The sequence below is a fragment of the Lytechinus variegatus genome, chromosome 2, assembly GCF_018143015.1.
Source record: "Lytechinus variegatus isolate NC3 chromosome 2, Lvar_3.0, whole genome shotgun sequence".
NCBI classification, from domain to species: domain Eukaryota; kingdom Metazoa; phylum Echinodermata; class Echinoidea; order Temnopleuroida; family Toxopneustidae; genus Lytechinus; species Lytechinus variegatus.
In genome coordinates, this window is record NC_054741.1 from 29,332,075 (window position 1) to 29,390,151 (window position 58,077).

A 58,077-nucleotide genomic window follows, 5' to 3' on the forward strand; every position below is an offset into this window, starting at 1 on the left:
TTCCTTTTAGATTCTTTTCCAGCGAAACATTTATAAATAGTATATAAAGCATAATTCAATTGATACCAGTATCAAAAGCTACCAAAATACAAAAACAACAAAAGAAGAACAAAATATGTAATCTGAATATGTAGGAATTGCCAAAGAAGCCAAGGACGCTTATCGAGAGCAATCCCAGAGTAAGAGTTAAAAAATACATTTACATCATGAAAAACAGGGAGTGCGAGACAGACGGGCAGAAATTTAAGAGAGGGGGATTGGAAGAAAAGGGAGAAAGATAGGGAAAATATGAGAAGAGAATTGATGTGTTCACGAATCAAGGGCGCCGGAAGCGGGGGGGGGGGGGGGGGCACTTGCCCCCCAAAAAAAAAAAAAATTTGGGGGAACAAACGGTTACATAAAATTATTAAAATGTTCCATTCTTTATGTAGAAATGTCAATTTTTTTCAGCTCGCGCTTTGCGCACGCGTTATTTGATTGTTGAAATATGTAACGTCTTCATGGCTAAGTGCAAGCAGTCCTTAACAGGTACCTTTTCGGTTAGTTCAAAGCGTATGTAAAATTTTTCTGCTCGCGTTTTGCGCTCGCATTATTAATGTAAGGAAGATCCCCAATTACTCATCCTTTTCATGGTTTACATAACATGAATAGAGTGTCTCGTTCAGTAGGTCTAAATCTCGAAATTTTCCGCTTGCACTTAGTGCTCGCATCAATTGTTTAGTTGTATACCTATTGTGCTTGAATTAAAAAAATGCTTAGAATTTCCATTCTATCGGTAAAAGTGTCCAAAAACTTCAGCTCGTACTTCGCGCTCGCATTATTTGAATTTTTTTTAAAAAAATATGTAACGTCTTCATTGCTAACTGCATGCAGTCTTTAACATGTACCTTTTCCATCAATTCATTCCTGCTCGCGCAACGCGTTCGTTGTAATTATTAAGTTGCATACACGTCTTTTTCAGGATAACAAACATTGCCCAGAATGTTCAAATTTTAGGAAAAATACATAAGATTTCAAAAAATTTAGCCTCGCGCTTCGCGCTCGCATCATATAATTATATATACATATGTAGATATTATATATTTACGTTAAAATAAAGCTAAGAAGTGACTATTAGGACTACCCCTTCAAAGAAACCAAAAATCATCTTCGAGCAGCCTATCGGGGAAAATATGGCTGAAAAAAAATCCCCCTCCCTATTGGCGAAGGCTGGATTCGCCCCTGCATTAAGGCCGAGGCTCGAGCTCGGCGGAAACAACCAGAAACTTTGGACCAATCACCGCCAATCACACACACACACCCTCGATCTCGATCAACAACGATCGATCGAAATTTCACGTCAAAATCGATAATGCATGCTATATCGTGAATCAAATTACCGGATCAAGATTTTGTCAATTGGTGTTTTGGACCACAACAACTAACACTAACATTTGGTTTGAAAGTACTGCAGATAGTGTGCAAACACATATCTTGGCCTGGAAAACGACATTGCTCATCATTTCGTAGTGCGTTGTGGAGTGTTCTACTGCCATGTGGAATGTTGCTTTCTTCATTTTGCTCATCGTTAAGGTGGACGTCAACACCGCTGGCGCAGGTACCGGTACCGTAAGTCCAATCCAAAGGCCAGGGTCCACTCCAATCCCACGGCATGCACTGTGCCGCGGGGCTGGGGTTTGTTTTCAGGCTCAGGCTGTTGCCCAGGAAACCCAGGCCAGGGGCTTACCGTGTATTTGACCATATAGACAAGGGACTAGGGTAATTTATGGTCAAAATATTTATCAAACTGAATTGTGAAAACAGAAATTGTGCACTTAGGCCTAGGCCCTACCACGATTAGAACGTGTTGCAGTAGGCCTAATGTATCTTGACATCGAGGCACAGACGTTTTTTGAGGTTCCACTTCCAGTCGACTGGATTCTGGAACCTCTGTCAAAAAAGCGAAAAATCTAGACTTTTTCTACAAAGTCTCGATCTGTCATTTGTGTTATTTGTAATAGATTTGAAAGAATTTAGAGATCGCGTATCGCGAAGAACTTTTTTACCTGAACCAGAGCTACCAAGTCTCACGCATTATGCGTGAGACTCGAGCATTTTGGACTCTTGTTCATCCCCTCAAATCTCTGTCTCACGCTACTATCACAGCCTATCCCCATATACATTGTACACAATGTCTGTGATCTCACTCAGATTCACAGAAAAATCTCACGCATAGCTGGTCTTTGAACTTGGCATCTCTGCTTAACAGTTAGTTTTGTGTCTATGGCTAAATACACGGTAAGCCCTGGCCTGGGCTCCCTTGGTTAATGGTTAACCTCAGGCTCAGGCAAGAGTTCGGAATAGGCTCCACTACCTCCGCTCGACCTAACTAGTTAGATAGGTGGAGCAGAGTTTAGCGGTAGTGAAGTGTAGTGCCGAACCTTCGCCAGAGGTAGGGTCTGCTAAGCCTTAGAGTTAGACACCTGGCAGCCGTTTTTTTTTCGTGGAGTTTTTCAACATTTTTGAATTTTTTTTTCAATTTCTCCTCGTACACAGCTCGCGATCTTGCAGCCGCCATTATAGGGGCTTAACAATGCAAAATCCCATGACAGGGCTCTTTAATTTTTTCTTTATATAAAAATATATAAAAAGAACTGGTCCAACATAAAGTTTTGGCCTGATATGCACCAAAACGGGAAAATTAAACTAAGAAGGAAAAAAAGAGTGACTTACTTCGGCTGTCGCTCAACTCCCACTTTCCTGGTTTATCCAAACTTAATACGTAAACATAAGGCCATTATTGAGTCCCTGTACAGATTGAGTTATAACTCTGGTCTCTGTAATTGGTGAGTGGAGCCAACAGAGTTCAGTGGAACAAACAATATAACAGAGAGTGAAGCTTTTGGTTTACATTAGATCTAGACCTGAGGAAAAGTGTTTGCTGCCTCACCCTCTTCGATATCTCGTAAAATCTCACTTTCAATAGGAGAAACAAACTTTAGATCTAACGTTAGAAGAGCCAGAAAAAAAAATTAAGAATACCCTCATTAGTCTACCAGTTTTTTAAAGTAGATCTAGATATAGGGGTTCTAGTCTAGACCTACATCGTAGATCTAGGCTAGTCTACAAATGTAGACCCACATCTGCAGTGTGTGTGTACCACAGCTGATTCAAGGAGTCTGCATAGCAGACTAGATCTAGGCCTAGATCTACATGTAAAATCCAAAAAAATTTAAGAGCAGACGTCGGGTTCGTCAATCATTTGTCTTCATGTTTCTAATCTAAAATCAGAGGCATAAACCTAGGATGGATCTAACATTAAGTTAGACTCTAAATAAATCTAGATCTATATGAAGTTTGTTAAAATTTTAACGTCATCAGGATCTAGACTAAATTTTTTTGGAGACCTAGGGGGTGTTGCAAGAAAATATTTGCAATCAATTGCAAATATTCTGCTGCAATTTTAAATTTGTTGATCACTTTTAATTATAGCAAATCAGATTACTCTCCTTGTTTCATGTAGCAGATTAGCAATCAAAATTGCAAATTTGCAATTAATTGCATGGCATATGCTTGATTTCGGGAACAAAACTAGACAAGTTTGCAATTGATTGCAAGTTTCTTGCGATGCCCCTTTAGACATGTACGGAACACAAAGGTGATTTCAAGTATGGTGTTGGTCTTGAGAACCTGAAAAAAAGACTGCTGAACCGAGCTTGCTTGATTCAGAAGGACATTTGAAATCATGATAGCTCATATCTCACTCTTTTGAATTGTGTCACATTTCACATGAGAAAGTCTTGATTCTGAAGTGAAATTGGGAAGATACTGCAATGAAATCTCAAATACAGAATGCAGAGTGTAAAATCACTGAGACTTGCTGCCCATTAAAATAGGTCTGAATTGAAGACAGAAATTTTTCTTCAATTATAATGTATCTTTTCTTGTACTTCTCTAAGTACTCTTCACTTATAATACGTTTTGCTCTCTTCAAATCTAAGAGCGTTGAATATTTAGTCAAAATGGAAAAGACTCTGTATAAATCCTATGTATCATTATTATTATTATTAATAAAAAGCTTTGATCACTTGCACTCATCTTTACCTGAAAAAGCTAATATCATAGTAATTTTTTCATACTATTTTTTTTAGATTGAGAATGCAGCCAAACTTGAAATATGATTTTTTTCCCCCAATGGCGAATGGGCTTGGCCATGGAAATTTGTTGTGCATTGATACGCAGGATCTATCTGCTAATCTCCGAAGCAAGAGAGGTAGAAGAACAAGAAGCAAAAGAAGATATGTGCCCTCTAGAAAAGTGGCTTTGCCCTATAAATAAATCTAAGGCTTGTTTGCGATTGTTTTGTTTTTGTTAAATACAGAGACTGAGATTATTTGTGAGAACCAAGATGGAGTAATAGACTGTGGTGAAAATCTTATCAGTATCTCATCCTCTGTCTATGGGCGAACTGATGCATCCACTTGTGGCTTGAGCTACACAACTGATTGTGTCTTGGATGTGGCCCCTGCATTGGTTTTCTGCAATGATCAGTCACAATGCACAGTGGAAGCTGGAAATAATCTTTTCGGGGATCCATGCCCAGGAACTCAGAAGTATCTAAATATCACCTACACATGTGAAGGTACCTCTAAACCTAATGAGTCTTTTCTAGTTTGTTATTCAGGGATAAAGATAAAATCTGGGGCTACTTTTTTTGCTCACCAGCCCAATTTAGTTAATTGTAATAGACCCTATTGGATATTGGCACACATATTGTATTGGGGTAAAGATGTGCAAGACACATTGTTTGTATGTTTCGGAAATTGTTTCACCATGGTAACAGTATATTATGGCCAAAATAAGGTAAAATACTTGCAGTTAGAACTACTTCCTCAGTTTTTAACCAACTCTCATGAAATTTGGCTCATGCATCGGTTTGAAATAAAGATGTCCAAGATATGTATTTTGTGTGTGTCGGAAATTGAGTTGCCGTTGTAAAGGCCCCCTTACACCTAACCATATTGCCTGAAATCTGCCTTGCGATGGCTGGTGAAAGGCATTTTTTAAATCGTTTTCAATAGTAACCGTCTGATAGTGAATCATATTTACCCTTCGTGTTTGGGTTCATACACCTTCTGAATTAAATTGTTGTTCATCAGTTTGAAATCACATCTCTTATTTAGTCTGCGGTAATCGTTTGTTATTGTTTGTGTGTTATTGTCGCGCAGAGTCTCTCATCGCGCTTTTGCCAAAGTAGACCAATCTCGAAAGAACCCTTAACGAAGCAACTCGATGACAAAATATGAGTTGCGCATGTAAACGAAGATACTATGACAAACAGATTTTAGTTTGCCATCTTCTATGCGAAGGGAAACCAATACAAACTTTTACTAAATTTTAATAGCGATACATACACAAAGACACGGCTAAGAGATACTAAGACAAACTATGGTTTGCGAATGTGAGCGCATGACCAGACGAATAATTTGGCGAGTTCTGAGCTGTTGCTGACTTCTTAGGCGTTCGTGCTGGTCTCTCCTCGTCCTCTTCCTCATCTGCAGTAGAACTTTAAATGGTACTTGAGGAGGAGAACCTGTACCTCCCTCTTGAAGACCTTGTACCGGCCCTTTCATTCATTTATTCATTCATTCACTCATTCATATGCATTTATTTCATTCATATATTAAAAATAACATTTACAAACGTATTGGAATAAACAAGAAATAGAAATAATTTATGGAATGAGGAGACAGCTTAGAAGGCAGAGAAGCCTTATTGGTGCTGCTACCAATAGTTCTAACAAAATACAAATTATAAAAAAAAAACTTACAATATACAACACCTAAAAAAACAAAATATGTAACATAAGCAAAGTAACGATAAAGCCTGTAATATAGAAAATGAATCAAGTAGTGTAGTTAAAAATAAATTTGATTTTAGTCTCCTATTGAAAACAGAAAGGAAGGTTTATAAACGAAGGTTATCCCAAATGAGTAGACCTTTGAAAAAAATGAATTTTTTAGCAACATTAGTTCTCGTCAATGGTAAGTGAAAATGAGGGGAAATGCGTGTATTATATGAATAGAAATCGTTGTTAAAGAAAATTTATCAGAAAGACATCATCTGCATCTCACTGATGAGGTACATGTAGATACCAAAGTTGCCGATGGAGTTCATTGGCTTTGGCTCTGTAGCTTTGGCGATGGATTCCTTGATTGCAGCCAAAGTGGTGGCGCTTTCAGCAGCAACCTGTTGCAGGGCTTCCAGGTCTAGTTCCTCCGGGTCCTTGTTCTGCTTCTTTGCCTTGGACTTGCCCTGCTTCTTGGCAGCTTCTTTTCCCTGTTTTGCAGCCTCTCTCTCTCTCACTGCAGGGGCTAGATCCCCAGCATTGGCATCTATGATCTCCTTTATCTGAAAAGATTAATGGCAAATGAAGCAGAAATATATGAAATATGAAAACTATTTATAAACAATTATTCAACATAACATAATAAATTCATGTATATAGTTTAGATATAACTCTATATGTAAAATTAGGTGGACATTTGGCATCTTATTTCTTTGTTTTGGTGATCAGCTAATGTAGGGTTTGCTATTATGACAGAATAAACCACATTGTTGGATGTCCACGAAATGTTATCTGTAGCATTATAATACTTACACTTTTCACAGGATCCAGGTTTGTGGTGGGTCTCTCCCACAGGAATGCGAACTTGGTGAGAATCTAGTTTTGCTTATAGGGCAGATCCTCCAGAGCATCACCAGACTTGGTCTTTGCCAGCTTGGTGAACATATCCCTCATCCTCTTCCACCAGCCCTCGATATCAGTGACTGGAATATACAAAAATATTGTATTATATTTATATCATATGGGTTATTCAGTGTTGCATTGAAATAAACTACTCACAAAAAGTTAAGGATCACAAGTAAATTCTGTTCTGTAACTTCTTGTTACCATGTATGTGTAACCACATTTTATTGAAGACCTAATGATAACTGTTCAGCAAAGTTTGTTGTATTGCATGTGTCTCATCGCTTACTTTACACAATCTTCTGTCAGATGCATTGGGTCAAACATTCATAAAAGGGAGTAATTTGAACATCCATGGACAAGTTGAATGGGATGCAAACTCAAAAAATTATACTCAGCATGTAAAATCAATGTTTTATAAACATATTCAGAGACTTATGGCTCTCTTTTTTTTGCCTGGAATTAATAACAGCTTAACATTTCATCAACTTATCATAAATGACAGATGATTCTTAACTTTTTGTGACTATTATGGTATGATATATTTACCTGAGACCTGGACAGACTGGGATTATTGCTGCAACAAAGACTGGTGACGTCCCGGTTTACTTAGTCTTTGTTGCGAATGTCCCACAGGGACCAATGGTCTTGGAGGAACTCAACCATCCCCTCCTCATTTCCTGAATGAATATCCTTTCTATAATTTGACCTCCCATTGCTGTCCCTCCTCTTTCTGCCACCTGTTTCTTCTTGCCACCACACTGACTGTAAAAGACATGTCGAAAATTATTGATTATTGAAAGCTTGTGGATGTAATATGATATGATAAATTATTGTAATAGATACATCACAAGCTTTCAATAATTGTTTAGCAAATTATAATATTACCTTGTGCTGGTGCCTAGTCGGTGCCTCGTCATCACCACTGACATTACTGGCGGTATCCTCTTGATGTTGGTGTAGAGGCGGTGTTGGAGACCGTGTGGACGTAGGAGACCATGACCGTGGCTGTGACTGTAGACCGGTAGATCGTGAGTCTGTGGGACTGTCAGGAGGAGGCGGCACTTCAGACTGTGGTTGTGAGCATCCCGAGGTTGTGGATTTTTTCCCGGTAGGCGGTAGATGCAGTCTTTTGTACCTCCCTCTGCCTTTGCCTTGTCCTTTCACTGTAGGCATGTTACGTGGATGACTTCTCTGGCCATACTGAAATCCAGATGAATCTGGTTGCTTTTTTACACCCAAGGAGTGCACACGTATAAGAATGTCCTTGTCTTCGTTTCTAATCGCACGCCATATCAAACCATTGCTCACTGTTCGTTCGTCTGATTGGGTTATATCAACCCTTCGCTCGCCTTCGACTGCAATTTACTCAAAGAGGTGAGCAAAAAAAATTGTTATCCTTTGCTTACCGTTCGTTGATAAAATTCGACAATGGTTACTGATCGCATGATTTGATGGAAATTTTATTTGAGTTTGATGAATTTGCGTGCATTTTGTGCATTTGTCCCATTGGTCACCCTTCGTCTGCCTTCATTTGGTCAGATGTGAGGGGGCTTTAACAACATATGCACTCCAAATTAGGTAAAAATTTTGCGGTTCATACTTCATCAGTTTTCAACTAATTCCCATGAAATTTGGCTCACCCATTAGTCTTGAGTTATCTATAGATGTGCATGGCATATTTTCCCTTGTGTTGGAAATCTTATTGCCATGGTAGCAACCAGGGGCGTCGATCCATTTTTCAGATTGGGGGGGCAAAATCATGAATAAATTTTCCAAAGGTGCTCGATCAGACAACAAACTCACACACACACATATGCCGTATACGGTATATGTGTGTACATATATACATGTATATATAATATATATATACTTATATATATATACATATACATACCGGTATACATATCTCACCAGCAGATTAATGCGAGCGCGAAGCGCGAGCTGAAAATTTTGATATTTCGATCTGAAAAAAAAGTTGAGTTTAATAGACGTTTTTAATAAAGAACAAGATATATATCTCCAACAAAAGATTATTGCAAATCAAAGTGGGAGTTCTTTTGAGGTTTAGAACTGAAAACGGGACCATATTCACCTATTTAATCATGGAAAGTATGGGTTTTTGTTACAGAAATGATGCAAGCGCGAGCTGAAATTTTTGATATTTCAATCTGAAGAGTGGACATTTTGACCACGATTTTAGACGAAGAAAGAGTTGTATCTCAATCTCGCTTGCTGATTTCTGTGTAACATTACAATCTTATTTTATTTTAGCACATGCGGAATTATTGGGGGGGGGCAAAACGATATGTTTGCCCCCCCAAATATTTTCATTGGTGGGGCGATCGCCCCCCCTGCCCCCCCATAATCGCCTCTGGTAGCAACATATTATATGTCAAAAGATCAGGCAAAAATCTTGCAGTTCGAACTACTTCACAAGTTTTTAACTTCTCTCATGATATTTGGCTCACACAGTGGTCTTGGGGTAATACTAGGCAAGACATATTTTCTCCATGTGTTTGAAACTGTTGCCATGGTAATGGCATACTGTGGGGGTATTAATCACCTTCAGTGATAGTTCTAGTTTTTCCAGGGCTCTCTGGTCTTTTCAGGGCAAATTCTCCCAAAGCCCTAAGTATTTTTCCCCTGCTATTCAATGGTTACTTTTCACAGCCTCTTACAATTGTTAGTGAAAATTTTGCATAGGATCAGATGGCACCATCATATTTCAAATTTATGTATATATCTGAGAAAAAGTTTTTTTTTTTTTATATATGCATCTCCAGGAATTTTTTATTCTGATAAGACGTCCTCTTATGACAGGGGAAAACCAAAATCATTTGAAGATCATCAAAGGTAAAAAGACTGAGGAACAGGCATTTTGTCAAAAGCTTTCTTTGTTAGATTTGTGTTAAGGTGCAGAATTCTGAAGGCTTATTAGTGTTTGATGTCCTTTGTTGAGGAAGACTCGGCTCTGTCAACCACTCTCAATTTGAAGGAAGGATCATTAACTTTCACCATTCTTAGCACTTTTTCCATACTATTTTTCGTAATAACTTTACTGAACAATCCAATGGGAAATATAGTTTCTTTCCCATATTTAAAAAAAAGCCCTATTTTCCAGTTGAATGGATTGGGAGGTCTGAAAACTGAGTAGGGAGTTATCAAAATCAAAACAAGTAGACATGAGGGAATGGACAAGTTGATCAGTATTATTTTGTGTTAAAACTTGTTTCTAACAAAGCAAAGATTAAGTTAGAACAATACATACATGCATGCATACACACACACACATACACACATACATACATACATACATCTTCCTCTCATCTACTCAGGTCTCTCTCAAATTCAAGCCAGCCTCTCATCTCTCCTACTTTGCAAGCTTTCTAATCTTTTTGGTTTACAGTTCTTTTTAGAACTACACTCAATTCCAAATAGATACTTTACTTTTTAGCCTCCACTTTGTCTTCTCTCCATTTCACTTCTACTTTTATTCACTTTCTCTTTGTCCTTTCTGGACTCTACACATGTTGTAGCTTAAACCATTTCTGCGATTGTTTATACCACCATGCAAACCTTCAACCATCAGCTAACCCTTTTATGATTGAACAGTTCACTGTATCCTCAATTATTTGTGTCCTTATTTAATGTATAATGAAATTGATTGTCGTAATAATATTTTATCTTTGTCATTTTTATGGAAAAATTGTCAAGTAATACATATCAACCCTATTCCCCAATCTCTTTTTCCTCAGATTCTCTCTGTGAAACTGACTGGGTTTATAATGACAGAAACTGTTATCTTTTCGAGGAAAGTTGGAAATCTTGGGAGTCAGCAAGAGAATATTGTTCTGGATTTGGTGCTGACTTAGCCAGCATACATAGTGAAGAGGAGAATTCGTTTATACTTGGTAAGAATTATAAGTGAAGAGAAAGGGATACAGAGAGAGAGAGAGCAAGCATAGAGATGGAGTATTATGAAAATATGCCTGTCACTATTTAAGAGATTAGAATGAAACTTCATGAAAGCAATACAATTTTTGGAATACCCAGACACAACACCCAAATGACAAATGATATACCAATCAAAAGCTTGTAAACCACTAAACACAGCAAATGCAGCCTTCATGCATTTTCACTGCTTACCAGCTGAGTATTTGCTTACCAATAGCTCCAATTATCTGCTTCAAAAATATGATTTCTTGTGATTTCCACAGGCCTCAAGACCTTGATGTCATGTTAGAAGCATTGTGATACCATAGTTTTGTATATAGGAAAACCAGGTGATTTTTTTCTGCTTTCAGATTACACATTTTGTTTTCTTTGCTTCTATCACATAGAGATATAAATATATTTTCCTGCAAGGTTGATTGATAAAATCTGCAGCTTAAGACTAGTTTTTGCCATATTTTATTGCCTTTGCTTTTGATGCAGCTTTCCGGTTCTATCTGCATTCAGATTATGTATAAGAATGTTTCCTGACCAAGTAATATAGCAATTTAGACCCAATACAAGCCAAACAAAAAAATCACAAAGACTAGTGAAGAGTTGTAGGTTGCCATCTATCTGAGAGCTGAATAATTGTCTCTGCCATTTTCTTCTGTAAATGAATGAAAAAATCAAATTCGTAATAAAAAAAGGAGAAAAGTTTTTCTGTGTACAAACCTATAGGCCCGAATTCACAAAGGTGGTTTCTGCAGAAACCATGGTTTTAACCGTGGGTTTTGCTGATTTTGGTATTCACAAAGGTGGTTTCAAATGAAACCATGGTTTCAACCGTGGGTTTTCGGCATGATTTTGAGTCAACTGTTTTAGGTGGTTTCAATTAAACCGTGGGTTTTAGGAAAACCATGGTTTTTAGGCACATTGACCAATCACAGATCAGTATTTCGGTACATTGCTGAGCAAGTGCATAGACGACGATAAATCAGCTTTGCACGAAATGAAGAGGAGCGAAGCACTTAATATCGGTATTTGCCGAGCTGTGAGAACATCGTAAGTAATTAACCATTTTATAGTGACAATGAATATTTTTTCTACGTCTGCATGTATTTGTTTGTAAAGAAATATTATAATTAATGCTGTAAATGCATGCAAAGTTAAGAGCGGAACGGTTTTCTTGGGATGGAAAAAGCATTATCGCACGCAAGTTATTTTCCAGTCCAACGCGTGAAGTTTTGTGTCCTGTCAAAATATAACGAAGAGCTGTCCCGCCGACTCGCTCAGGCATCAGGAGAAGGCATTGTCATTGTGATAATCTTACTGCAGAGCGGTAACATGATAAAGCCGCCAACGTAGTCAGACTTTCAACCACACACAATTGTGCGAAATTCAAGAAAATTTTGTTCTTAATCAATTTGTACCTTAGTAGTCTAGTGATCACAAAAATAATTTTTCAACATTCACTTATTCAGATCCAACTTGAGAAATGTAGTAGATCTAGCCTCGCGCCTCGCACCCCTCGAGGACTCTGATATTTATTATAATTTTTTTATCATGAAGCCGTAGCCAAGTTATACATGCTAGTCTATGCCTGGGCCTGGGGTGAACCCAGGGAACTCTCGCCTGCGTAGCGGGTGGGAGCCCAGGAGCATACCGTGTAATTGACCATACTCACGGGACAAGGGTAGATTATGGTCAAAATATCTAGCAAGATAAATTATGAAAACAGAAATTATGCACTTACCACGATTATATGGATGATGGTCTAACGAGTGGCAGTTTTTCTGACATCTGGGCACAGACTGGAACCTCAAAAAATGAAAAGTTTTCTCCTACCCCCGTCTCGATCGGCCATTTTTGTTATGAATTGTAACAAAATGGCCGATCGAAATGGGGGTAGGAGAGAAGTTTTAGTTTTTTGAGGTTCCATGCTGTGCCCAGATGTCAGGAAAACTGCCGATCGTTAGACCTTCATCCATATAATCATGGTAAGTGCATAATTTCTGTTTTCATAATTTATCTTGCTAGATATTTTGACCATAATCTAGCCTTGTCCCGCGATCCCGTGAGTATGGGTCAATACATGAATTACATGAGCTCCTGGGCGCCGGACCGCTACGCGGGCCGGCGCTCCCTGGGTTAGCCTTGGGTAGGCCCTAGCCTAGGGCTATGTCAGTGTGTGTTGAAGCTGGTAAACAATTGATGGAATCCCCTTCAATATCCACATCACTGCAAATTGGTTAAATACACTAAATTTAAGTTTTATACCTTTTTTACACCTTATATCATAAAAGGAATAAATATTCTTATAGGGCCTAAATAATCAGATCGATCTGGTGGCCATTTTTTTTGCAAAATCTTCCCATCCCTTCAGTGGCGTAACTACGGGGGGGCATGGGGGGGCACGTGCCCCCCAATCGGCTGGCCAAAAAAAAAAAAAAAAAAACGGGGAAAGGGAGAAAAAGAGGGAAAAGGGAGGAGAAACGTAGTGGGGAAAGAAGAGATTATTGTTCATTATAATGTTATATTATATTATGTTGTATGTTATATTACATAAGAAGCATTTTTTCATTACTTTATGAAACATTATTTGTTTCATTGTTCCTGGTGTTTTACGAGATATATAATCCTGCTGTACTAAAACCTCCCGTTTTCAAATCAATATACACAAATATATTTCCTCGCAATTCGAGTTATTATTGCTTTATGTAGTGACATATTCTTATTTTTCATGACTACTTAAAGTGATTGCCCTATTTTAAGGTCTTAATATAAAACATTTCCTGTCCGTGCTAACGTTCGCATTAGTGAATTGGTGAGATTTCTGCTCTTCATGAACTCCTTAAATCAGTCCTTAAAATGTCAATTTTTCTGATCTGAATATCAAAAATTTTCAGCTCGCGTTTCGCGCTCGCACCATTCGGCTAGTGAAATACGTAGGGTCTTAGGGAATTCCTACAAACAAGCCTTAAAATGCCCCTCTTCAGGTCGGAATATACTAAATTTTCAGCTCGCGCTTTGCACTCGCAGTATTTGATTAGTGAGATGCGTATGATACTCATGATTACAATGATGACTTCAAAAAGTACTTCATGTGTTTAGATGTAATTGTAACAAAATCGGCAAGTGCTTGGCACTGGCAATAGATGACTATGGTGAGATACACTGTTAGAAAAAATAAAAGAAGTTCCTGCAGCAGAGTCTCGAGAACACCTGTAATCTTACCGAATTGCGTAATAATCATTCTGTAAATTCATAAAACAAGAATTTTTCTGCAATTTAACAGAACAGGTCTGTTTAAAAAAGGGGAAAAGGGTGTTTTATTCAAGGAAATTTGTAAGATTCCATACATCAAATACCAATTTCCTGTAAGATTACGCAATTCGGTAAGATTACAGGTGTTCTCGAGACTCTGCTGCAGGAACTTCTTCTATTTTTTCTAACAGTGTAGGTATACTCTTAATGGATTCACAAAAAGCATTGTCCTTAAAATATCCATGTTTGGGGTCAATAAATAAAAAAATTCAGCTCGCGCTTCGCGCTCGCATCATTTGGTTAGTGAAATACATTCGGTCTTAGGGAATACATACAAACAAGCCTTAGAATGCCCCTCTTCAGGTCTAAATTTCCTAAATTTTTATCCCGCTCTTCGCGCTTGCAGTATTTGATTAGTTAAATGCGTATGATAATCATGATTACAGTGACTACAAAAGGTGTTTCATGACTGTGTTTAGATGTAATTCTAACAAAATCAGCAAAGGATGGCACTAGCATTAGATGACTGTGGTGAGATATTTATACTCTTAATGTATTTTGAAATAGTCCTAAAAATTTCTCTAATTAGGTTCAATATATAAAAAAAATTAGCTCGCGCTTCGCGCTCGCATTGTTTGTTTAGCGATACAGTTACATATCATGATTACAAAAAATTGCTTATAATGTCCCTTTTTAGCTCTAAATGTAAAAAATTTTCAGCTCGCTCTTCGCGCTCGCATTATTTAATCAGTGAAATACATATCCTGCATGTCCTTAAAATATCTCTGTTAAGTCAGAATACCTGACAACTGAGCGCGCTTCGCGCGCTCCCTAAGTGATTCGAAATTTTTGCTGGTGCCCCCCCAATGCTGTGACCCACGGTACGCCACTGCATCCCTTGCTGCGCACTGCGTAATACAATAGGCTTGACTCGCTTTGTTTACATTCTTGATGTAGCTACAATACGATTAACACAGGGAACTCCCGCCCGCTAAGGGCGGGAGTTCCCTGGGTTACAATACGATGAGCTACGTTGTGAAGCACCGTTCTGTAGAACAATTAATTGAATGGATTATTTTAACAAATCACCCCAAATGATAATAAGAATTTACATTTTGGTTGGAAATCTGGCAGGTTTGAAGAGATGTTGAATTATGTTTCATGTCCATTTGATTTAAAGCTTAATTTAATGTAGATCTATCTGTACTTTGTTTATTTCCGCAGTAAATTTTTGAATGGGTGAAAACATCTTACAAGTTAACATGCACAGGCTGTCCTGAGAGACTATTAAAGGAGGATTGTAAGAGAGGTATGTTCATTTTTGTTGTCGTTTCTATGTGGACTTTTGTCTATTTCCTAAATTTTTTCTTTGTCACCGTCTAAAACTTTTTTATCTAATTTGTTGTCATGATAAAGAACCACTTATTTTGATCAATTTCAATCTTGGTTGATGTACACATCTGACAGTGACTGAATTGATCTAAATTCCGTGTCACATGGTCATAGAGTATAATGCCTAAATGTCAAATATTTGTAGATCCAGTTGATCAATTTAAATTTAACTTTATGAGAATGGCAATCTGATTAGGTTGTGGGCAAAAAAAAGTCATTTGACCAAATATATGCAGATTTAAAAGGTAGGCCTATTAATTTTGACAGTACGCAGTAAAGGTAGTTAAGAATACATATTTTTTTCAATGTTTAAATATTTTCTTTTGCTTCTCACTCTAACTCAATAGGAATATGCCAACAAGAACTGCAATGAGGAGTCGTTGACAGGAGGAAACTTTTTAAAAGAGACCACACACTACCTCATCAACATGCTTGAAGATGATCTGAGCCTGAAGAGGGACAAAGGGCCTAGTGATAAGACTACCTTTCTGCAAGTATTGACAATTCTGCTTTTGTATGGTGTAAGTATTTTTTTTAATGAGAAAGTTATATGACAATGACATCTCAAGACAAGCCTAGTGTATGCAAGTATTAGTGATATTCTTGTAAGAAGGAAGACTCAATGTAAAAAGTGAAAATAAATTTTGGCAACTGCCTGTTTTTAATTTACAATGAACTGTGCATATGATAATACAATCAGAAATGTAAATTAGAACTATATGTTTTGTCATCCATTGTGGACAGATTCTTCCAAAATCCCTAATTTACATTAAAGAAAAAAATATGAGAGGTTGCATCATGATCTTGGTTATTTGAAAAAAGTATTGCATCGGCTATGCTCAATGTATGTTTGTCACACAAATGTTTATGGGATACGGATAGGTTTAGCCTTTAGACCAGTAAAGTAATTTTTAAAGGATTCCATATGGGAACCAGTCTTTTTTTTCAAATCTTACAATGTAAAGACAATAGAATAGTTACATTTTGTTTTCTCTTTGTCATCTTAAAAAAATTTAAAAAAAACGCAGAGTAAGATGCAACTTCTGGCAATATATCTTCATTTACAGGATAATTTCAGGGAATACGTGGTGATGAGGCATCAGTGTTGCAATTATCTGTGAGTGATCAAAGATGTTTCACAAGCCATAGCAAGAAAAAAGAGGTTTTGTGAGAACTTCAACAACCAGAGATGAGATTGAGACTACCCAACAACAACTGTGTGAGTGATCGATTGGACCCATGTCTATACAAGAATTCCTGGAGGGAAACAAGCCTTGTACTTTCCTGAAGGGCAAGTCCACCCCAACAAAAAGTTTCTTTGATATAATACAGAAAATTCCAATGAGCATAACACTAAACATTTCATCAAAATTTGATGTAAAATGAGAAAGTGTTGACATTTTGAAGTTTTGCTTATTTTCACAAAACAGACATCCTGGTCAGTATGCAAATGAGTGACAAAGTGACGTTCTCCACTCAGTGTTTCTTTTTGTAATATACTAGTATCATGATTTTTTTCCCTCATAATGTGTATAAAGTACAGGTGAGATATGGTTTGATTTCTCCCTGAAACTTTTGTAAAAAGCCATTGTGGCAACCTATACTCAATTCGATGAAGAGTTTTCTCATAATTGTGAATTCTGTAAAAAAAATCAAGCATTATGATATATTTCTACAGAAGAAAGAGTGAGTGTGTGATACTGATATAGACTTGCTTGCATATCACCTGTTTTACCACTTTATTAATTAATTTCTTATTTTACATCCTATTTTGACGTTTTCAGTGTCATGCATGTTTTATTTATCTCTATTCCAGTCACATTAACTTTTTTTTGTACAGTGGACTTGCTCTAGAACAGGTATTTTTTGTAATGTACAAGTAAGAATTTCATTATTTGTGTCTTTTTTAACACTTTTTTTTCAGGGGTGGGGGGGTTGAATCGGCCTCTCTTGAGATCTCTGCCAATGATCACATTAACGCCTTGAAAATTGGTATGATAATAGTGGGGGATGTCCTGTGCAATGCTGTTTGGTTAATTTTTCCGAAATCGTCAGATCTTTTACATTAATTAATTATGCTAATTTCTGCATAAATCATACTTTTATACCATTGCTAACAATCAAAATGAAAAAAAAAATCCTAGATTGAAAATGAATTTCTTATGTATTTTATTTTATGAATTTCTTATGTATATCTTTGTTTTTCAAACTTGTTTTTTGCCAAAATTATAGCAGAACATTTTTTTAAAGCATAATTATGCTGGAATCAAGTAATTTCACCTGTGAAAGTAAAAATAATCATGTCCATATGAAGAAGATGAGAAAATTCAACATTGACTTTGTACACAAAATCACGTTTTGGAGCAATTTTGGGTCAGACATGCACTTATGTAAAGTTGAGTAATTTTCCAACAGCATGCCCATGCATCGTAAATTTGATCTCAAAAGATGTGCATGACTTCAAAGTAAAAAGTCGGCGAGTAGAATGGTCGTAAAATTTCGCACAGCGGAATGGTTGTGGAATATGTTGAGGGAGGGGGTTCATTCACCCTACCCCACCATAGTTCCATGCCCCCCGGGTTTTACATGTAGGGTTAAAAGAGCACATTATTACTAAGAATTTCACATGAATACAAGTATTTGAAATGAACTTTTATCAGATTTAGTTTCTTTCAGACTACATGTATCTTCAATTATTTTTTCATTAAAAAAAACGCTATTTAATCAGGACGCATCAAATGCAAATTCCTCATTTACTTTTTCATTTGAAATATTCTCACATAATTTAAGTTGTCTATTTCAAATGCTTAAGATTAAAACTTTGATAGCTCACAGAAAGTTTATTGCATGCCCCAAAATATGCGTATGTGTCCATGAGGGTCATCGATTCTCATTGCTCTTTCTTTGTTTTTGCATCAGTTGTGTTTACACTTTGTACAGATAACCATTGGGGATTAAATATCATATGCATGTCCAAGAGGATAAGGTCAAAAGATCATATAGCATACACTTTATATTGATTGTGATATCAGGCAAGACTGGTGGTTCACCTTGTTTTTTGTTGAAATGTATTCTTTTAAAGTGTCCCCAGGGCAACAGCCTAGCTAGGGCAACCAGGTAGCCTTATGAGTAGAGCTCAACTCTGGCAAACAGGAAAACACTAGCTTGGCCTGGCACATGCACATTTAGGGAGCATGAATGAAACAAATTAAAAGGGCAATTAATGCATTTTCTTGGAAAAAAAAAAAATTCAATTGACCCCAAAGGATAACCTGATGGCCTAGTTTGGGAAACCAGGTAGCCTAACAAGTAGAGCTCGACTCGGGCAACCAGAAAAATACCAGTTAATAATTAACAATAATAATTATTCATTTGGGCCATTATTGTATTGTAATACAAGAATGATGTGGCAATATATCAAAACTTAGACCTTATTATTTCACAAATGTTTGTAATTTTGCAATGTTTTTAAAATGCCAATTGATTATTAGATTTTCAGTGTGTTATATTTTATGTAATTTCCTGGTGTGATTTTCCAAGGTGCAAGATGGTTTCATGCAAATTTAATAAAGATATACAGAAAAATGATAAAAGAAGAGTAGTCTTTTGCCTTTTTTTCTGATTTGGACGAAATAATCATGAAGATGATCAAGATGAATTTGGTGGTGATGAGGATGATGGTGTTGGTGCTGCTGATGGTGACAAGTGTGGTGGTGGTTATACATGTAATGGTGGTGACGATGTTGGTGGTGATGATAATGAGGTTGATGAAAATAAAGATGATGGCAATGGTGATGTTAGTGTTGATGATGGTAATGTTGATGACGATAGTAATGATCATCCCCTTTCATCTTCATCACTCTTATTTATATGTATCCCTCTCATCTACATCTCTCCTCTAATCATCTCCCTTATCATCTGAGTTCATCTCCATCCCTCGTCTCACCATCTCCATCACTCTATCCTTTCATCTCTCATCTCCATCCTCAGTTTCCCTCCATCCCTCATCTCCATCACCCTCATCACCTTCATTCCTCCCATTATCTCCATCACCCTTATCAACTCTATTCCTCTCATTTCCATCCCTCTCAACATCTCCATTTTCTCATATCTCCATTCATCTCAGGAAAATGCATATACACAAGATAGAATTCAGCAGTAAAAATACTTGTTTTGAAATATAATATCCCTCTGTGAAGTGGGTTTTATTACTTGCCATATGAAGTTGAATAATTACATAGTAAACACTATACTTAACCAAATTTGCATTTTTGAAAGAGAAACTGAAAGTTTCATGCACATTTTCAGTGGATATAAAAGTTTTCAGTAAAATTACATTTTTTAAATAAATTCCAGGGGGGGGGCAACTGCTGCATAGAGCCATGCTTTTGAACCTTTTAGGGGCCGGGATTATATCGTCCCAAGCAGGCCCCATGTATATTTTCCTTTAATACATTTTTGGGGCCGTGGCAAAAAACGCCCGACCCCCCCCCTGCAGCGCCTGTGCATGTGTACTATACATGCAATTTTAGCCTGAATGATGAATCGAACATCTACAAGTCAAGAAATTGAAGCCTATTACCACTTAAAACCAAGCTACACACCATGGAAAATAAATATATTTATTTTAAAAAAGTAGAAGGGCAGATCCTACGATGTAAAGCTTCATCTAATTTTGTCTGAAGGAGAGCAGCAATAGACATTCTTTGATCGATGAATTAACAGGCTTAGTCCTACAAGTCGTTGGAGTAAACTCAGCCAAGCTCGGCTCTTTGTCTTTGACTGTGCATGCACACTTCCATTGGGGATATCTTCGGGTCTGAAGCGCCCCGGCAGCTACGGGGGCCGAGCTACTAGATTGCGATGAAAAGCACCCGAATCTTTAATCCGTTTTTCGCTACTCACGATCAGAGATAAAGTTGACAAACCTCAACAAATCAGGCATCTACACTAAGTTTTACTCTTTCTATGAAGAAATTGAGTTGAGGGAATACAAGAGAGTCTATCTTCTGCGACAAAAGTGAAGAAAATAAATTATGATCACAAAATTAAGTCAGTTGTTGAGCGGGGTCCCGGGGCCGAGTCGATCACCAAATACAGTACAGCAGCTAATACATCTGTACCTGGAAATCGCAAGATAATAGTAGCTAGAAGCGCATAAAATTACACCTTTTTCATTTTTTTTATATTTAAACGAAAGAAAGTTGTAGTAATTGAAGAATCAGACCGTATTGCCACTTATGCCAGTGCTAGCTGTACTAATGTAAGTTTTCAATGAAACTGAGCATGCTCAGTACGCGCTAAAAAGGGGAAATCCCTGGTTTTGAGGTAAAACCTGTGGTTTAAACCATGGTTTCATTTGAGTCCACTGTTGAAACCATGGTTTCATTTGAGACCACTGTTGAAACCGTGGGTTTTAGAAACCATCGTTTGTGAATACCAAATCTTAGAAACCATGGTTTTTCAAAAACCATGGTTTCTAAAACCCACGGTTTCTAAAAACCATGGTTTCAAACGAAACCACCTTTGTGAATTCGGGCCATAGAATCTCAATGCTTCTAACCATGGGCGGAAATCCCAGGGGGACACAATATCAAATGTCCCTCCTACTCATATGTTTGTATACATTATTTTCTTTTGTATCATTATCATGTCATGTAAATGTGTTGTACTCTCATACCCCAGAAGGGGGTCGTAAGAGTCAATAAATTCTATTCTATTCTATTCTACTATTTGTGGTCTTTTATGATGGTAAGAAAAAAATCATTCAAAATAAAACATGTATTTCAGGACGAGATGACCTCACTTTTTGGATGATAACCTTTTTTTTTTTTTGCTTGTCAAATTTATTTTCGTCGAAATCACCTTAAATTTGGGGGGATAACTTTTTTTTTTGCTTGTCAAATTTTCTAGCCTCTTGTCCCCCCTACCTTTTGGGAGAGATATCTGCCCCTGCTTCTAACACAGCATGACATCATGGTCTTGAGGCTGGTTGAAAAGCACACGAAAGCCTAAAACCTGTTAATTTTTCTTGAGCAATATATATACATATATATATATTATATAAGAAATATTTTTTTCATAATTTTATGGAACATAATGTGCTTAGGGCCTGTGTGTTCATCATTTCTGGTGCTTGCATTTTCTGTTTAATGAAATATGCCTGTATAATCCTTTTGTACTAGAACATCCATTTTGAAGTCAATATACACCACATCCTTGAACTTATATGTTTTATTTAGTGACACATGCTTCTTTTTCATGGCTACTTAAAGTCATTGTCCCCTTTTACGGTCTGAATATACAATATTTCCAGTCCACTGTGAATATACATAAAACTTATATTATTATGTTACCATTTGTCAATTTCACTTTTAACTCTGGACTTGACTTTTAAGTAGATTCTGCAACATTCTAGTCCCCAATTTCAAAGCTTTACTTCAAACATGATGGATCTACATGTATGTTTATGTTGAGTTTTATTATAGAATCAGTAAAAAATGAAAAAAATCAATATCGTTTTACATTGAATGTATTCCTTTTTTTTCTTTCATTCAAAACAAATAAACTTAAATTTCAATTGTTTATTTTTAAAGAAAAATTGACCCTGTATGTAGCATGAAGTTTGTTTGAATAAAAAGCAGAAAACCATCAGAAACTTATCATTGCTGGTTTGAGGAAGCCCTTTTGGCATATCCACATATAAATTTATATTCTCTATATTGCTGTATTGTTTTTACAACCATATGTGTAAATATAAATAAATGTGTTCTTTAAAGTTTAAGAAAAAATCTATACTCCAGGTTAACCAAATTTCACTATCAAATATGATTTTTTCCATTTTATTTCAGGATCCATTGAAAGTCATTCATGGATAGGAATAACTGATGTGGAAAGTGAAGGAGTATATACTACTTTTTCAGATGGAACCCCCATTGACTTTGAAAATTTTGCTGGTAATCATTTGAATTAATGGAAATGCTGTGACTCATCTTTTTTCTTAGCTTGGGATACAAATATAGTAATCCAAAACTTGTTGGCCAGTAAGTGAAGCATACTTGTAAAGTTGCTACTGTACATGATTTGCTTTAAAGTATTGATTACTTTTTTCTTATAAAAAAAATCTTTCACTCTTCCAAGTCATATTGGTAAATTTCATTCAGAGAAATCAACTTTGTACAGGAATTATTTCTTATCAAATAATTTGTTGTCATTTTCTTTTCCTATTGCTCTCAGAATTACTATAGAATACTAGTATATCATTTTTTTCCATAGCTAACAGCCATCAAGATGAAAGTCGTGATTGTGTTAAAATTAAAAGTCCACACGGAGAATGGACTTGGAAGGGGTGCTTGAGTTCACATCATTCTGTGTGCAAAAAAGCCCATGCTGTAAACAGTACTGTTCATCCTGTGACAAGTCAACATGCCACTACCACTCATCGTGCATCTACCGCAGTTCCTCCCACCTCTACATCTGCTACCACTGCTGTCCATGAAACTTCTACTATTCATGCAAGGACTACAACGGCAAGCACTACCGGAAAAGCAACAACCCAACCTTCTACAACAATTTCTGCTTCTTCAGAGTCAGCTCATGTGGTGCCGACTATTGAACCTACTTTCATTATTGTGGAGCTGATTATGTACTCCAACTATGGTAAGAGTTCGAGCTGTGATGAGCATTATGATATTAATAATAATAAACAGTTCTTGTGTAGCGCACATCACATTATGAATATAACATCTCTATGTGCTTCCAAAGGACTTAAATATTATTACCTCCGCTTTTGCTTGGTGACCATAATTACTTACAGTGCATTAATGTAGTTAATGTACTTTCAAGGTCAACTTTATCCCAACAACACCATTAATAGTTGCTGATGTTCACAAACCAAATATGATTACCGAATATGATTACCGGTAGTTACTTTATTTATCAAATTGTCTCTATCGAATAGAATTTTACAAGAATTCCACATTATTCAAAACTTGTATACGCTGCATAATTATGGTCATCACACATAGTCTGAATCTAAGGCTGCTGTAATAATATTTTTGTCTTTTTTTTTACTTGATATTCACAGAATCCAGCCTTGATAACATCTTCCAGGTCAATGACACAATCCTTGTTATTGCATCTATCTTTGGCCCCTTTCAACCGATTTCAGCTCAGATCATTTGGTCTATCACAGACCATCTATCAGGTGAATCAATTGAACATACAGTCTACTCTCAAGATGCAGTGCTCGTCACATTCCCAGTATCTTCACTTTTTGCCATTAATGCAATTGCTGTCGGGACCACCCACAACCTCACATCTACTGTGAATGCAACAGTACTTCCCACAATAAACATTCTCTGCCCTGCTCATATTTATGCTGGCAGAGAAGTTTGGTGTGCTCTTCTCACAGATGACATTGTTGAGTATTCCAACTATACCTTCTGTTTTGATGGTAGTGCTTGCTCGACTGCAAACCCAACTTATTGGTCTTTAGCTGACATCCCAGATCCCTTGATAGACCGCACTTCTTCTATGGAGGGACTTTTTGCCAGCTTTCAAAATCATCTGTATTCAGATGTTGGATCTTATACGGTAACAGCGGAGATATTTCAAATTTTGGCCTTTTCAGTTCAAGTAAGTATTCATCTTTATACATCCAAACCATTGTAAGACAGATTATTTTGACACTTGCATTTCCATTTGCTTGTAATTTTTCTAGTTAAACTTCAGCTTTAATCCTGTTTATGTTTTGATTGAATGCAATTTTACAAACTGAACTGTTTAATTATAATTTTTATTGCAAGAATAGTATATTTGGGAAAGTAATGAATAAATAGTCTATATTGGAAAGGAATGATGGAGATGGAGGGTTAGGGGTAAATATCAGTTGAAAGATGTGACAATATGACAGTCTAAAACTGATTAGTATCCGTCCTAGGATTAATCTTCGGAGCGTTTCATCTTTTTTTTTGTCTAACAAGTTGGATCTTACAACTTTCCTTGATTCTGATTGGCCGAGAAGCACTCTTACTATGGTAACTGTCGGATAAAATGGGACTTGTCGGATAAAATGTTCACAAGTCCTTTCATGAAACGCTCCCCAGGTCTGATAACTGTACTTGATTTTGATTGGCTGACAAGTCCTTTAATGAAACACTTCCAGATATGGAGGCGCGATAGCTCAGTCGGTAGAGTGGGGGATTTGTATTCCGGTGACCCGGGTTTGATTCCCACTTGGTGCACTAGGGCCCTTTGGTAAGGCATTAATCCTCATTACCAGGTCCTTCAGAGAGGACTTTAAGCCATCGGTCCTCTGGTTGCTTGCTTACAAGCATTCATGCTTTCTTAGCATTCAGGTAAAAAAATACCCACCAATCTAATCTATACGATATGCTTTCTGTAGGCTTGACTGAGGTAAGTCTTGTGCTCTCTCCTGCATATCTTCTTTGTCAGGGATAGTCCAACTTAGTGTAAGGCATAAGAACAAAATGTCATTGTACATCATATGCAGGTAGATGTGATTGAGAAACCTGAGTGTATAAGGAAACTTGGATTTGTGAATGGGAATGGCAACAGCACACATCCAGCTGGGTTCCTCAGAGCATCTGACATTGGCATCTCAGCCAACATGGAACTTGATGAAGAATGCAATGACCCTATGATCTCTGACTTCAAGTGGTGGATATTCACATCTGACGAAAATGATGTTGCAGTGATCGCCTTCGAAAAGATCACACATGTAAATATATCATTGATATATATGGGTGCATGCACGATTAACTTGACAATATGGTTGAAATTGATTACTTGGTATAAAGTATGTGATATGAAAATAAATGTAAATGAAGCATGTTTTATAAATACAAACTAAAATGTATATATACACCTAAATATTCTTTTAATGCAATCTCAAATAAATATCATAAATCAAAATTGCATTCTTCTAGAATTTGGCCTAAATGAATACAATATATTCTGCTGTAGGATCTGAAGAAAAATATTGTTGAGAGGTCAAACATTATGGATGCTTTTATAATGAGTCCATTACAAACATTTATTCAGTAGATCTTGTAAGACAATCTTTTACATGTTTTTGTACATGTTAACTAAATAATTCAAAAGCTATTACAAACCCTGTAATTGTAATTTCTTCAATGCTTTTACCAGATCCCTCAAGTGACAATTCCACAAGGAACACTCCCTTATGGAATTCATAGCTTGAATCTCAAAGTGGAGATGAATCATAGAACGTCAGGAGAGGTCACTGGTGAAGAACAGATCATTACCTGGCTTGAAATCCTGCCATCTCCATTGGTAGCAGTGATCAAAGGTGGAGCTTCTCGATCTCACGGTAATTCCATCAGAAATTCTTGACTTTTATCCCCTCCCCTAGAAATCAATTCAATACAAGTAAAACAAGTTAAAAGCTCTCAGCTCCAATCGGTAAATAATGGCAGGAATCATACAGGACTACCCTACCCTCCACTGTCTAAGTTAATGTCACACTACTTGGCTAAATATTTCTTACATTTGTTTGCAACCTGAAGTATTCCTTCATGAACACTTGCCTTTTAAACTTGTTTGTACCATCTGTTGTTTGTGTGTATATATTTGACTGGAAGTCACTGTAATTTGTGAATGTCTGAATTTCTCATTTATCTGTAGGTATATCTTCCAGTTTGATAGTAGATGGATCAACTTCATATGACCCCGATGGGTCATCCGGTGACCTGACCTTCGTGTGGTACTGTGTAATGGTTGATGGTGAAACCATGTACTTGTCTATGGATGAAGCTATGCAAAATACAGGTACAAGAAAACAATCTGTATTTTTCTCTTATTCATTTGCAGTTTTTGAGAAAGAGAGAGAGGGGGGTGAAATATGGCATACCATGCAAATGAGCTGTATTACACTTTATCTATAAATTAGGTGCATTAACTACAGTATATTCTTTATCATAAGATTTTAGTCCGCTGAGCAATAGTTGTGTCCCACCATCTCTTGGGTTTCACAGTAGATAATCCGAGGCAGCCACCAATGGCTTGACTTTTTTTTAGACAATGAATGAATTATTTGCTTTAATGTCAAGATGGTATCTTCTGATATCACTGTTTAATGTAACCTACTGATGAAAAGAAGAATATAATGTTTACATATTTGCATTATCAAAAATAAGATTGACAAGGATCAATTCAGAGAAAATAAACTTGAATATTTCCTATCATTTTTTCTTCTCTTTTCATAGATGATGCCTGTTTTGAAGATGAAGAAATCTTGGAAAACTCACACTCTTCCAAGGTTGAAATTATGTCTAGCATCCTGAAAGCCAATGTAACTCTGAATTTCTGGCTCATTGTTTCCAAAGAAGGAAGAGCATCCGGTTCAACTCAACAAAGCATCCTGTTGACTCCAGGGCTTTTGCCAGAAATAGAAATAGAGTAAGTCACTGAAAACATCAAATCATTTAAAAACTTTATCTTACATGATTGTTAGAATTTAGATATGAATGCATAATTTCGTATTTGATATTAAGTTTATGGAATTTTTGTCTCACCTGCGAAGCAGAGTGAGACTATAGGCGCCGCTTTTCCGACGGCGGCAGCGGCGTCAACATCAAATCTTAACCTGAGGTTAAGTTTTTGAAATGACATCATAACTTAGAAAGTATATGGACCTAGTTCATGAAACTTGGCCATAAGGTTAATCAAGTATTACTGAACATCCTATCAAAGTTTCATGTCACATGACCAAGGTCAAAGGTCATTTAGGGTCAATGAACTTAGACCATGTTGGAGGAATCAACATCGAAATCTTAACCTGAGGTTAAGTTTTTGAAATGTCATCATAACTTAGAAAATATATGGACCTAGTTCATGAAACTTGGACATAAGGTCAATCAAGTATCACTGAACATCCTGCATGAGTTTCACGTCACATGACCAAGGTCAAAGGTCATTTAGGGTCAATGAACTTTGGCCGAATTGGGGATATCTGTTGAATTCCCATCATAACTTTGAAAGTTTATGGATCTGATTCATGAAACTTGGACATAATAGTAATCAAGCATCACTGAACATTTTGTGCAAGTTTCAGGTCTCATGATTAAGGTCAAAGGTCATTTAGGGTCAATGAACTTTGGCCGAATTGGGGGTTTCTGTTGAATTACCATCATAACTTTGAAAGTTTATTAGTCTACTTCATTAAACTTGGACATATGAGTAATCAAATATCACTGAACATCCTGTGCACGTTTCAGGTCACATGACCAAGGTCAAAGGTCAATGAACTTTGGCCGAATTGGGTGTATCAGTTGAATTACCATCAAAACTTTGAAAGTTTATGGATCTGTTTCATGAAACTTGGACATATGAGTAATCAAATATCACTGAACATCCTGTGCGAGTTTCAGGTCACATGATCAAGGTCAAAGGTCATGTAAGGTCAATGAACTTTGGCCATGTTGGGGTTTTTTGTTGAATAACCATCATATCTCTGTAAGTTTATTGGTCTAGTTCATAAAAAGTGGACATAAGAGTAACCATGTATCACTGAACATCTTGTGCGAGTTAGAGTAGTATTCAAAGTCAGCACTGCTGCTATATTGAACTGCGTGATGCAGGTGAGACGGCCAGAGGCATTCCACTTGTTTATGTTTAAGAGCTGCTTGAAATCATTACTCAGCTTCTTTTGAAGTATTCCATTTGTTGCATGCAGGCTGTATTCCCTAAAGGAAACATTAAAAAAGATATTTATCATTGATTCCACTAACTGTGATCAAGTAATGACATCTGACTGGAAAAAAAATATTGGTCTATCAGTGAAAAGGTGTTTAATGAAGTAGTGTGCTGTCTTCTGAAGATGTGAATGTATAGATAGAAATTATTACGATTTTGTAACTGGTAATAATATAGTACTGCTATCATTGTATCTAATCGATTGAGATGAAATTTGCTAGCAAAAATCACTGACCACATGCTATATGAAAATATCTGTTGTTGATATCTATAGAAGATATGAACACATTTTTGTCTCACCTGCGAAGCAGAGTGAGACTATAGGCGCCGCTTTTCCGACAGCGGTGGCGGGGCGACGTCAACATCAAATCTTAACCTGAGGTTAAGTTTTTGAAATGACATCATAACTTAGAAAGTATATGGACCTAGTTAATAAAAATTGGCCATAAGGTTAATCAAGTATTACTGAACATCCTATTAGAGTTTCATGTCACATGACCAAGGTCAAAGGTCATTTAGGGTCAATGAACTTAGACCATGTTGGAGGGATCAACATCGAAATCTTAACCTGAGGTTAAGTTTTTGAAATGTCATCATAACTTAGAAAATATATGGACCTAGTTCATGAAACTTGGACATAAGGTTAATCAAGTATCACTGAACATCCTGCATGAGTTTCACGTCACATGACCAAGGTCAAAGGTCATTTAGGGTCAATGAACTTTGGCCGAATTGCGGATATCTGTTGAATTCCCATCATAACTTTGAAAGTTTATGGATCTGATTCATGAAACTTGGATATTATAGTAATCAAGTATCTTTGAACATCCTGTGCGCGTTTCAGGTCACATGACCAAGGTCAAAGGTCAATGAACTTTGGCCGAACTGGGTGTATCTGTTGAATTACCATCATAACTTTGAAAGTTTATGGATCTGATTCATGAAACTTGTACATAAGAGTAATCAAGTATCACTGAACATCCTGTGCGAGTTTCAGGTCACATGATCAAGGTCACAGGTCATGTAAGGTCAATGAACTTTGGCCATGTTGGGGTTTTTTGTTGAATAACCATCATATCTCTGTAAGTCTATTGGTCTAGTTCATAAAAAGTGGACATAAGAGTAACCATGTATCACTGAACATCTTGTGCGAGTTAGAGTAGTATTCAAAGTCAGCACTGCTGCTATATTGAACCGCGTAGTGCAGGTGAGACGGCCAGAGGCATTCCACTTGTTCATTTTTGGGCCGTCTTTATTGGGCCGTCATTGTAAAGTTTTGTGGAGAGCTAAGAAACATGAATATATGAATATGTCATCTGACCAGCTGAGAAAATTTGTATTGGACTCACAATTGACAAGATATCTCAAGCAGTTTGCTGTCTTCTGGAGATATGAATATACATGTAGCAAATACATATATTGAAATTTCATGATAATGTATCAAATATAGTATTATCATTGTATCAAATTAGTTGAGAAAAAAATGCTTGTGAAAATCACTGACCAAATGCTTTATGAAGATATTACCTGTCTTTGATATCTATACAAGAAATCATATGAACACATTTTTATCTTTGATGACTTTATGTTTAGCTCTGAAGATTTGAACCAACAAATATAAATATATAATCTCACTTAGAAAATTAGTATTAGACTCACAACGACAAGATGTCTCAAGAAGCAGTTTGCTGTCTTCTTGAGATGTGAATATGGGAAATACATTTATTATAATTTCATTTTACTGTAGTAATAAATATAGTGTTATCATTGTATCCAATTAGTTGAGAAAAAAAGTGTTTGTAGTGAAAAATCACTGACCAAATGCTTAATGAAGATATCTGTCTTTGATATCTATACAGGGTATCATCTGAACACATTTTTATTTGTGTTGACTTTAAGCTATGTGAAGATTTGAACCGACAACTATAAATATATACATGTAATCTGACTAGCTGAGAAAATTTGTATTGGACTAACAATCACAAGATTTTTCATAAAGCAGTTTGCTGTCTTCTGTAGATGTGAATATATAGATAGAAATTATTAAGATTTTGTATTACTGTGGTAATAAGATAGTACTGTTATCATTGTATCCAATTAGTTGAGAAAAAAATTGATTGTGAAAATCACTGACCAAATGCTTTATGAATATATCTGTCATTGATATCTATACAAGATATGAACACACTTTTATCTTTATTGATTCTTTGTAAAGTTATGTGAATATTTGAACCAACAAACATTAATATATAATCTGACTAGCTGAGAAAATTTGTTTTTGACTAGCAATGACAAGATGACTCAAAAAGCAGTTGCTGTCTTCTGGAGATATGAATCTAGCAATTTATTTATTAAACTTTTATATTACTGTGGTAACAATACAGCACTATTATCATTGTATCTAAGTGGTTGAGATAAAACTTGCTAATTAACATTGCTGACCAAAACAATCAATGAAACTTGCCTTTGGTTTCTAAAGAAGATATGAACCCATTTATTACATTTTTAATTTATTACATGATGTGGAGCTATGTGAATATTTGAATCAACAAACATAAATATATTATGAAAAGTGTTCTTTAAAAAAACCCAGAATATTGTTTCATTTTCTCATTCTCTAGATGTAGATTATTTGTGTTATGGATGCATCGTGGTCTGATGCAGGCAGGCATGGACCCAACGGGGTTAGACACAATACCATTGCAGGGGCCATTTTGTTTTTTAACAATACCCGGCCTCCCAAAACTATTGCATCTAACCGGCTGGATCCACACCTGGGCCCCGTCTTACAAAGAGTTAGATTGATCCAATCAATTATAACTCTATGGAAATCCATCATTTTTCTACAGGAAATGTGCAAAATGTCCTTTGTAAACTAAAGAGAACACACCAAGCTGTCAAAAAATCAATGAATTTATGGATTGACTTTGCTTGCTTTCCATAGTTTCAATTGATGGGATCAATCGTAACTCTTTGTAAGATGGGCCCCTGGTCTGATGAGTGTACATCTCATAGATATGCTTATCTTAGATAGTGCAGCTTATCTAGCTATCAGTTCATTTTTGTATAGGGGTAGTCTTTCATTGCTCTATGTTTTTTATTTCATGGTATTGACAAGGGTTTAAATGACATCTGAAATTAAAAAAAATAATGTAACAATTTTCTTATCCTTATTTACAGTTGCATCAGTAACTGCAACACATACTTATTAACAGCCGAGCGTCTTGTCCTGCATGCCTCATGCAGCAACTGTGACAGTGGAGATGTGTCTTTCCAATGGAGTCTTCAATCAGATGATAGCTCAATTATAAGTGATATATCTACCCAGACTACGACAGGTCTTGACCAATCCTACCTGGTCATCAAACCTCATACCTTTGATTCCTTTTCTGAAAGCACTGGCATTGCTTTACGAGTTACAGGTAAGTAGTGGTAGGGTAGGTAGCAATTGTGATTTAGAAGAAGGGGAATGAGTCAGAAATTGCAATTGTTTGATTCTAAATGTTGTGCACCATTTTCAATTCTATTTGCTGAATTTGAAGTACTTTGATGATAATATGCAATATTTATATAGCGCTTAATACAAATGTTTCTTAGTGCTGCGTACTGTTACCCCAGCTTTAGCACGGCTACCCTAGTCATGCGCATCGAGCATTCAAGGAATTCCTTCCTACTGGGTACCCATTTACTACACCTTGGTAATGAGTGGCAAATGTAGATAAACGCCCTGCCAAAGGACGCAAGTGCTGTGGTGGGATTTGAACCCTGGACCTTGTGGTTTAAAGTTCTGGGACTTATCCACTGATCCACAACACCTCACAAATGGACTTATGATATAATGAAAGCTGTACATAGATCATATTGTAATAGATTTATCACAGTCAAATCCTCATTTCAAGTACCAGTAACTTAAACATTGATAACAAATGTGTTATTTGCTTTTAAAAAATGTACATATCATTTCATGTATAGCTTGGCTAAACCATGTGTATGTTCTAAAATGAACAAATACTTAACGGCAAACAACACAGATAGAAAGTTAGAACCAGAGACAAATATGTACTTTTTATGTTGCTTTGAAAATTTGCTGAGGTCAAGATGTGTCTAAAAACTGAATTCCTTGACTTTTAATTGCTTTCAATTTCAGGTTACCTGTCCAATTCCACTTCAGGCGGCTATTCTGAATTCAGTGTCCAACTCAATGCTCCACCCACATTAGGCAACTGTTCTGTTACACCCATAGAAGGTTATGCCTTACAAACTGACTTCACTGTGACATGTCAAGGATTTACTGATGTGGATAACCCCCTAACTTATGAGATTATGTCGTACAGTGATGTCAAAGTTGTGGATGGAGACTTCATTGGTGTTGGAGAAGGTATCATTAAATTTACAGTGATCACTAAAATTATCACAGTATATTATTAGTATATAAAAAGTATATAATTAGTGTAAATATCTATTAAATAAATTTTGCAAACAGCTTTAGATTAAAAGAAATAAAGATATAATTGTAAGAAAAAAAAAACTGCCAAAGTAATGACATGCCATTGCAAATTGTTGAATTAATCTTCAATAAAATGACTGTAATCTACATGTTCCAAGTGTAATATTTTCAAGGAATACATATATTTGACAAAGTGGATGTTGCACAAATGTTTGAAATGGGTAGAGCAAAAATGAAAATATTTGTAAAATATCTTAAGAGATATTTGTGTTAAACAAGAATTAAATTGATGGATCATGTGGATGATGTTCAGATTTTTATCTACATTTAAACTATTCATTTGGTTTGGAGAGATTAATTTCCCAATTCCAATCTATTTGATTTTAAGAATTTAATTTTTGCAATGACCTACTACATTAGGATTATTATGTATAAGACACTGTTTGTTTAAAATTTGGGTAGGTCAAAATTGTAGAATCATATATAAACCATTACTGATTACTATGTTGAACATACACAGGTTTTCAACTATATGAAGGCAGTGAGTCATCACAGGATGGTTTCAATCTCCCTGTTGGAGATGGTGCACATGATTATACTATCCTGTTTCAGGTTAATGTGAAAGACAACTTCATGGCTAGTACATCAGTGTTCTTTACATGTATGGTGAGTGCAGAATGTTTTCATTTATTTATTTATTCACGTCCATTAAAATACATTGAGCATACAAAAAACATCAAAAATACATTAAAGAAAAACAAAAAAAAACAAGGAAACAAAGACACATAGCAAGATGCAAGTAAAATTTAAGAAAAGGGCTAAGATTGAATAAGGATAATTACAGTACATGTATAAAAAAATGAACATGAAATGGGAAGCTGCAAAAGAACAAAACAAATGTTCTGTCGAGGCAGTCCCTATAGACAGTAACATATAAAATTCAAGACTTGTACTGATAAAATAAGCATATAATAATTAGGAATGTTACATAACTTGCTTTTCTCTGTTCTAACTTTTGTCATTCTTTTCCCAATAGAATGTTTTTAATCACACACCTATAACTGAGGCTATCAGCCTTGCTTTTTCTTTTTATTCTTTTTTTTGTTAATTCTGTTTTGTGTTTATTTTAGTGTTTAATGGTAAGGCATGATTGCTTTCTTGTAAACATGGACTTCTTTCGGTTTATCAAAACCTACAACCTCTGAATTTTAGGAAACAATATCCCAAATGGGATTAATATGTAACTTTTGATTTATTCCTTTTTTACTGCAATCCAGTCTCATATTTTACATACATTGTCTAGAATCAATTCATATTTTGAATGCAAAATAATCAATGGAATGTAATAGTTTAGAGTAAATTCATAGTAATTGTGGACTTTTCAATTACTTCCTCTTAATTTTGAATAACATGAGTTTTTCCGCCAATATCAGTTGCCGGGTGTAGCATGACTGCTAATGATAACTATGTTAAACATTATCTGATGATTTCAGTGTGAACATGTAATTAGCAAAATAAGATTTGGGATATCAAGTTTTCTCCAGTTATAAATATAGCAAGTAATTAAACAAAGTTAGGTCAAGTTTAGGCATATTATCTGAGGCAATACTAATCATATTCTCTTTTTTTTATATCAGGTCCGCCCTCCTACCATAGATACTGGAGGGGCAAACATGACTCAGGAACTGCTGAACATGACATCGTCTGTTGAATCCAGTGTGAATACGTTATTAGCAGTGGGAGATACAGGACAAGCTACGCAGTTGATCAGTGCCCTTGGTTCAATCCTGAATTCCATTGGAGATGGGGATGATGATGCTGCTGCTGATGATGAAGGGAGGGATACCAGATCAGAGGTGGAATATATATATAAATTTTATTTCGTTCGTCTCGAGAGGAGACTAATTGAGATCCCGCCTCGCACATGCGCACTCATTATCGCTTCATCGCAAAAATAGCAGGTTCAAACACCTGCCGCACACAGAAAAAAGGATTTCTTTTCGGAAATACGATGCATTTTTACTCAAAAGACTATTCATATCTATTTTCAAAAGTTATTCAAGGCAAGGTGATAATTTCTTACACTTCAGAATCGTATTTTTACGCTTTCTATCATGAGTTCGAGCAACGCTCGCGATCAGGATTCGGCGGATTTCAGTCCGTCTCCGACTGGGCCGAGAGCCTCCTCGGCCCCCGAAACTCCGGCGGCGATGCTCCACCATGGGTCTAAGCACCCCGCGAGCACATCCACCTACAAAAGCATCACAAGTCATGAGCCCAAGAGCTCCGTGAGCGGGAAGAAGATCGATAAACGGTCTGTTAAGAAACCAGAGAAAGATACAAAGAAGCAAAGCAATGTTAAAGACGGCAATAGCGGACCCCCAGCTTCAGTTTCATCTTCAAAAAAGGAGCAGTCGTCCCACTCACGGGATGAAAATAAAAACTTGGCTGATGTTGACAGTCGTTTAACAAAACTGGAATCCATGCTTAACCGTGTCATTGGTGCTCTCCCATTGCCACCGGAGGAAGATTATGACCAACATTATGCTGAACATGCTCATAATGAAGACTCAGCTGATGATCATGATGACATCAATCCGTACCAATCATGCCAAAGGCTGTACACGCAACCAGTTGATGTTGATTACGATGACATCACATGTACTTCCCAAGAGGAATCCACATTGCCAAAAATGATTCCCACATTCGCAGCTAAGATTGCTGCCCAATCTGATGAGGGGCCTCCTCTTGAAGAAGAAATAGCTCGCTCAACAATGTTCATGATGAACAATAAATTGGAGGAGAAAGTCCTCGAAGAGACTGGAATAAAATATTTGCCACCAAGCAACTGCCCCTACTTGGATGTTCCCAAAGTGAACCCTGTTATTTGGGAGAATCTGTCTCCTTCAACAAGAAGCAGAGACCTCAAGCTAGCTAGGGTACAGAAGTCCCTCACTAGGGGCTTGACTGCCTTCACTCGCTCAATCTCGTCAGGCAATCTTTCTCCATCTCAACAAGACGCATTGGCCTTGCTGTCTAATGCAAATTATGAAATGAATGCTCTACGCAAGGAACAAATAAAGCCTGACATGAATGCTGCATACAGCCACCTATGCAAACCAACTATTCCGGTCACAAAGTTCCTTTTTGGGGACGATTTGGGAAAGCGAGTTAAGGACATGACCGAAGAGCAGAAAGCTACTGGACGAGTTGTAAAAACTTCAGAGCCAGGCCGTGGCCGTTATCGAGCTCACGCCAATTACCACCCTTACAGAGCTAGAGATTACTCCCGCCAAGGTTACAGAGCTGCAGGGTGGTCTACTCCTAACCATCGACAACAATCAGGTGCTCCTTACAGGCCTTTAATGGACAGAAAGGCCCCTATCAGGGGCCACAGACAGCCACAAGCCCCCATGGTGAAAAAAACACCAGCATCTCAGGGCAGATACCGAGAGAATCCCCAGCGGAAGTAGCTACCAGTCTACCCCAAGAGGTAGGTAGCAATAATTCTTTGTTTTATACAAACGATCATGAAATTGCATTCACAAATAATTCTGACCAAGCATCCCCTGTTGGAGGTCGACTGCAACAATATTATAATAATTGGAAGAAAATCACATCCGATCATACAATACTGGAAGCTGTCAGCGGTTTTAAGATAGAATTTGATACTAGTTTACAACATCCAGAAAGGTTGATATGTCATCAATTTAAACGTAACAGATCAGAAACAGATAAGATATCAGCTGAACTGAGAAATCTTGAAGGAAAGAATGTAATAGAAAGAAGTTCACCCTTTATCAAGGGTGGTTATTTTTCCAACATATTTACAAGGCCAAAGAAAAATGGCAGTCTAAGATTGATCTTGGATCTATCAGACCTAAATGAATTTGTGGTTAAACAACACTTTAAGATGGATAATGGATCTATCAGACCTCTGTGATTTGCCTCTTGGCAGAAAATTTTTACATGGCTTCAGTAGACCTCCAAGATGCATACTACTCCATTCCGATTCATTCTGAATTCCGGAAATACTTGCAATTTAATTCACAAGGACAACAGTGGCAATACAAGGCAGTGCCAAATGGGTTAACCACTGCACCCAGATTATTCACTAAGATGTTGAAACCAGTATTCTCTTCACTACGTGAAAAGGGTCATATTGTACTTGGTTATCTTGATGATACAATTCTTATTGGGGACACAAAAGAAAAAGTTGAGTGCAATTAATGCCACTTTGCAGGCATTTTCAGAATTAGGGTTTAAAGTTCACCCAGAAAAATCAGTACTAAAACCAGTACAGGAGCTCCAGTTATTGGGCTTTACCCTCAATACAGTAGACATGACCATTAAACTCCCAGTAGAGAGAGCTCAGAATGTCAGGGAAGAATGTGAAAAGTTACTCATGCAACCAAAACCCACAATTCGACATGTCGCACATGTTATCGGAAAGATAATCTCCACCTTCCCTGCTGTCCAGCATGGACCATTGTTTTATAGGAATATGGAGAAAGAAAAAATAGAAGCCTTGAAAAAGAATAAAGGGCATTATGACAGAATTATGGAGCTATCATGCGAGTCGAAGCAGGAACTAGAATGGTGGATAAGTCATGCAGATAGTGCATTTGCTCCTATCAAAAGGGAAAACCCTAAATTTGAAATCCGCACGGATGCTAGTGGCTATGGATGGGGTGCCACAAATATGCAAGTTCATACAGGGGGAAGGTGGAATCAGTCTGAAAATGAAAAGGCACAAAATAATGAAATTAATTATCTAGAAATCTTGGCCATCGATCTAGGGCTGAGATCCTTTCATGGTAGTACATCCAATGCTCATATCTTAATTAGATCTGATAACACAACAGCAGTGTGCTATGTAAATAACATGGGAGGCATTAAATCCCCAAGTTGTAACAAGCTTTCCATAAAAATTTGGAAATGGTGCATGGAACGAAATATCTGGCTTAGTGCTGCACACCTTCCAGGCAGCCAGAATATTGAAGCAGATTATGAATCACGCAATTTCAATGATAGAACTGAATGGATGCTCAGCAAAAGAGCATACAGAAAAGTCATCCAAAGATTTGGCAGCCCAAAAATTGATATTTTTGCCTCCAGGTTGAATGCACAAACACAAAGATATGTTTCATGGTTACCAGATCCAAATGCAGAATCAGTTGATGCATTCACACTAGACTGGGGAAAGCTAGATTTTTATGCATTCCCTCCCTTCTGCTTATTGGCTAAATGCATTCAAAAGATCAAGTCTGATAGGGCATCGGGCATTTTGGTCGTTCCAAACTGGCCAACACAATCATGGTTCCCATGCCTTAATAGCATCCTTGTGGAGGAACCGTTGCTCCTTAGGAGAGACATTAACCTCCTTAGACAACCTGTAACAAACTTACCTCACCCACTTTATGATCGCCTTGATCTTTTGTGTTGCAGGGTAACAGGGGACCCTTCGAGAATATAGGCTTAGATGAAGGGATCACCGACGTGTTGACAGCATCATTGAGGAAGTCTACTCAACGTCAGTACCAAGTATATTGGACAAAATGGACAAAATTTTGTGAAAGCAGGAAGAAAAGTCCTCTTCGTTCTTCAGTTAACTTTGTGTTAGAATTTTTAGCAGAACTGTTTCATATTGCGAGTTATAGTACAATGAATGCAGCAAGAAGTGCATTATCCTTGTATGTAACGCTGGAGAATAGTGTTCATTCTGTGGGGACACAACCTCTTATCTGTAGGTTTCTTAAAGGGACCTTTAACCTCAGACCTCCGCAAGCACGCTATCAAGACACTTGGGATGTCAGCGTAGCATTGAAATTTCTACGTAGGCTTTCGCCAGTTAAGACGTTAAGTTTAAAGCAGCTTACAGATAAACTTTGCTTATTGTTAGCCTTAGTCTCTGCACAAAGGGTGCAGACGTTACATTTGTTAAACTTAGATAAGATGGAACTGAAACAAAGTTTAGTGAGTTTTCATGTTGATGAACTGCTCAAGCACAGCAGACCAGGTCACCATGGTTTCACTCTGAAGTTGAAGGCATATCCGTCAGATAGGAGGTTGTGTATTGTTAAATATTTACGAGCATATATGGAAAGGACTAATCAGAGGACTAGAGCGACGCTTGTTCATTAGCTATACCAAGCCATATGGCAAAGTTTCATCACAGACCATATCAAGATGGATCAAAGTGACATTAGCAGGCGCCGGGATTGATACTTCAGTGTATAAATCACATTCTACAAGATCGGCTGCAACATCGGCAGCAATCAGAGCAAGTGTGCCTATTTCTAGCATCATGAATCAAGCTGGATGGTCAAGAGAAAAAAACCTTCCAGCAATATTACAATAAACCTCTTGCTGATAGTGAAGAAACTGAATTTTCGCAAGCAATTCTACAACAGTAGTAAAGTTGAAATAAGGTATATACAAATTTGCTTTGTACATGTTCCATACTGTATATCCTTTGTATCTGCACAAACATGTCTTTTTGCAGACAGTGCAACTCAAAATGTGTTCGCTGAGCTACAAAATCTCAATTAGTCTCCTCTCGAGACGAACGAAATAAAATTGAAAGCTCAAACGATAACTTACCAGTTTGAAGTTTGAGCAGAATTTTATGAGGGAGTTGAGTGAGGAGATTAATTGCCCTCCTCTCCCTCCCTCTTGAGAGAAATTAATTTTAATAGTCTGTGGTGACTTTAAGCTAATGTTCGTTCGTATCAGCTGAATTAGGAAGCTGATATTTTAAACAGCGATCACATTTTGATGCTCCGAAGAATGAGTGCGCATGTGCGAGGCGGGATCTCAATTAATCTCCTCACTCAACTCCCTCATAAAATTCTGCTCAAACTTCAAACTGGTAAGTTATCGTTTGAGCTTTCAATTATTCTTATCATTATTATATATTTATATTAAATTTATCAATATAAATGTTCTAGTAGAGAAAGGTGTTCAAATCTACTACATTTTATTTTTATCATCATTTCTCAAGATGTTCCACCATGGTGTATTTCAAAATAATTGAGATGTTTTTTGGTGTTCCTTCCCTACAATAAATGCCATAATTTTATTTCTACATTGTTTATTCATTATTTATAGGTGCATGGATAAAAGGTACCATGTACATCAAAGTACAGTTTGAGGGACAAACATTATCATAATTAATGATATATTTATTTTCTTTTTTTATACTGTGTATATAGATCCGCTCTACTCTTGTTGACTCTATTGCTGCTATACCAGTAGAGTCCATGACATCCCTGAAACAAAGTTCTGCTGCCCTCGCTGTCATTACTCAAAACAAGCAAGAAATTTCTACTGACGTACAGGTGAATGCAATGAAGTATTTGAACTCAATGATAAATGCAAAGGGGGAGGTTCACATAGAGTTAGTCTGACTATAAGTCATGCTAAAGTGTGTACATGTACCTGATATATTTCATACCTAAATCTCGTTGATGATTAAAGGGGAACAAAACCCTAAGAATCAGTCGGCTTGTGTTGAAAGAGAAAAATCAAAGAATAAGATCAAAGAAAGTTTGAGAAAAATCTGACAAATAATAAGAAAGTTATGAGCATTTGAATATTGCAATCACAAACGCTATGGAGATCCTCCCTTTGGCAATGCAACAGATATGTGTGATGTTACATGTGAACAGCTTTTCCTTTGATGGACTATAAAGATACCCCCTAAATGTCTCTTTTTGCTCTTTCTTATGGTGAAACAAACTCTTCATCCATAATATATTATTTGAAAATCTGTATTATAAGCCCTCCTATAGAAAGAATTAATGAGCTACTAATAATGTCATAAAGGAGGCATTTTAAGTGAAATATATACAAAAGCAGTGGGAAAGTTGTTCACATGTGATATCATGCAACTTTTGGCGCATTGGCAATGGGAGGATCTACATTACAATAATGATCTAAACTTCAAATGCTCGTAACTTTCTTATTATTCATTCAATTCTTCTCAAACTTTTGTTGATCTTTTTTTTTTTTTCTGTTTTCACACAAGCTATCTTGTTCCAAAGGTTTCATTTTCCTTTTAGTGATAGCGCAAGGTCCAATGAAAATTATCTAATGTGGTTATGTGTCATATACTTACCAATATGGACCTGGTGTTCTGATATGGATTTTTAAAAATGAATCAATGTAATCTAGTAATTAACCTGCTTTTATGTTTTAGGTCAGATGATGTGATTTATTGTCAGATATTTTTTATCAAGATTTCCTGAATTTACAGGTAAAAGCCGCAAATGCACTGTCTGAAATGACATCCTTTCTGAAAGCTGAATCTGGGTCTCATACTCAAGGTCAAAGTACTATAGAGTCTGCTGGTACCGTTCTGGTTGAGGGGTTGTCGAATATCTTCAGTGCTGCCAAGGAAACTCAAACTCACATTTCTAACAAAACTTCTCCAGTTGAAGCTGAAGATGAGGCAACACCCAATAAGGTGTGTCATTGTCATTTTATTCTTGTTTATTACTATTAATATTATCGTGTTTTTACTATTTGTGTTACTTTTATCATTCATAATATATGCACTGGACTTGATATATTACTATTGCTATCTGGTAATTTGTGTACATTCTATCTCTAATGCTGACCAGGGATGGCATCTCAAAGTGCTTTGTATCTTCTGGAAAAGGCTCTGTAGATATATGAACAATTATCATTAATTATAATTTGATTGTCATTACTATTAAAAGCTTATTATAATCTTGATTGATAAGATCTGGCTGATGGTATTGTAGTAGTATATAGAGGCAGTACATATTGTAGTGATGATATTGGCAGACGTAATGTATGTATTATTAGTTTTATTGTCTCACCTGCAAAGCAAAGTGAGACTAGGCTCCGCTTTTTTGCCGGCGGCCTCAACACCAAATCTTAAGCGAAGGTCATGACCTAGGTCAAAGGTCATTTAGGGTCAATGATCTTCTGCCAAATTGGGGGTAATTGTTGAATTACCATCATCACTTTAAAAGTTTATGGATCTGATTCATGAAACTTGAAACATGAATCAAGTACCACTACACATCCTGTGCAAATTTCATATCGCATGATCAAGGTCAAAGGTCATGTAAGGTCAATTAACTTGCCAAGTTGGGGGTATTTGTTGAATTATCATCATAACTTTGAAAGTTCATTGGTCTAGTTCATAAAACATGGATATAAGAGCAATCAAGTATCACTGAACATCCTGTGCGAGTTTCAGGTCACATGACCTTTAAAGGTGTATAGATATAGTGTATAAAATGTGGATATAGGGGTAATCAAGTACATGTATTGCAAGTTTTAGGTCACATGATCAAGGTCAAATGTCAAAGAATGTAGTATTGTATCATTATATATAAATGGTGTTTTTTTGTGAATAATTATTTAAAGTAGTTTTCAAAGTCAGCACTGCTGCTACATTGAATTGTGTGATGCAGATGGGACCGCCAGAGGCATTCCACTTGTTTAATTCGATTGTCAATAGAATAAAGCTTTATAAATGGTCATGAGGCAAACATGTGTACTAATTCATTACCAACATGCCCTTTGGATGTTACTTATCTGCATTCTCATGATTGAATTTCATGTACATGAGTTGGACTCAATTTTGTTTCTTTTTCAAAATTAAAACTTCCAGAACCTGACCGAAGTTGCCCTATCAGCAATCAATGACATCCAAGATGCAATAGTTGCAGGCAAGATTCCCAGTGAAGAAGCGACCATCATAACATCTCCTACACTTAGCTTAGCAGTGGGGAGTATCAGCAAGGAAAAGCTGGCTGAGACAACCTTTGGAGGTTCAGATGATGATGATGGTATTGGTAGATTTGAAATGCCATCTCAAGAAGGTGTGTTGGATGATACTCTAAGCAACGTTAATGGGACAGTGGTTAGCTTGCAGGTGAGTAGTTAAATCAGCCATGCTAAATGCTCATATCCATCTTTCTGTATTTTTCTTGTGATTGAAAAGAATGAAAATATTGCATTTGGGAGACCTTCAATTTCACTCCTTAGTAATTTTCCTGGCATCGTATCGCAATTTGCTCCACATTTTTTATTACTGCTACAGAAAAATGTCTTTTTTACATAGAATTGTACAAAAATTCTCGGACACAATCATGTTGAGTGTGGATAGAAAAAAAATTGTTATTTTGAATGTATTCTCTCACAATTGCAAAAGAAATGAAGAATATAATGTATATTTCTTCTCTTACCCCTTCAGTCAAAATCCTGTTTGGTTTTCCTTTGTGCTGTCTTCATTAGATATGAAGCCATTGAAAATTCAGAAAGGCTTAAAGGATGATAAAATAATAAAAATAATGATTATATAAAAGCAATTTCTATGAAGCAGAGTATGTAAGGACACCAATTATTGTCATCATTATCCCATTCGTAATGATACATTTTAAATTTGTTAAAAACTTGAGGGAAACTTCTCTCTCATTTTCATGTCCAGTTATATTTTTCGTATACCCTGGGTGTATATAACTAAAATAATGGCACAATATAGATCTAGATATTACTGATTGTTATAAATGAAGCATTTTGGCCAAGCGGATTAGTCTTCTGACTTTGAAACAGAGGGTCGTGGGTTCGATTCCCAGCCATGGCGTAATTTCCTTCAGCTAGAAATTTATCCATATTGTGCTGCACTCAACCCAGGTGAGGTGATTGGGTACCCAGCAGGATTAACTCTGAAGGCAGCTCAAGCTAAAGCCAGGGGAATAATAATAACGTCATGCCTCGGAATAGAATATTTCTAGATAACTATATAAATGCCTATTTAACAGCACGTAAAGGGATGACAATATATGCACGGAATGCATACCAAACGGATCTTGTCCCTATATGAAATTATTGTATGAGATAATTGATTTTTCAAAGGTTTTTAACTTTGCATCATACAATATGCAATCCAGCAACCTGAAAATTCTCTTCCTTTGATAAATGTACAAAGATAATAAAGATTACCCCAACATATACTCTCAAGAATGTTGCTAATTTGCAAATAAAACCACACATCATCATGTTCATGAAATCATTGGTAAACAAATTATAATTTCCTCCTATTCAAGCCACTTCATTTATTATCTATTGCCCATGTCGGATGGCATTTGCATTAATGAGTCAGAAAGAAAAGAATCAAGGGTATTTGTATTCCAGTTCATTGTGACTTAGCCGTGAACCAGAATAGCCTGGTGGTTGAGTCGCTGCCCGGCAAGCAGTAGATGGCAAGTTTGAATCCCACTGGTTACAATTTTTTCTGACTTATGATTTTCATTACAGATCGAGCATGCAATCTTTAACACATAGGAGTAATGTCGGAAAATTTTTGTTTACAAATTATTGGTAAACTACTATGAAATTGCGTTTGAATGCACATATTGCATCATCTTTGCTCCATTGCAGACATCAGCTCTGAGATGGAACCCTTTCAGTTGGGGAGCTGGTGGTGATTCCCTGAACTCTAGTATCATTGGAATACAGTTGAAAGTGGATAACAATGCATTACAAGGTAAAAAAAATAATTGCAAATTAGCTCTCATTATCTGATGATAAAGGCTAGAATTATTTGCTATGGATAATCTTCTGGTGAGTGTTTTATAAAGCGGTTTCTTAGTTACAAATGACTTTACATTCTATTGATGATCCTTTCTTTGGAGACAATAAACAATATTGATAATTTGGGGTTTATGATATATACTAATGGAAAGGGTCACCAGTCATGCGTAACTTACAAACAATAGTTTAAAAGAGTCTCCAGGTACTCTCCTATCTCTAAATATTACTGTTAGATATAGAATGTATATTTCATTGATTGAACCAATTGGCTTGCTCTATTTTTAACAAAGGCAGAATTAACTAACTAGAGGAGAAATTATGACAACACTGGCATTCTTTGTTATAGAAACTGTGTATAATTCAAATGGTAGGTCTTTAATTCTGATATGTTAGAATATATGTTATTTTTTGCTAAATTGTTTTGTATTTTGAATATTCATACCTATCATAAAGATCAACAACAACGAACAAAAAATTATATATTTTTAATGAGGCCCCTTTTTACAAAGATAGTTTCAATTCTACCATGGTACAAAACCGTGGACTATGCAGATTTCTTGTGCCTAACAATCATTTTCTTTTTTTGATTTGGTTAGTACCATTTCGTGGTACAGCATATACATGTATAGTCATATTTTGTTAACCTACAGTCAAAGACCTGTCTGATGACATCAGTGTGTACCTACCAGTAGAAGAACCCTTTATAGGTGACCCAATGGTTGTCCATATCACCAAGGAGTTCTCCGCATCTATCTCTGTCAACCAATCATCGCTCCCAGAGGACGGGGCCTTACACCTTAGAGTCTTAGCTGAGAATGAACCCTTAGTAGTCCTTACAGTCTGCATTACCAATATTACTATCAATGAGACCAGCTGTGTTGGTAATGCTACTGTGGTACGTGCCACCAATGAGGATAGTGTTGTGAATTTTACATGGAGCATCTCTGTAGCTGACCTAAAAGGTGAGTTCTTAGACTGAACCAATCAATTAAAAAATGTTCTTAACAGTTGTTCCATGTCATTATACCGGATTCAAGGCAGAATCTTCAAATATTGTTTACAGAAAATTACGGTCTCTAGAATCCTTAAATAAATTGACAATTACTCCTTGACATCATCCAGACAGTCTTTATATATTTCATTTTGGGATCAATACTGTGAATTCTCAACTTGAATTAATGTTAGACCTTAATAAATCAAGCAACCTAACTAATTTGTGAAACAATGCCATGCGTGATCTTTAAATATTATGTTGTAGCCAGAGTTTGAAATCATAGGTAATTGAATTGATCTGTAAAGATCTAACTCATTTGTATGCATATTACATTGGTCTATACTTGTCCACTATGTACATTGTAGCCTTTTTTTCCCCTTTTTTTGTGGATCTTCAGTTGCAGATGGTATAATGATAAGTCTGTATGATGGTATAGATGAACCTCTCTATGTACATGACAACATCACACTCTCTGTTTTCATGCATACATCACAATGTACTTTTTGGAATGAAGATGAAGAGTCATGGGACAGCACAGGGTGTAAGGTATGGTACTGAAATAAATTTTTGTGGAAAATTGTGGAAATCTTCTGAGATTTTTACAAATTTGTTCAATCTGTCTCACTTAGAAGTTTTATGTGATTCACATTTCAAACAATGCAAACAATTGCACATATTTTCAGTTTTGTAATTTCTAATTTAATTTCTTATTACAATGTGGAAAATTCATCCAAATAGTAGAGAACCATTTTTTGTCTCACCTGCGAAGCAAAGTGAGACTATAGGCGCCGCTTTTCCGACGGCGACGGCGGCGGCGTCAACATCAAATCTTAACCTGAGGTTAAGTTTTTGAAATGACATCATAACTTAGAAAGTATATGGACCTAGTTAATAAAACTTGGCCATAAGGTTAATCAAGTATTACTGAACATCCTATTAGAGTTTCATGTCACATGACCAAGGTCAAAGGTCATTTAGGGTCAATGAACTTAGACCATGTTGGAGGAATCAACATTGAAATCTTAACCTGAGGTTAAGTTTTTGAAATGTCATCATAACTTAGAAAATATATGGACCTAGTTCATGAAACTTGGACATAAGGCTAATCAAGTATCAATGAACATCCTGCATGAGTTTCACGTCACATGACCAAGGTCAAAGGTCATTTAGGGTCAATGAACTTTGGACGAAGTGGGGATATCTGTTGAATTCCCATCATAACTTTGAAAGTTTATGGATCTGATTCATGAAACTTGGACATAATAGTAATCAAGCATCACTGAACATTTTGTGCAAGTTTCAGGTCACATGATCAAGGTCAAAGGTCATTTAGGGTCAATGAACTTTGGCCGAATTGGGGATATCTGTTGAATTCCCATCATAACTTTGAAAGTTTATGGATCTGATTCATGAAACTTGGACATAATAGTAATCAAGCATCACTGAACATTTTGTGCAAGTTTCAGGTCTCATGATTAAGGTCAAAGGTCATTTAGGGTCAATGAACTTTGGCCGAATCGGGGGTATCTGTTGAATTACCATCATAACTTTGAAAGTTTATTGGTCTAGTTCGTTAAACTTGGACATTAGAGTAATCAAGTATCACTGAACATCCTGTGCGCGTTTCACGTCACATGTCCAAGGTCAAAGGTCAATGAACTTTAGCCGAATTGGGTGTATCTGTTGAATTACCATCATAACTTTGAAAGTTTATGGATCTGATTCATGAAACTTGTACATAAGAGTAATCAAGTATCACTGAACATCCTGTTCCAGTTTCAGGTCACATGATCAAGGTCAAAGGTCATGTAAGGTCAATGAACTTTGGCCATGTTGGGGTTTTTCGTTGAATAACCATCATATCTCTGTAAGTTTATTGGTCTAGTTCATAAAAAGAGGACATAAGAGTAACCATGTATCACTGAACATCTTGTGCGAGTTAGAGTAGTATGCAAAGTCAGCACTGCTGCTATATTGAACCGCGTGATGCAGGTGAGACGGCCAGAGGCATTCCACTTGTTTCTGTATTGCTGCCAGTATTCCAAACTTTGTGTGTGTGTGTCTTTTATGTTACATCTTAAAAAAGAATTGAATTGAGATTTTAACAAAGGTTTTCCAGCTAGTTAGTTCTTTAACTTGTGCCAATTATCTTTCTTCATACCATTCTCCTGAATGTTCTTACCAGGTCGGTCCTCTCTCTAAGCCCTCGTCAACCCACTGTCTCTGCAATCATCTGACCTTCTTTGGGTCATCACTCTTTGTTCCACCAAACAAGATCAATATCTTCCAGGATGCTAAGTTATTCCTGACCTTTGTGGATAACCCCATTGTCGTCAGCTTTGTGATGTGTATTCTGGCAGGCTTTGTCTTAGTGGCGGTATGGGCGAGGAGGAAGGATAAACGAGATGCGGCAAGAGTAAGTGTAACATACCACCAAAATCTTCATTTAAAAATCTCACATTAGAAGAACTACATTGTTACGTAGGTTGTCCAGGGGAGCATTTCATGAAAGTTCTTGTCAGACATTTTATCTGACAAGTCCCATTTTATCCGACAGTTACCATAGTAAAATTTCTACTCGGTCAATGAAAATCTGGGAACCATTTTATAAACATTTTTTGTCCAACAAGTTGTCAGATATGACATCTTTCCTTGATTTTGATTGGCTGAGAAGCACTCTTACTATGGTAACTGTCGGATAAGATGGAAGTTTTCGACAAGTCCTTTCATCAAACGCTCCTCAGAAAGAAGATGTCAGATCTGGTCGGACAAAAATATTTATGAAACACTCCTCAGATCATATACTGTATTTTGCATGTATGTATGAACTAGTATGCATGTGTAGGGGGTGTCGTGTATGATGTTTGCAGCGTAAAATGCAACTTGAAACATAAATGTGCACTATAACCCATATGTAGCTGTTACTCTGTATTTCAGTGTATCAATATTTTTCTTTTATTTGTTAGTATCTAATTTTTTTCTTTTCTGTCTTTTTTTTGCCTTGCATGTGTGTTGAATACTAAACTCAAATAAACTCATCAAAGTGCAACTATACTAGTATATTATTATCATTATATTGTTTAGCTTTTTATATTTTGTGGTTATTGATCAGGCTGCAGTCACTGTGTTGGATGACAATGACCCATTCCATCATTACCGTTATGATGTCACCATAGTCACAGGGATGCGCCGTGGTTCAGGCACAACAGCAACTGTTACACTAACTCTGATGGGCAAGAATGGTCGCAGCGATCCACACGTCCTGCATGACAGGTTCTCACCTGTCTTGACCAGAGGTTCGACAGATTCGTTCTTGTTGACCACTGCAGAAGGTCTCGGAGAAATTCAATCTTTAAGGCTGTGGCATAACAATGCTGGCACTAGTCCTCACTGGTAGGTGATTCATGCAAAGTTTGAAGGGCATTGGCGTACATTCTTTTGGGTGGTTGGGAAGTCTGTTGCAATTATTGATGACAATTATTTCCTCAGTTTTTACCAAATGCTCATGAGACTCTGCAACTATTTTTGTCATGGAGTGAAGACATGCATGATATATCTTTTTAATGTGTTGGGAAAGCGCATTGGCATGTTAATGGCACATTGATAATAAATGCGGAAAAACTGTGCAGAGCAATTTCTGACACAGTTTTTTTACTTATGCTCGTGAGATTTATTCTGAGGATTGTTCCACATCAATTCACATCAATGAAAATGTACACAAGTTTTCCTTTAAACTTTCCATCTTAATTTTCAAAGAAAGAATCTATTCTTTAAAGAATAATGTTTTACTCATAGTTTTTGGATTTTAGATCATGAGGTTACCAGAATCATGAGCCAATGAGAATTTCATATGGAAACAAGATTTAATGAAATTAACACCTGCAGTTAATTTAATTATATCCCAAAGGTATGTGAGCCATTGCGTAGTCCATGATCTGGAGAGTGACGAGCGCTACTACTTCATCTGCAACAGTTGGATGATGATTGGAGGTGGAGGGGTTGGTCTTGACAACACCTTCCATATTGCATCATCCAAAGACTTGCACAAGTTTGGACACCTGTTCACTGCCAGGACTGTACGTGATCTGCGTGATGGCCATCTGTGGTTGTCTGTTCTGATGCGTCCAAAGCACAGTAACTTTACCTGTCTGCAGCGAGCATTCTGTTGCCTGTCCCTTCTCATGTGCTCTATGATGACAAGCATTATGTTCTATGGAATCCCAAATGATCCAGCCGATCAGGTCATGGACTTTGGCACTTTTAGAATTACCATCAAAGAGATCATCATCGGCATTGAGAGCTCTCTAATCTCCTTCCCAATCAATCTCCTCATTGTGCAGATCTTCAGACACATCAGGCCAAGTATCAAACTTCGAACAGCTGCTAACAAAGAAAAATACATGGTAAAACTGAAGCCCGAAATTGCCCATTCACTTTCAAGTATTGACTTGACCAAGAAGGAAGATTCGGAAAGGGAGTCTGCTGATGATAAATTGACATTAAAAAGCCTGACAAAATCCGTCCAACATAAAGACAGAGAAGTCTCTTCCCAACAATCACCAGAAAGGACTTCTCGTCATTGGGTTGGTGGAGGTGATAGTTCTTCCACATCTTCCAAAGATAACAACCCTCTAAACGCCTCATCTGCTTCTTCTACCACTTCTCTGCCATCATGCATTTCTTTGAATAGTACGCTGTTCCACCAGGAGATGGACGACTTTGTCCTTCGATCTGTCTCTGCAGTCATGAAAGAATGGGGAAGTGACAAGAGTTCAAAGCGTGTAGAGGTATTTGGACACGGAGGGCTAGAGAAAGTCGATAGAATACGGAGTGAAACTACTGACGACACAACCACTCAGTCAGTCAAACAAATACCTAATTGCGTGAAAGAGGGAATTGAAGAAAATAGCCGTGACTACGATTCTGATCTCATGGGAAAGAAATGTGATGGTTTCACCCATAACTTCTACCTGTACTCACGGTTGATGGAAATGGTCAAGGATCTATCAGTCATATCTTCAGACAGGTTCTATGACCCTGAAGAACACAAACAAGCTATGAGGGAAGCCCAGACCATCGTCATGACAGCATTGGATATTGAGACACCTCCCATATCACCTGATGAGTCTCTGCTATCAGATTCTGTGGTAGAAGGAAAGATTAAGCTGAAACAGAGAACCAGGGTGAATATATGTATTGATTTGTTAACAATATTGTTTAGTGTCAAATGTGAAGAATGATTTCTTCAACATCAAAGGCTATTGCCTGATGTATTTCATGTACGATCTGTATGTTGTCTTATATTATTCATGCCATTATAAATTACACCTGCTACTAGGTTACTGACATATTAACAAAATTACCATAATTGTTACGTTTTTACCACACATGGAGATAAATCATATGTGACTAAAAAATAATAACCCCAACTTGATTTCAGTCACTCAGAAGCACGGTATTGGGATGTGTGTTTGACATTTAGGGATTGCATTCAAATAACCATAACAGAAAAATGTAAGACAATTCAAGTAGAAAGAAAATATTAAGCTGTGACTGCTGAAAAAGAAAATTTGTGACAAGTGATGAATGTAAATGAAAAACCATTTTTTGTCTTCTTTTCTTTTATGCCATTTTTTTGCAGGGTCTTCCACCTGCATGCGTGTACATTGCATGGTTGTTGGTGTTTGCAACCGTGGTCGCTTCTTCTTACATCACAATGCTTTATGGCCTCAAATATGGCAAACAAACAAGCATCGACTGGTTGATCTCTCTGTTTATAGCTACCTTTCAGAGCATCTTCATCACACAGCCCATCAAGGTTCTGTTCCTTGCAATCTTTGTTTCACTTATCTTCAAGCAGATTGAACCAGAAGAAGACTTCAGTGATGACATTGAGGAACTCCAAGTAGGTAAGCATTACATAGGTGTACGGTAAGAAAAGTATTTCTTTACACTATACTGAACAGTAATTGATTAGTGTAAAAAACTTCAAAATCTTCAAGATTGACCTAACCTTTGGGATGTAATTGTCTTGCAAGTCTCTAACTTAGTTTGAATATAACAACCTAAAAGTATATATTAGATGCCTTGAGGCATTACGTCAAACCCCCGTTTAGAGAAAGACCCCAGTTCAGACTGCAAACTGCGGTATTAGACCCCAAATTGTATTTGAGATCCCTGGGGGCCATTTCATAAAGCTGTTCGTAAGTTAAGAGCAACTTTAAAAACGACTGGTGATCATCGCCAATGGTGTGTACCATTTACCGCAAGACAGGATCACCAGTCACTCTTAACTTAAGAACAGCTTTATGAAACACCCGCCTGATCAATCCCGCTTGGCCAGGTAATCCCTGCTATCTCAATTTCACCTCCACAGGCCAAATTATGACCATTGAGCCAGGGACAAAATGATAAACAACAGCTGTGCTATTACGTAAGACTTCTCTGCCTGTAGTAGGACCTTCAGAATGAAATTATTGTATTCGATATTTAATCACGTTTTCAAAGGTATATTGTATTCAGAAATTCAATGTTAGTCCATTTTAAATTTCGAACGAAGAAAATCGACCTCGAAATAAGGAAAGTAAGTGAATAAAAAATGGCGGCATGCTTTGCCAGGACCAGGCTCGGGCTGTTATGTTATCTTCGGACCGAGGTCAAGAAACAGGTGTTTTGATACTTACTTGGGCAGTAGGGTTTATCGTACAGGAGAAGAGAATTGATTGAGAAAAACCATGGAGTAGGTCCATGGAAAATCATTCAGTTTGCTATATGTTTTCGTGTATTATGGTTATTTGATTAATCTTTTTTTTTTCTTTCCTTTGGCATGTGTGTGTGACTCGTCTTACACTATTACTTGTATGTGTTCTTAATATATATAAGTTGATTATGCCAAATAAATGATGATAATGATAATACTGATAATTTGTTTCTATCATTTTCAGATGATGCTACTCAGACTCGCAGAGCACTTCAGAAACGGAGGAACACCATCGCCCATTACCATCCCCCAGCTACCTCCACCATAAACTCCCACCTGAAGAACAAGCAATTGCAGGCTCGCATGTATTCCCTGCTGTGGCAGATTGCTGGTTTCTTATGTTTCTTCTATCTGCTCATCACTATCACATACAGTCAGAGAGATAGGCAGGCGTACTGGATGACCAGAGGTACAAAGGGACTCTTCTTCCATCACAAGAATAAAGACTATGCATTGGTGAGTCTAATTTTACTAGAAAGTATTTTGTTACATTCACCATGTATGATCAGCTTGCTTATAACTTGATTTTGTTTTTGTCTCGCCTGCGTAGCGGAGCGAGACGTAGGTATCACTATTTCCAGCGGCGGCGGCGTCATCAACAATTGTGTTGTACACCAAATAACTTTCTACAGCTTCGAGGTGGGATCACCAAATTCATACCAGAGGTCCATCTCCTGAAGGCATAGGTCAAGTTCGGATATGAGTCGATTCGAATCATATCAAAGGTCAAAGGTCATTGAACTTTCCATGACTGGCACAATTGTGTTGTACACCCAATAACTTTCTATAGCTTTGAGGTGGGATCACCAAATTCATACCAGAGGTCCATCTCCTGAAAGCACAGGTCAAGTTCGAATTTGAATGAGGTCAAAGGTCAATGAACTTTCCATGACTGGCACTGTGCTGTGCTGTACACACAATAACTTTCTATATCATTGAGGTAGGATTGCCATATTTATACAAGAGGTCCATCTTTTGAAGGTGCAGGTCAAGTTTGAATGGGAGTTCAATTTCATTAAGGTCAAAGTTCAATGAACTTTCCAGGACTGGCACTGTGCTGTGTTGTACACATAATAACTTTTTATTTCTTCAAGGTAGGATTGCCAAATTCATACAAGAGGTCCATCTCTTGAAGGTGCAGGTCAAGTTTGAATGTGAGTTGAATTTGATTAAGGTCAAAGGTCAATGAGCTTTCCATGACTGGCACTGTGCTGTGTTGTACACACAATAACTTTCTATAGCTTCGAAACAGGTATTAAAGATATCTGACTGGTACTGTATGTTCGGATGCTTTTTGCATCTGTTCCACTAATGGCATGACCTTTTCTGTTTGTTCCACTAATGACATGACCTATAGTTTTGACATGCAGTCTCTTCATGACTGCAATATGCAGGCGAGACAACGCTTGGCGTTTGCCTTGTTCTTTTATTGTTAAAGGGTTGTCTTTGAAAACATTTGTAGCCTTGGGAAATTATATACAGTATGACTGTAGAAAAGTCTTTGGAAACCATTTATACATGATTGTTTTATCGTTTTTTAAACTGATAATTGATTCATGCATTCAGAAATAAGGCTTACTTGCTATGACATGGTTTGTCAACTTTGTTGAGAATTGGTAGGTGTAGAAGTAAACATTAGCTATTATTGTGTAATATTTTAAACTAGAGTTTTCAATCATGACATTATTTGTATTTGTAAATTCAAATTTACTTGTGTCATTTAATCATAAAAGATTAAACAAAATGGGCAACTTCATTCAAATATTGATGAGCTTTACAAGTTGTTGGTGATTAAAGATGTATGAAATGAAAGGAATTAAAAGCCCACTTGATTCCTTAATAGTTTTTTAATTATATTTTAAAGATGAATGACTTCCGTAGTTTCCTGACGTGGGCTAACTCAACACTCCTGCCTGGTCTTCTTAGTGAGGATAGATGGGGAGCCGAGAAGCAATCCACATTGATTGGTGGGGGTCTGAGACTAAGGCAAATCAGGGTTAAACCAAGTAAGTCATGTAGTAAGAGTCTTCATCTCATTTGAGACGGATAGAAAAGTGAAGTGATATAAGAAGCTGGAACATGCTTTTAATCAAAAGTTCCTGACTGATTGAATGATGATGTACAGTACAAAATTAGTGCCTTATATCATTAAAATGCAACTTTAGAAATGTTCATTTCACACTGCGTCCTCGCTTTCATTTTCACTTTCTTTTTTGCTTTGTAGGTTCCTGTAAAACTCACCCCTTGTTCGTAGACGTGATCAATGACTGCCGAGCCCCTTTTACTTCGGATTCAGCGGACAGGGAATTATACAATGCATCTTGGAGTCAGCCCATAGTTAACACATCTGCCTTCTTGAACTCATCTCAGACAGTGGAAGAGTGGAGTCTTTCCAACTACTCTCCCTGGCACTTCTACCCAGACAGATCTACAGGAATGTGGGGCCACACAATGGTCCTTCCAAACAGTGGCTACATCTGGGTACTGGGCACCAACTACGAAGAGGCTGTGAATTCCTTGGCAGAGATGGTGAATGCCCGATGGTTGGATGCCCGCACCAGAGCGCTCTTTGCAGAGTGGACAGCATACAATGCAAACACCAATCTTTTCTGTGTAGTTACATTCCTCATGGAGACCCCCGCATCTGGCGGAATGCTGAAGCTCCCCGAGGTACAAGCAGTTAGGCTGCATCGTTACGCTGCAAACTATAAACTCTTTGTCATCATCTGTGAAATCCTCTTTGTTTTGGCCCTCTTCTTTGTCATGTATCGAGAGTACCTCAGGTACAAGCCCATCGGTATCAGAAAGTACCTCAGTGACAAATGGAACTTGTTGGAAATTGCCATCATTGTCAACTGCTATGTATCTGCAGGATTATACACCTACCGTTACATTATCACCAAGCAGCTCTTCCAGGAAATGAGAGATGAATCAGTTCGCTTTGTAAGTTTCCGTTCTGCAGCTAGCAGTGACAATGCTCTAGGATATAGCTTTGCAGTTATCATCATCCTTAGCTGTGTCAAGTTTCTTTATCTCTTGCGTCTCAACCCTCGCATGTATCTTCTCACTGCTGTCATGTCTGACTGCTACCATGAGGTCACTGCATTCAGCTTTCTGCTCTTAGTCCTAGTACTTAGCTTTGCCTTTCCCATGTCTATCACCTTTGGTAGCCTTCCGGACTATCGTGATATCACCAAATCAGCAATCACTCTCTTCAACACACTTCCAGGTAACTTTGTCTATGATGACTTGATGTCCGTTAATCGAACGATTGGTCCGCTTACTCTTCTGATATTCCAGTACTGGGGCTTTTATCTATTTTTAGATCTTTTGATATCTGCCCTCAATGAAAGCATGGTGACCATCAGGAGAAATCCTCCTCCACCTTCAGGGAACAGAATGATAGGTCTTCTGCTTTTGTCAAAGATATTCTCTTTGCTGGGTATCCCAGGAAGGTTTCACATAGGACTGGATTAGAAAAATATAAAGCAAAAAACTGCAGTAATTTATGTTCATTTGTTTTAAACTTAGATATCATGTTGTGCCGTTATTATATATGTTATTGATAATGAAATTGACAATGATTTCTTATTCTCTTACTATCAGAATTACATTTTTTAGATGCAGTTTCAGAAAAACTTGTCAATTAATTGCTAGTTGTTAAACAACTTTTGTAAAAGAATTACAAACATGATTAATTTTATTGTTTTTATTTTATTGTTCACTAGTTTGAGTAAGATCAGTAAGATTTAATAAATCTTCATTACAAATATAGAATTTTGTTGCCCCTTCCAGATACAATTTGTTCTTATTATATTTTTGCATCTGCCCTCTAAAACTTGCGTCTGCCTTTCCCATTTCCAATCTTGCAAGAACTATACTACAAAAAAACAGTTTGCTGGGTTAATTTCACAATAATTTCTGTTTGCATAGAGAAGGGACAATTTTCTGAATAATTTGAGGATAAAGAGGTCAAAGGTATACCTGGTTTGTTCTCACAATGATTAAACAAACTTTTAATTGGTCAACATCTAACTCTGATCATAAATGCATACGAGGCAGGTGATGATTTGAATAGTGTTGGAGGTATAGAAGTGTCAAAAGGACAGTTACTCGCATCTTACATAATGCAAAACTATATTATGGACTTTAACACAAGTCTCGTAACATCAATCGCCCTATACTGTACCATTGAATGGATCAAATCCATGCATAGCCTACTGAAGGATATCAAATTATGAAGAGATTTTTTTTAATGATGTGATTATCTTGAAATAGCCTTGCTATAAATTTCAATTGTGTGTAGTAAAAAATTAACCCCCGATAGAACGTCCGTCTTCTTGCCCATTTACTCTGTAAAGCTTGTCTTCTGCTTGAAAAGTATTGAGTAATATACTAATAATGATATTTGGTACTTTCATGTTAGTCATACTCCTGGCACTTCGCAATTATTACCTCAGCTTTATCATAGCTACCAATAATAAAAAGACTTGTTATTTATAAACAGAAGCTGGTACAATTCTAAGAATTTAAAACGTAATCCAACCATATGGTAATAAATGTGTGAAGGTAGAAAATAAGATTTTTTTTCATATTGCAAACTGGCCATTCGGTGAGAAGGTAATTGCAATTGCTGGAAACAATTATCCATCATTTTGCATATTGAATAAATAGTATCAGTGATTGTCTTCTCTCTGTGGTTATCCAAATTATAAAGTGAACTAGATAACACAATTTTTTTTATTAGAGAAGAATATCATTCTGAGAAGAAATTTTGAAAAAGATATTAGTCTTTTGTGTATTAAACAAATGGAGCTGTCCATGCTCTCTATCACAATGACAGGCTGGGCTAAAACTTTGAACACTATTTCAATTGACACCCATTGTTTGGATTGTGCCTTTCATATTGATAATCACTGTTTTTGTTTTAAATTTTGACAAGAATGATTTAAGGTATATTGTGTTATATTTGGAAGTGTTATATTAGGAGTGGGCTATACATGGGTCAAAAATACTTTTTTTGTAATTTCAATATGGGAACAGTTTTTTTTTTATTCCTTGTAATGTATCTCAACATGAAATGACAATATTTTTTGTCTTGGGTCCGAGAAAAAAGTGTACCGGGCCAAAATGGCCGCCAAAACCACCCAAAATCACAGTTTTGGCCACAACTTCTTTATTTGGTGGTCTTTTTCTTTGGTTTTGGGGTCTATTCATATGTATTTGGGGGCAGGCAATTTGTTTTTCCTATAATTAGTTCTTTTAAACCATTATTTGTAGAGTTAAAAGGTAATTATACCTAAATTTTTCAATTTTTATAGCCTTTTTTCAGCCAAAAAGTAGATTTTATCGTCCTGGGGTTCTTGGATACTAGATAGTACGAGGTCAACAATAGCAAGCAGCTTTATAGAGCTATATCACTTTTATTCCTCTATTATGGGTTTTACCGATATTTGTGAAATCTATCTTAAATTTTAAAAAATGTTAATTATCCATAGGGGCTATACAGTACACAATGTACTGTACATACTGCACTGCATAAATGCATTGGCCACCATGACAAGGCATGTATAAACTATAGTGTTATGTAGAAATGAGCTCTTAGGTTTAGAATTAGATGCCTCAGAAATCAAAGATATTTTTTGTCTCAGAAACTGCGGACATATTTTGTCAAATATGCTTATTCAGGGGGTGGAGAAAGGTTATTAACCCCACATCATGGCATTTACACTGTAAATATTCTGGTCCATGTTGCATAAAAATTTACCATGATGTTAACTTAATGGTAACTTACATGGAATCCTTGGTTCTGATTGGCTGTTGATCAACGTTACCATGATTATATAGTTACCTGGCCCCATAAACCTAGGCCAGTTAGACACCACAACCAGGTAAAAAAAAGCCTCCAAATGAAAAAGATATGGCTACATGTAGATATGTGATGTACGTATACAATGTATGATATGTGATATTTTATGTGCAAATGCTGGTTTCATCATGTACATCAACTGACAAGCAATCAAATTCACAATTCACAATCTAATTTTAAACCTTAAGAGCTTATTTCCATGACACTATAGTTTACATGTATATACAGGCCTTGTCATATGTCATGGTGGTCAATGCATGGAAATATGCAGTGTAGTATGTACAGTAACAGTACATTGTATACTGTACATTGTATACTGTACATTGTATTGCCCCTATGGATAATTAACATTTTTTTATTTAATAAGATATAT

The 58,077-nt window shown here is 36.8% G+C and overlaps 1 protein-coding gene and 1 long non-coding RNA gene across 2 annotated transcripts; both read left to right on the forward strand.

Annotated features, from left to right (window-relative positions):
- Positions 1-1,384: 1,384 nt before the first annotated feature.
- On the forward strand, positions 1,385-56,168 carry LOC121407780 (polycystic kidney disease protein 1-like 2). Its single transcript, XM_041598977.1, has 27 exons — positions 1,385-1,597; positions 4,361-4,621; positions 10,489-10,644; positions 22,174-22,278; positions 22,598-22,981; positions 23,409-23,959; positions 24,837-25,064; positions 25,493-25,676; positions 25,991-26,134; positions 26,572-26,764; positions 31,241-31,482; positions 32,208-32,438; positions 33,028-33,173; positions 34,145-34,363; positions 39,722-39,847; positions 40,765-40,974; positions 42,157-42,420; positions 43,929-44,034; positions 44,732-45,043; positions 45,473-45,621; positions 47,261-47,491; positions 48,188-48,468; positions 48,983-50,258; positions 50,717-50,984; positions 52,020-52,291; positions 53,700-53,841; positions 54,060-56,168. The coding sequence occupies exons 1-27, from the start codon at positions 1,534-1,536 to the stop codon at positions 55,310-55,312; spliced, it is 7,998 nt and encodes a 2,665-aa protein (XP_041454911.1). The 5' UTR covers positions 1,385-1,533; the 3' UTR covers positions 55,313-56,168.
- On the forward strand, positions 11,567-16,957 carry LOC121407781. Its single transcript, XR_005968951.1, has 4 exons — positions 11,567-11,728; positions 15,155-15,239; positions 15,670-15,843; positions 16,390-16,957. It is a non-coding gene; the product is annotated as an uncharacterized LOC121407781 (long non-coding RNA).
- Positions 56,169-58,077: the final 1,909 nt, after the last annotated feature.

What these genes read in the sequence shown, in the direction of transcription:
- LOC121407780 (XM_041598977.1), top strand. Translation starts at nt 1,534, where the DNA reads ATGTGGAATGTTGCTTTCTTCATTTTGCTCATCGTTAAGGTGGACGTC. An exon ending in CTCTGTAGCTGACCTAAAAG is followed by an intron (nt 45,044 to 45,472) that starts GTGAGTTCTTAG and finishes GTGGATCTTCAG; the next exon opens with TTGCAGATGGTATAATGATA. An exon ending in GCAAATCAGGGTTAAACCAA is followed by an intron (nt 53,842 to 54,059) that starts GTAAGTCATGTA and finishes TTTGCTTTGTAG; the next exon opens with GTTCCTGTAAAACTCACCCC.